The 68,498-nt window shown below is 52.3% G+C and overlaps 4 protein-coding genes across 8 annotated transcripts; 2 read left to right on the top strand and 2 right to left on the bottom strand.

Moving 5' to 3' along the window:
• The first annotated feature begins 13,491 nt into the window (after positions 1-13,491).
• Hid1 (HID1 domain containing) lies at positions 13,492-34,489 on the top strand. Of its 3 annotated transcripts, none has more exons than XM_006997743.4 (19): positions 13,492-13,705; positions 20,789-20,938; positions 22,103-22,273; positions 22,826-22,942; positions 23,520-23,626; positions 23,837-23,953; positions 25,553-25,775; positions 25,947-26,003; positions 27,172-27,312; positions 27,495-27,585; positions 27,800-27,951; positions 28,060-28,138; positions 30,017-30,181; positions 31,294-31,521; positions 31,828-31,934; positions 32,394-32,474; positions 33,031-33,122; positions 33,252-33,410; positions 33,664-34,489. In XM_006997743.4, the coding sequence occupies exons 1-19, from the start codon at positions 13,640-13,642 to the stop codon at positions 33,725-33,727; spliced, it is 2,367 nt and encodes a 788-aa protein (XP_006997805.1). In that variant the 5' UTR covers positions 13,492-13,639; the 3' UTR covers positions 33,728-34,489. The 3 variants fall into 3 exon arrangements, with proteins under 3 accessions (XP_006997805.1, XP_006997806.1, XP_076399823.1); XM_006997744.4 differs by having other exon boundaries at positions 13,493-13,705; positions 22,829-22,942; XM_076543708.1 differs by lacking the exons at positions 13,492-13,705; positions 20,789-20,938; positions 22,103-22,273 and adding an exon at positions 22,296-22,539 and having other exon boundaries at positions 22,829-22,942.
• A 751-nt stretch (positions 34,490-35,240) lies between these two features.
• On the bottom strand, positions 35,241-46,648 carry Otop3 (otopetrin 3). Its single transcript, XM_006997742.4, has 7 exons — positions 46,488-46,648; positions 41,721-42,134; positions 41,493-41,629; positions 40,694-40,752; positions 40,307-40,425; positions 37,077-37,891; positions 35,241-35,964 (listed from the first exon to the last, which is right to left on the bottom strand). Exons 1-7 carry the CDS (start codon positions 46,504-46,506, stop codon positions 35,794-35,796), a joined length of 1,734 nt encoding a protein of 577 aa, XP_006997804.1. The 5' UTR covers positions 46,507-46,648; the 3' UTR covers positions 35,241-35,793.
• Positions 46,649-49,850: 3,202 nt separating this feature from the next.
• On the bottom strand, positions 49,851-58,347 carry Otop2 (otopetrin 2). 2 transcript variants are annotated; one of them, XM_006997739.3, is made up of 6 exons: positions 58,035-58,347; positions 57,056-57,192; positions 55,487-55,545; positions 54,957-55,090; positions 51,956-52,830; positions 49,851-50,021 (listed from the first exon to the last, which is right to left on the bottom strand). In XM_006997739.3, exons 1-6 carry the CDS (start codon positions 58,345-58,347, stop codon positions 49,851-49,853), a joined length of 1,689 nt encoding a protein of 562 aa, XP_006997801.1. The 2 variants fall into 2 exon arrangements, with proteins under 2 accessions (XP_006997801.1, XP_006997802.1); XM_006997740.3 differs by having other exon boundaries at positions 51,956-52,827.
• Positions 58,348-59,671: 1,324 nt separating this feature from the next.
• On the top strand, positions 59,672-66,739 carry Ush1g (USH1 protein network component sans). 2 transcript variants are annotated; one of them, XM_015990729.3, is made up of 3 exons: positions 59,672-60,037; positions 62,551-63,768; positions 64,869-66,739. In XM_015990729.3, exons 1-3 carry the CDS (start codon positions 59,874-59,876, stop codon positions 64,870-64,872), a joined length of 1,386 nt encoding a protein of 461 aa, XP_015846215.1. In that variant the 5' UTR covers positions 59,672-59,873; the 3' UTR covers positions 64,873-66,739. The 2 variants fall into 2 exon arrangements, with proteins under 2 accessions (XP_015846215.1, XP_006997803.1); XM_006997741.4 differs by lacking the exon at positions 64,869-66,739 and having other exon boundaries at positions 59,758-60,037; positions 62,551-63,772.
• The last annotated feature ends 1,759 nt before the right edge of the window (positions 66,740-68,498 follow it).

Here is a 68,498-nt window from a genome sequence, read left to right as displayed (position 1 = left end):
GGGATTAAAGGCGTGTGCCACCATCGCCTGGCTCATATTTTTAGTCATCAGGGAATGCAAATTAAATCCACAATGAGGTATCACCTTACCATGTACATGGGACCTTAACTATTCCCCAAGGCCCATGTGTTAAAGGCTTGACTCCCAGAGTGGTGGTGTTGAGAGGTGTAAAAATGTTTGAGAGATGGAGCTACTGTGAATATGTGTTCGTGTATGTGCCTCTGTGAGTGTGTGTGTGTGTGTGTGTGTGTGTGTGTGTGTGTGTGTGTGTCTTCGAGCACCTACAGGGCAGATCACAACTGTAATTCCAGTCCTAGGGGATCAGATTCATCCTTCTAGCCTTCACGGATACCAGGCACACATATGGTGTGTAGGTATACACCTATATATGTAAAATTAAAATGGACAAAAATAACGTCCAAACATAGCAAAATCAACCAGAATAGTGTAGCTAGAGTTTTCCTGCCTTGCCCACAGTTAGGACAAATCTCTGTCAACCCGCCAGTCCCACAGCCACTCAGACCCAACCAAGTAAACACAGAGACTTTTATTGCTTACAAACTGTATGGCCGTGGCAGGCTTCTTGCTAACTGTTCTTATAGCTTAAATTAATCCATTTCTACAAATCTATACCCTGCCACGTGGCTTGTGGCTTACCGGTGTCTTCACATGTGGCTTATCATGGTGGCGGCTGTCAGTTTTTCTGACTCAGCCTTCCACTTCCCAGAATTCTTCTCCTCCTTGTCCCACCTATACTTCCTCCTGCCTGGCCACTGGCCAATCAGTGTTTTATTTATTGACCAATCAGAGCAACAGATTTGACATACAGACCATCCCACAGCAGAATAGTGTTTCGGTTTTTTTTGAGATAAGGTTTCTCTGTATAGCTCTGGATGTCCTAGAACTCAGAGATCTGCCTGCCTCAGCTTTCTAAGTGCTGGGATTATAGACATGTACCACTACCACATGCCTGTGCCCCTTTTTATTTCTTTTTAAATAGTCTCCCTATGTAGCCTTGGATGTCCTACAACTCACTAGGTAGACTAACTTGGCCTCAAACTCACAGGGATCTGCCTGCCTTTGCCTCCTGGATGCTAACATTAAATGCATGCACTACCATGTCTGACTAACTTAACCATTTTTTAAATTTAATTTTTATATTAGTGTGTGTGTGTGTGTGTGTGTGTGTGTGTGTGTGTGTGCATGTACGCATGTCATGTATGACTGTGGAGATCAGAGGACAACTTAGAGTAGCCTGCTCTCCCCTTCCACTGTGGGTTCCTGGGATCAGTCTCTGGCTGTCAGGCCTGTGCGCCTTTCCTGCTGAGCCATCTGGCTGGCCTGAGCTGAACTGATTTAAGCACAGAGCTCTGCAGTGTTAAACACACTCATGATGCTGTGCAGCATCACTACCATCTGCCTACTGAACACTGCCTACTGTAAAACAGAAGAAACTCTGTGTTGCTCACTCACTGTGCATTAGAGATGTTTGTTTCCATTCTGTGTGTTGGTTGCATGGGTCATTTTGTGAAAACAGAGGTCTACTTGTGAAGTATGAACCTAATTGGTCTTATCAATAAAAACCAGGAGTCAAATATTGGGGTAATAACCTGAAAGATCAGAGAATCAAAGGAGCCTCCACCAGTGACTTCTTACCTCTCCAGATCCTCTGACCAAAAGGGCTGTGATCCTGTCTCCACCTTGCCTTATCACTTCCTGTCTCTGCCTCCTGAGTGCTGGGATTAAAGGTGTGTGCCACCACTGCCCAGCTTCTATGGTTAACTAGTGTCTAGCTCCACCCTCTGATCTCCAGGCAAGCTTTATTTGTCAGAACACAAACAAAATGTCACACAACATAAATGAACACTTGAGATGTATGCATTTTTCTGAAGACATCTTATATGCACAAAGTAGCATACTTGAGAAAAAAAAAGTAGGGGCTGGAGAGGTGGCTCTGTGGCTAAGGACACTGGCTGCTTTTCCAGAAGATCCAGGTTTGATCCCTAGCAACAACATAATGACTCACAACTTTCTATATCAGCAGTTCCAGGGACTCGAACACATTCTTCTGGCCTCCTTGGGCACTACACATACATGGTGCACAGACATACGTGCAGGCAAAACACCCATACACATAAAATAAAAGTAAAGAATAGAAAAAGAATAGGGTATGGCGACCCATGTCTGAAATCTCCGTACTCACAAGGTCAAGGCAGGTGGATTGCTGGAAGTTAGAGGCCAGTGAGTTCAAGGCCAGCCAGGGTGACATGGCAAGGCCCTGGAAGCAAACTGCGAGGTTGTTCCCAGCCACAGAGGACAAAGAAGAGGAGGAAGAGGAGGAGGAGAAAGAAAGAAATACCATACTGAAAAGCCATATGCTTTTGTAGCTAAAAACTACAGTGTGAGCTGGGGAGGAGTTGGTGGGGTGGCAAGAGTCTGGGAAATACTTAGACCCAGCCTGCGGAGGTGCCACCCTCGGGATAAAGTGGCAGCCACGCTACACACCTCGGGAGAACGCTCCAGGTATAGGAGACAGCAAGATCAAAAGCTCCTGGGCACAGAAGGGCTTGACTTACAGCAGGATCCGTGGGAAACCCAGCACCGCTGGCGTGGAGTGCGTAGAGTAATGAGCCCAGAGTCAGAACTGTAGGACCCAGTCAGAATTTTATCCCTAAATGAACCAATGAAAAAATCCTTTATTTTCATTTATGAAATATCAGCCTGATAATTTAGGAGCACGGGATTGCAGAGAAGCAGGACAGACACAGGGACTTTTACAACAGCCTAGAATGGTGTGCACTGTGGGCTGGGCAAGACTGTGGGGGGGCAGGGAAATTGAGAGAGATGGTGGTGGTGGAGCTGGTGCATGATTGACAGGACAGGCACGTGAGTCAGCTGTGCATCAAGTGATGCTCACACAGACTCTGCCCTAGTAATTGGGCAGTGGTGACACCACCCAGAGCCGAGTGTGAGGGACGCCTGGGTTGAGAGATTGAGTTCTGAAGTTTCACTGAGGGTTTGTAATTCAATCTGCCCCCACCCATCATGTCTTCATCCTACAGCTCTGAGGCATGAGCCAGAGCTGCCGCAGGGAGCTCCAGAAGTCCCAGAGGCAAGCAAGGGCTAAGGACCAGGTCTGAGGATGGCCACCTCAGTTTCCCCAGCCTGTGCAGTAAGGATGCTAGAGGGTATCCTCTTTGTTAGAGAAAAGAAAAAAAAAGATTTGTTTTATTTTATTTAACTTATCTCCCCCTTCCCCCAGATTTATTTTATTTATGTATATTAGTGGGAGGTTATCCACAGAGGCCTGAAGGGGGTGCCAGATCCCCTGGAGCTGGAGTTACAGGCAGTTATGAGCTGCCTGACATTGGAGCTGGGAACCAAATCCCAGTCCTCTGGAAGAGTGGTAAACACTTCTTAGCCATTGAGTCATTTCTCCAGCCCCGTGCTTGGGCAATTAAAGGCGGATCCCAAACACAAGACTTATTCCATCCCTCGGAACTAACACTGCTTCCAGTGGTGACTTACATGCTCTCTGTGCTTGAGAGGCACCCGGTTCCTACTCATCCCGTAGTCTTTAGCCTTGCCCACATGGATCAAGCCCTCAGCACGGCTCACCCAGACCCTTTGCTTCCCAGAGGCAGGGATGGACATGTCATGTGTCAGTCTATGAAGATGGGGGGGGGGGGTTGGTGTCAACTGGCATCTGTTTTTTTTTTTTTTTCCCTTTCAAACACGCTGGTAGAAGAAAGTTGGACTCTCAATGCGTATCCCAGGTGACTGACTGACCTGAGGGTAAGGCTGAAGCAGGCCCCTGACCTGACCAGAGGGATGGAACCCCTTGGGCCCTTCTGCAGATCACAGGATACCAGTGTAGGACACTCTGGGAGATGTGAGTTGGCTGGGGTAATTGTTAATACAGGATGTGTGCCAAGCCTGTGATATGTCCGTTGTCTGCTCTGGCTCAGAGGCCTCGGGCTCCTGGCAGGGTAGGGGTGGTGCCACTTCCTGCTCTAAGCTAGTCCATGAGGAGATAGATCTGCCTCCCAGGAAGAAAGTTCCTGTATCTTCTTTAGCTACCAGTCATTAGGCTACGTGGATCAACTTCAGACATGCTCCTGTCATGTAGTCAAAACCAGGTGGATACCAGTGCCCAGGGTGGGACAAATCAATCTCCGACCCAGATAACCAACCGTTTGAACGGTGTATCTCACATTTGGGTCAGAAAACCCATGCCTGGGGGCATCCAAGTGCAGCACGGAAGGCTGGAGCCTTTGGTAGACTTCTTCCATTCGGTAGATGTCTTCCCGAATCTTGAGCAATAGAATTTCTTACAGGTCTGTGTTGACTCCTAATAGCAAGATGTACTTCTCTGGGCCCACCCTGGATGCCCAGAAAATCTGAGGGTGCAAATTCTGATCCTGAAGATGCGAGCCCAGGTTCTGGAGACGCGAGTCCAGAGTCTGACTGCGGAATGGGCCACCAATACCAACCCACGACTGATCTCGGAGCCCGCTGGAGTGGAACTCCCTAGCTGCCAGCTAAACTCCGACTGGGGTGGGGCTTTGGAAGCCTCTCTGACGGCTTGGAGTCGCCCAGTCGCCCAGCCCTTAGCCTCTGTCCGCTACCTCCGCATCCAGCCCAAACAGCTGGCCGGAAATGACGGCGCGCACTCTGGCAGCGCTGACGTTGGCGGTCCGGTGCTCGGAGTCACGCCAGCCTCTTCGGAAGAGGATAAAGGCGTCTCATCCGTGTCTCTGTTGCCCTCCTGTGCAGGCAGACGCGATGTATCTTGGACTAAAGTGAGAGAGGCGACACCAGGGATTTTTTTTTGGGGGGATTTTCATCTCTTCTGCGGCCGTGCTCCCTCCCTGTCTCCACTCCTGTCATTCTAAGGGACAAACGGCACCCAATGATCTCTCTCTATCTGCCCTTTCTACCAGCATGAGGTCAGCGCCTGGCAGAGTAAAGCCCTCGATACATCTGAATGGGTGAGGTCATCTGGTCCTCCCTCCCCCATACACCATCTGAATTTGTCCGAGACAACTGCTCTGAAAGAGGAATTTTAGATTCTCAGTCCTTCTGGAAGGGAATGCTTCCATGTGTGTGCCTCAGGTCCCTAAAACTCAAACCCTCCAGGCTTCTCATGAGTGACTTTTGGGGTGCTGATGCAGACAGCGTCCATCCTTACTCAAAGGTTAATGAGAGAATTCAGAGTTAGTATGAAGCCAAATGCTTAGAGTCAGGTCGGAGCCACAGGACAACCGGAAGTGTGTGTTTGGTATTAGCACCTTACAAATATGTAACACCTGCAGCTATTGTCCATCTATATTTTGTTTTGAGTCAGGGTCTCATATGTATCCCTGGCTGGCCTGACAATATGTAGACCAGCTTGGCATCAAATTCACAGAGATGCCTGCTTCTGCTTCCTGAGTGCTGGGAGTAAAGGTGTGGGACACCTTGCCTGGCTCTACTTACCTTTTTTGGAGACAGGTTCTTGTGTATCCCAGGGTAGCCTCAAACTGTAGACAAGGGTGACCTTGAATTTCTTCTTCTTCTTTTTTTTTAAATTTATTTTTATTTTATGTGAGTTGGCATTTTGCCTGCATGTACGTCTGTGTGAGGATGTCAGATTTTGGAATTATAGGCAGTTGTTAGCTGCCATGTGGGTGCTGGGAATTAAACCCGAGTCTCTGGAAGAGCAGTAGGTGCTCTTAACCACTGAGCCATCTCTCCAGCCCTTCTTCTTCTTCTTCTTCTTCTTCTTCTTCTTCTTCTTCTTCTTCTTCTTCTTCTTCTTCTTCTCCTCCTTCTTCAATAACTTATTTAACTTTATTTTATGTGCATTGGTGTAAAGGCGTCAGATCCCCTGGAACTGGAGTTACAGACAGTTGTGAGCTGCCATGTGGCTGCTGGGAACTGAACCAGGTCCTCTGGAAGAGCAGCCAGTGCTCCTAACCCTGAGCCATCTCTCCAGCCCCAACCCTGAACTTCTTGATCCATGAGTCTCTACTTTCCAAGTGCTGAGATGACAGGTACATGTCATCACTCTCGGTGTATGCAGTGCTGGGGACTGAAGCTGGGCCTTTGGGAATGCAACACTGTACCAACTGAGCTAACTCTCAGCCTTTTTTGTGTATGGTTTTGTTTTGTAGCCCAGGTTGTCTTCCAGTTCACTGTGTAGTCGAGGATGACCTTGAATTCCTAGTCCTCCTTCGTTCATTCACCTCCCAAGGGCTGGAATTACAGATATGAGCCACCATGCCCAGTTAATGAATACACATTTAAAGGGTTTCTTGTTCCCCCACTGGTAGGGCTCCTGAGGCAGCTGGCTGGGGAGGCCTGTCCAGGAACTTTGCCTCCTGGCTGGTGGCTTGGGGGTGTGTGGGGTAAAGAGTCAGACTTTGGGCTTCTGAAGGAGAGAACTGTGGAGAAGCCCCAGGGTACAGTGGGTCATTGACTGCTCCTGCTCAAACTATCGTATCCAGTCACATGACAGCATGCTGTACCACTGGCTGAGATGCTCGAGAACTCCTTGACGGAAGGGCCTTTGGTGACACGTGGCTGGTACCCAGTCAGAACAGGCATTCTGAAAACCGTGGCAGAACCAAATTCCTTGGCTTTCTCCACCGTTTTCCCGGTAACCCTCTACACATCACAGCTCTCCTTATTGCTTCACCCCAGGGCCCCTGAAAAACTCCGAAAAGAACAAAAGATGACTTTGAAAACAGTTGATCAAAATGCTTTATTCCCGTGGTCTCGAGTGGAATGCACATTACCAAGACTTGATAAAATCAGGCATAAAATCTCGGTAGTAAGTACTCTCTTTGTGCTGAGAGCAGAGGATGCAGGGAACAAGACAGGATGCAGGCCCTGCTCATGCAAAACTTAGATTAGAGGGGCTGGCGAGATGGCTCAGAGGTTAAGAGCACTGCCTGTTCTCCCAGAGGCCCCGAGTTCAATTCCTAGCACCATATGGTGGCTCTCAACCATCCATAGTGAGATCTGATGCTGTCTTCTGGCATGCAGGCATGCATGCAGATAGAGCACTGTATACATAACAAGTAAATAAATCTTAAAAAAAAAAAACCTTAAATTAGGGACAGAAGTAGAGAAGCAGAGACAGGGACAGGCATGAAACAAAAATGCAAATATATATATTATATATATGCAGTGTAAGCCTGTGTGGCTCAGAGTTAAGAATGCGTATTACTTTTGCAGAGGACCTGAGTTCACTCTCCAGGACTGAGTTCAGTTTCTTATTGGTCAGTTCACAACACTTTGTAACTCCAGCCCTTAGGAATCCCACACCCTTTTCTGTTCTCTGCAGGTATTGTACTCACACATGCATATACCATCACACAGGTACACACATACATACATAACTAAAAAGGAAATAAATCTTAGATAAAGCAAAACAGCCCCCAAGACATATGTTTCTAATGTATATCCAGGTGTCCTAGTGCATACCTCCACGTAACTGGAGAGCTGAGGCAGGAGAATCAGGAATTCAAGTCCAGCCTTGGTTATTTAGTGAGTTTGAGGCCAGTCTGGGCTACAGGAGACTCTGTTCCAAAAACAATAAACAAATAAAAACAGGAAACAGGGGCCGAGGGCTGGCTCAGTGGTTAAGAGCGTTGGCTACTCTTCCAGAGGACCCAGGTTTGATTCTCAGTGCCCGCATGGCTACGGTCTCTGACGTCCTCTCCCAGCCTCTGCAGGCACTGATGTGCAGACAGACACACAAGCAAAACACTCACGTGGACATTTCTTTAAGAGCAAAACAAAATAAAAATGGTGGCGAAAGTTTTAGGGAAAATACTAGGGGCTGAATGAAATACCACGTTGGGATGGGAATCTCTTGGGAAAAATGACTTTTAGGATGAGATGCCAAAGGATGAGCAAGGGCAGCCACAGGAACAGAGGGAGGAGGGAGGAGGAGGCTTTAGGAGTAACCTGCACTGAGGCCTGTGCAGGAAGAGGGTGTGGGGTTGGGGAACCAGTAGAAGGAGAAGGCCTCGGACTGTTTGCTTTTGTTTGTGGTGGGGCCCTGACAAGGCTGTTCCAAAGGAAGTGTTCAGTGTTCAGTGTGTGTGTGTGTGTGTGTGTGTGTGTGTGTGTGTGTGTGTGTGTGTGTCTGGGTCTGGGTCTGGGTCTGGGTCTTGGTGTTTTTAAAGACAGGGTCTCACTATGTAGCCCTGGAATTGGTTGGCCTGGAATTGCTATGTAGTCAGGTTGACCCTGAATTCACAGAGATCCACCTACCTCTGCCTCCTGAATGCTTGGATTAAAGGTGTGCATCACCAAAATGGCAACAATGTGGTAGTTTTAAATGTGATGCTAAGAGCTGGGGCATGGTGGCACATCCTGTAATCTAAGCACTTGGGAGATGGAGGCAGGATTAGGACCAAGGTCACCCGCAACTTGGCTACTTCCTTTTTCCCTGCTGGAGGATGGATGATTGGTCTGACTTCTGAGTACATGGTGTCCTACTCACCAGCCCCTCCAGCTCCCAGAGCTTACGCCTGGAAGAGGCCTGCCCTGGTGAACTTCGTGAATCTTTGACCTATTTAACTTTGACAAGAGGACCAGATTGGAGCAATTAGATGATTAATTCATTTGTATGGTGCTAAATTTGTTGCCCCTCCATAGAGAGGTAGGCTCCGGGTTCCCTTCCTTTGAATCCAGTGGGCTGTGACTATTGATCTATGCAGCGCAGCATGGCACAGTAATTTTGTGTATTATTTCCCAGGGTTGGTCCTAATGGGCCTTGTATCTTCCTCTGTTCTTTGGGAACACCCTCTTGTCATACACACCTTTGAGGTGTCTTTTTTCAGCTCAGTGTCCTTGCTGCAGGGGCCCAAGTCACAAGGCAAGGCCACATGTCAGTATATTTTAAAAATTATTTTATTTATGTGTGTCTCTGTGTGAGTGTATGCTGTGTATGTAGCCTGGAAGAGGGTGTTGGATCTCCTGGAGCTGGAACTACAGGCTGTGTGTGTGTGTGTGTGTGTGTGTGTGTGTGTGCGCTGCTGGACACGGGTGCACTCTTAACCACTAAGCCATCTCTTCAGCCCCACATGCCAGTGTTTTATCTTTAGACTCAGCTGAGCCCAGCCTTGGGCATTCTCCTAGCCCCAGCCTGGATGTGTGAATGTAGAAGTTCCCAGGTGGTTCCATCCCCCAGCTGTTCAGAGATAACCTGCTCCAGCATTCCAGTCGTCCCAGCTGGGACCCAGGCTGTGGAGTGGAGACCCTCCACATCCCAATTAAATCTCTAACCCAGGGAAATTTAGGAGACGGAAAAATGGGCATTGTTTTATGCCATTTGGTGGGGAAGTTGTTTTGTGGAAATGCTCCTTTAAAATGCCCATCACATTCCAAATGCACTCTTCACCTCCGTCCTTCCTGCCACTCTGGCTCAGCCCTATCAACTCCCCTCCCTACTTACTCTCAGCGTGCAGGTCACTTTATTCCTCCTGCCTCAGCCAGGACAATTCGCTAAGACCTAATGCCATCTGGTGACATCATTTCTCTACTTCAAAGGCTTTTTATTGGTTGTACAATAAAATTAAAGCTTATCAGGTTGTATGTAGCTCTCTATAGTCTGCTCCTGGGATATCTCAAATGTTATCTCTCATCACTCTCTCCCTTTCCCCGACAACCAGGTCTCTGGATGTGTATACCAGGCTCTCTGTGCTCCAGGCCTTCCTTTTGCTTGCTCTCCCTAACAGCTGGGTGCTGAAAATTTTCCACTTGCCTCTGTAGATTTCCTCCTGTCTCTTCCACTTTGTTCCATATCTGGATGGCTGAGCTTTCCTGGGCTCCATCAATGGTTCTCTTAGCCCTCTGCTTTCTGTGGGTTCACCTGATTGACAGGAAGTTGGGAGCAAAAGAGGAGTGAAGTGGGGTGTCCATTCGCTTCTCGTTCTCTTCTGGGAGACTACAGCTTCTGTTGGAATTTTCCTATGGTGGGCTCCCTTTCCTTGGGTGCTGGAAACTATTTCTTCCCCTGCCCCTTAGGGGTCTCAGTGACCCATTATGACCCCATAACGCGTCCCTGTGAACAGGCCCTTGAGCACCCTTTGAGTACCCTGCCTTCCATCTGTTTCCAGCGGGGCTCTTACTAACACACTCAATCATCCTCTCCTCCGTCCAGTTTTTCCTTACTTATTTCCACCAGGGCCTCTGGGCAGACATTTGCTTACCATGTCATAGCTCTCTGGCTCACATCATTGCGCTTTGTGTCTTGTTCCCTCAGCAGCAGAAACATGCATAGCTTGGGTCCTAGCCCCTTCAATGGCAGCTGGCACCTAGCATCTGGGGGATGGATGATGGTTGAACTTGGAGAAAGGACTCCAGAGAGGGCCACTGGAGCCATAGACAAACGAGTCTTTTATCCTGGGCAAAAAAACGTACATAACACACTTTCTCATAGCCAAGACCTTCTGGAAGATTGTCACATTAATAAGGAAAGAGTGATTTCTGTAAGTGTTCAAAAGTGCTATTTTATTTACTAATGGTATGTGTACACACACAGATTATTTTCTTAAAATGTTTACTGTAAAAACTTTACATGTAATCAATAGTAGAGAGACTAGTGTGTTGAGTTAATTTCTTTGCTGCAACAGCCTTTATTTTTCTTTAATTTTTGTAGGGCTGGGAATGGAACCCAGGATCTCCTGCATGCTAAGCAAGCAGTCTACCAACTAAGCTATATCCCATGTTCATTGCCCTTCCTTTTTAAAGTCAAGTTTATTGAGGTACAATTTACATACAGTAAAACTCACTCTCTTGAGGCATACGGTTATGAGAACAATCAAACCGAAGGTTTTCACTGCCCCACAAAGTTCCCTCATTACCTTTCTTAGTCCACTCATCCCACATCTAGCTCACAACAACTACTGGTTTGTTTTCTGCTCCCACGGCTCCACCGTTTCCAGAAAGTCTATAAATGGTAATGTAGTATATTTTAGTCAGGAAGGGCAGCACACATTGAATCCAACATGCAGGGGGTAGAATCAGGACGATCAGAAATTCAAGGCCAGTCTCAGGTACATAAGGAGTCCCAGGCCAGCCTGAGCTGAAACCCTGTCTCCAAATAAACACAAACAAAAAATAATCTTTCAGTTAATCAGTTAATAGCTGATCCCACTAACCAACTAAGCCACAGAGGCAGAGTACTTTCCTACTAGCTCAGGACAAGCTGGAAAATCAAAACTTGACAGTCCGATTGGGAGTCTCTGACAAGCCCACAGGGTGGTGGCATTGCTGCTGAGTGCTGTGGAATGTCCCCAGGTATTTTTTGTTTGTTTGTTTGTTTGAGACAGGGTCTCTTTATGTAGCGCTGGCTGGCCTGAAGCCAACTATGTTGAACAGGATAACTTTGAACTCAAGGAGATCCACCTGCCTCCACCTTTTGTGTGCTGGGAATAATGACCTTTGCTACCATACCTGGCTAGGTAATATGTTTGTTTTTTTTTTTCTAATAAATTATTTATTATTTTGAAGTGACAAAAAAAAAAAAAAGCACTAGGGCATGCCCAGGATTTTGTTCAGGGCAAGGATAACACACCCTTGAAGAAAAGCTAGAGCTACCCAGTGCTGTGGCCTGCTCTGTGAAGAGGTGACACTGTGCCCCCCTGTCCCTGCCTCCATACCTGCTCCAACTTCAGGATTCTTGTTTGCGATAAAGTTGCCTTGTTTTGAAGTATCCAGAATTCCAAGAAGCTCTGAGAAAGAAGATAAAGAAATAATAGGATAAATGGGTAGATCATTGAATCTACTCTAAAAAGAAAAAGGGAAAGATATAAAAATGACAAAAAGTACATTATTGAATCTATTATGAAAAAGAGAGAATATGAATATAAGATAAAATGTCAATTATTGAATCTACTTTAAAAAAGGAACCACTTGTTTTACATAGGATAAGTAATGAATTTTTTTGTCTGAGTTTATCAAATGTTACTGGACTGGACATTGTTAATATATATAATGAAGGTTTTTTTTTGTCTGAATCTGTCAAATGTTAATGGACTAGACATTCGTTAATGTAATTCTTGACTGCATATATTGTATATACTTATTGGATATAGTTTTTCTTATATTAGTTATAAGCTTTTTTAAATTTTAGACAAAAAAGGGGAAATGTGGTAATATTGTGTTCCCCACAATATTGTGCACCCTAATAAACTTATCTGGGGTCAGAGAACAGAACAGCCACTAGATATAGAGACCAGAAAATGTTGGCACACATGCCTTTAATCCTAGAATTCCAGAGGCAGAGATCTCTGTGAGTTCAAGGTCACACTGGAAACAGCCAGGCATGGTGACATATGCCTTTAATCCCAGGAAGTGATGGCAGGAAGCAGAAATGTATTTAAGGCACGAAGATGAGGAACTAGAAGCTGGTTAAGCTTTTAGGCTTTTAAGTAGCACAGTCCAGCTGAGAACTCATTCTGGATGAGGACTCAGAGGCTTCCAGTCTGAGGAAACAGGATCAGCTGAGGAATTGGCAAGGTGAGGTGGCTGTGGCTTGTTCTGCTTCTCTGATCTTTCAATATTTACCCCAATATGTTGCTCCAGGTTTATTTTCATTAATAAGACCTTTTAAGATTCATGCAACAATTATTATGTATCTAGCTGTTATTCTTAATTTAATAATTAGAGTGCTTGACAAAGCCCTGGGTTCAATCTACAGCACCTCATAAAACCAAGGATGGCCTGCTCGCCTGTGATCCTGGCACTTGGGAAATAAGATTAAAAGTTCATAATCAGGAACAGTGAGTTTGAGGCCAGCCTAAGATAAAACTCTCAAAACAAAGTGTACTGGGCTATACCATGGGTAACTCCTTTCTTCTCCTAAGAACAGGTTCTGTGCTGTGGTCTACAGGGACACGGTGTTGTATACCAACTCCTCTGCACGCCAAGGAGTTCCCAGGAAAGCCATCGGACTAGAGAGGGGTCAAGACCCGAGGGCTCTTTCACTGTCAGCTAGGTGCTGAGCTGCCTTCCTGGAGCAGAGACATTAAGTCAGCCTCTTCTTCCACACACGCAAGGGCTAAACCTGCAGCTGTGGTTAGAGTAACTGCAGGGCTGGGTCAAGGATGGACAGGTCAGAAAGAGAAACCACAACAACAATAACAACCAAAAAGAAAAAAGAAAAGAAAATCCAAAAAACAAATGCTCAAACACCAACAATAATAGTAGTAATATGGAAGCAGGAAAGTCAGAGTGGCTGGAGGAGAAACTGCAGGCCCCGGACAGAGTGAAAGTGGAGTCAGGGGATGAGATGCTAGGAGGATTTCGGTCTCGGGGACTGAAGGACAGAAGGGGGCGATGGAATAGGGACAGCACTCGGTTGTAGTACGAAGGGCCGAAGGAACCCGGGGGAGTTGGGTTCCACAGAGAACTCTGGACCTCATCTCCAGAGGCTTGAACGGCAGGTGCAGAGGCGGGGCCTCGTGGGGGCGGATCTAGGGGCGGGGCCACAAGGGGCGGGGCCGACGCCGGCGGCGGGCGGGGTTCGCAGCTCTGCTCCTCCGAGAGCAGCTGGGGCCGCGGTGCTGGAGCTGGAACCGGAGCCGGAGTCCGCGCCAGAGTCGGAACCCGGGGCTGGGCCGGAGCGGGCTCCATCGACATGGGGTCCGCAGACTCCAAGCTGAACTTCCGGAAGGCTGTGATCCAGCTGACCACCAAGACGCAGGTGCGCGCGGGGGCCCAGCCTCTTCATCCACCTGCCCGGCTTGGGGGCAGGGCAGTGACGGGGGCTGGGGTGAACTTGGCTCACTGGAGCGTAGGGTGACCGGCTTGTCCAGAGGGGGATGCTGAGACCAGCACCCGAACGCGATCTTCCCTCTGTACCTCAGGGCTCCATCTCTACCTCTGGGAGCCCACCCTAAGCCTCCTCTCCCCTGGGAACACTCTCCCGGGCACTGCTGCTGCCACCTTAGGCTGACGTGTGCCTACTCCTGAAGCCGGCGGCGACAACGCTATCCGCCCCCTGTCCCGCCCCCCAGTGCCGGCAACCTCACATAGGCAGCCTCTTCCCGCTCCCACCTACCCATCCATCGCTCTGCTCTCCTCCCTGCCCTCGGTGCCCACGGTCCCGGACGCACAACCCGGGCTGACTCAATGCAAACAAAGCCGGGCCGGCGCCTGCTAGGGTCGGGGAAAACAGCTGGTGTGCGGTGGCAGCGGCGGCCTCTCTGGGCCCTGGTAGATGCCTGCGGGCAGGGAAGGCCCAGGTCTTCCTGGGAGCTCCTAGAGTGGCAGGCAGCGGCAGCCGGGTAAGAGGAGCTGTCCTCAGGCCTAGGGAAACCAGCTTTCCAGCTAGGGATGCTCCAGGGGCTTCTCCAGGCCTGGTGGAGCTGATTGGCTGTGCTTTCTGGTACCCGAAATGGGGATTCCGGGTTCGGGCATGAGGAGGGACTCCCAAATTGTCTTTAGTCTGTTGGAGAGGGAGCCATAGGTACCTCCATCCCAGTCCATGCTTCCCACATTCCCCCCTGAGTCCACAAGTGTCACAGAAGCCTCCTCCTATCTCCAGCACACACCTCTTGACCCAGCAAGGCTCCTTCTTTGCCCTCCCCGGAACCAGGCTACTATAATCATAGAGATACCCAGCCATGCCTCTCGGGGCCCTGACTGTCAAAGGGCTCTGGACCACCTGCCATCTGGAGCCCTCCCCCCATCCTGCTGTTCTCAGAGCTCTATATTGTTCTTGGCCAGTTGGAGTGGGATCAGGAGAGCCGTCTTCCCACAGCCAGGCAGTCATAGCCTCAGAGGGCAGACCTCTACTCCCACACTCCGCTACTCACCATTGGAAAGGTCAGGGTCTGAAAAAAGAAATGCCAGCCTTCTATCTAGAGAGCCCATTTCCAGCTGAGAGGCACTTGATAAAAACCAGAACTTCTCTTTGCTCCCCACGACTTGTTCCAGAACCTCAGAGATGAGACTCTGGGTCTGTGGGCAGCAGAAAAGGATGGTGTGGGGCGACGGGGAGGGGGATGGTGTCTCCCGCGTTTAATGCCTGCTGGAAGGTGTGGTGGGCTCAGCAGGTCTTTTGGGAGCAGGGTGAACTGAGGTGAAGGAAGGTGGGCAGTGACCTGCTTTGGCACCCCCTGCCCCTGAGTACTACATCCATCTCTCTTTTCCTGGCTGAGATGGTCTGTCCTCCTTAGCTGAAGACAGTCACTTGCTGGGACCGGGGCCTAGAGTATGCTGGAGACCCAATCTGGGGTACTTCTCTCTTCCCCTCCCTCTCCCCCCTCCCTCTTCTTCCTCCCCCACCCCTCCCCCTCCCCCTTTTCAATTTATATTATTTATTTATTTTTGGTGTGTGTGTGTGTAGGTGTATATACATGTGCACCATGGTATATGTGTGGGGGTTAGAAGCCGACCTGTGGGAGTCAGCTCTCTTCTTCCCCCAGGTGGATCCTAAGGATTGAATTTAGGTTGTTAGCCTTGCATGCCAGCAAGCATAAAGTGCCTTTACCAAGAGCCTTCCCTGCTGAGCCATCTCACCAGCCCAGTGGGTCTTTTCATAAGCATGGGACTCTCACAGGTGGGAGGGGGCCAAAGCCTTGGACCCTGTAGTGATCAGCGGTGGGCAGCTGGGATTCAAGGATCTGAGATGGTCTTCCTGGACCTTCACTCAGTATTCCCAAGGTGCTTCAGGTGTGCTGATCACAGGACGCCCACACTTCCAGGCCCTCAGAGGCTGTGCTTTGGGCAGTAGACAGTGGACTCTCTCCTGTAGCTGGGCCTGAGCACTTGCAGGTCAGCCTTCCCTGCCTTCCTGCCTTGCATCCTGTTTTCTTCCTGCCCTGGTGGCCAGTCCTGGGCCGGGCTTGACCCTGACCCTGAGGCCGGCAACATTGGCTGTGTTTCCTGTCTCCTTATTTGGCTGGGGCCCCAGAGTGGGGCATTACAGGATCAGAGGTCCACTCCCCTTACCCCCCTACTCCCGCCACTGCTCCATCCTGCCTATTGGAGGATGCTCTGCTGCAGGCCAGGGTAAGAGCTGATAGGCGTGTGTTCACATGCAAGCAAGTGTGTGCTTAGAACACTTTGATCACCTGTCAGGACAGATCATCCTCCTCAGGCTAGATCACAGCTGGTTTTGCCCCCTTCCCACCCCACCCTAGAAGGAGACTGTTAAAGCCACAGCTTGGGGGCTGGGGAGATGGCTCAGTGGTTAAGAGAGCTTGATACCCTTTCACATGAAGAGTGGTTCCCAGCACCCACATCCGGTGGTTCACAACTGCCTATGACTCCAGCTCTGGGAGAGCCAACACCTTCTTCTGGCCTCTGTGAGCACCCTCATATGTGTGCATGCACACACACACACACACACACACACACACACACACACACACACACAGAGAGAGAGAGAGAGAGAGAGAGAGAGAGAGAGAGAGAGAGAGAGAGAGAGAGAGATACTCATAAATAAAAAATAAACTGATTTTTAAAAGCTACATCTGGTTCCCTCAGCCTATGCAAATGCCTAAGGCACAGTGGGATCAGGGGAGGAGGTTGCAAGCTGAGATGAAGAATCCTGAGATCCCGTGTTCAGTCTCCATTATGAGAGGGAGTGGGGGACGTGAAGGTGTGAAGGTTTGATTTCCAGACAGGTGTAGTGTAATCCCAGCACTTGGGAGGTTGAGGCTGGAGGGTTATGGTTGTAAGGCCAGCCTGGTCTACACAGAGAATTCCAGGCTAGCCCTGGCTACATGAAAAAGGTTGGGGTGGGCAGGAAGATAATAGCTTCTTTCTGAAGTGTTTCCCCTCTGCTTCTAGATTTGACCTCTAAGGCCCCTCTTAAGTCGAATTTGGATTTCAGTCCGTGATGCTTGCCTAATGAACTAGGTCAGAGATCAGGTCCATCTGTGCTCAGCTGGGCTTTTGCCCCTTTAAGGGTGGTGACTACCCGGGAGGTGGGCTGAGTATCAGAGGTGACAGATTTCCAGACATGCTCCCTGTGAGGGGAGCTCCACAGGCCTTTTGAGGATGACTTCCCACTCCACTCTGGCTCCAGGCCTCTAGGACTGGGGTCCCCAGCTCTGGCCCTCCCCACCCCCCATACATATCAGATGACTGTGGAGCTGAGGTCCAGCAAACCCGAGCTCCAGGGCCTCTCCCTTGGCCTTTGTTTACCTCCAGCTAACTTGTTCTACCAGTTCTGGGACTGAGGCTGCAGCCACAAGTTACCCTAGGACTCCCCAGAGTGGAGTGGGGGGATTTTTGTTCAGGGAGTGGGCACTTTGGTGAAGCGTGCAGTCCCAGCCTTGGGTTTGGGCAGCCCCCTGGCACTCAGCCTTGTCAGGATTCATGACAACTTCAGCACACCTGCCATCTGCCTCAACGGCAAGATCAGGGACAAAGGGCTGCCGGGCTGGGGCAAGCCCATCTAGACCCGAGTCAAGAATGGGATGATTTGGCCAGGTGGTGATGACACAGGCCTTGAATCCCAGCACTCGGGAGGCAGAGGCAGGTGGATCTCTGTAAGAGGGCAGCCTGGTTTACAGAGTGAGTCCCATGACAGCCAGGGCTACACAGAGAAACCATGTCTGGAAAAACAACAAAACAAAACAAAAAAGGTGATGAGTGGAGATTGGGGCTGGAGGTCCCCAGGTGGGAGCGGGCCTGTACCTAGGGATGAAACACCATGACCAAAGCAACCTGAGGAGGGAAGGGCTTGTGTGGCTGATGTTTCCACATCACAGTTCATTATCAAAGAAAGTCAGGACAGGAACTCAAACAGGGCACGAACATGGAGGCCGGAGCTGATGCGGAGGCCATGGAGGGGTGCTGCTTACTGGCTTGCTCCCCATGGCTTGCTCAGCCTGCTTTCTTATAGAACTAGGACCACCAGCCTAGTGATAGCTGGGCTAGACCCTCCCTCATCAGTCACTAATTAAGAAAATGTCCTCCAGGCCTGCCTACAACCTGATCTTATGGAGGAATTTTCTTTCTTTCTCTCTTTTTTTCTGTTTATTTATTTATTTAAGGTAAGGTTTCTCTGGCTGTCCTGGAAGTCACTATGTAGATCAGGCTGGTCTTGAACTCAGAGATCTGCCTGCCTCTGCCTGCCAAGTGCTGAAATTAAAGGTGTGCACCACTATGCCCAGCTGGAGGCATTTTCTTTCTTTCTTTTTTTTTGTTTTTGTTTTTGTTTTTTGTTTTTTGAGACAGGGTTTCTCTGTGTAGCTTTGCGCCTTTCCTGGGACTCATTTGGTAGCCCAGGCTGGCCTCGAACTCACAGAGATCCGCCTGCCTCTGCCTCCCGAGTGCTGGGATTAAAGGCATGCGCCACCAACGCCCGGCCGGCATTTTCTTAATTGGGATTCCCTCCTGTCAAATGATCCCAGTCTGCATCAAGCTGACATAAAACTATCCAGCATGGGGCGGAGGGCGGACGGCGGACGTTCTATAAATGAAATTTATCATCTAAACTGGTTGCCTTGGTCATTTACTTGTGGGACTGTCTATATGATTCAAAGACCACAAGTTTATATTTAAAATTTTTATTTTTAGTTATGTGTAGCATGAATCTTAAAGAGTCTTATTAATAAAATCAAACCTGAGGACAGGTATTGGGGTGAATGCTGGAAGATCAGAGAAGCAGAACAAACCACAGCTTCCTCACCTCGACAGTTCCTCAGCTGATCCTGTTTCCTCAGACTGGAAGCTTCTGTGTCCTCATCCCAATGGCTCTCAGCTGAACTGTGCTGCTCGAAAGCCTGAAAGCTTAACCAGCCAAATGCTTCTAGTTTCTGGTCTTCATGCTTTATATACCTTTCTGCTTTCTATCATCACTCCCTGGGATTAAAGGCTCACTTTCTGGCATTAAAGGCGTGTGTCAACCATGCCTGGCTGTTTCCAATATGGCCTTGAACTCACAGAGATCCAGAGGGATTTCTGCCTCTGAAATGCTAGGATTAAAGGTGTGAGTGCCACCATTTTCTGGCCTCTGTATCTATGGCTGTTCTGTTCTTTCACGCAGATAAGTTTATTAGCATGTACAATATTTCGGGGAATACAATACCACCACAGTTATGTGTATTTCTTTGTGTGTGTGTGCCACAAATGTGCATGTGCCTACAGAGGCCCGAAGAGGACATCAGATCCCCTGGAACTGGAGTTATAGGGAACAAAACCTGAATCCCATGGAAGAATAGCATGCACTCTTAACCTCTGAGCCCTCGTAATCTCTCCAGCTCCCATGAGCATATATATTTTTTAAGGCTTGTCTCAATAGGACCTTTGGGATTTTGTTTATTTGTTTGTTTTTGAGATAGGGTCTTACTATATAGCTCTGGCTATCCTGGAATCCTGGAACTCTATGTAGACCAGGCTGGCCTCAAACTCACAGAGATATGCCTGCCTCTGCCTCCCTCCTGCTGGAATTAAAGGTGTGTGGCCACTACACCCGGCCTGTTAAAACAAACAAACAAACAAACAAACAAACAAACAAACAAAAAACCTGTGTGTGTGTGTGTGTGTGTGTGTGTGTGTGTGTGTGTGTGTATGTGTATGTGTATGTGTGTATGAAGAAGGTTTACATTTGTGCAAAGTCACATGTGTGGCTGTCAGAGGACAATTTGTAGGAGTTGGTTTACTCCTTTTGATAAGTATTGATCCTGAGTTCAATACTCAGGTCATCAGGGTTGGTGGCAAACTCTATCAGCTGAGCTGTCTCTCAAGCCCCAAACTGGTAGGACTTTGTAATTACTGTTGAAATGAGAAGCTTATGCTGGGAAATGGGGACAGCCTGAGCAAAAGATTTGGTTTGGTTTCCTCTGGGTAGCTCTAGCTGGCCTTGAACTCAAAGAGATCTGCCTGCCTCTGCCTGTCCAGTGCACCACTGCCTGGCTTGTGTGTGTGTGTGTGTGTGTGTGTGTGTGTGTGTGTGTGTGTGTGTGTGTGTGTGTGTGTGTGCTGTTTTGAGACATGGTAATTGAATTTCAGACTGTCCTTGAACTCACTCACAATGTAGTTGAGGATGACTTTGAACTTCTAATCTTCCCAAGCTCTGGGATTACAGGCCCTCACCACCAGTTTTAATGTGCAGTGCTGGAAATCCATTCCAGGGCTTTGTGCACACTACACAAGCACTCTATCAACAGAGTTGAGCTGATGTATAGACTTGATTTGGCAGGCGGTGGGGACCCCAAAGGCCTGTATGTGACTTTGGCCATTTACTTTGGTGTGTGGCGTGGGGGACAGTGTACAAACAGCACCAAGAGAGGTAGCTTTGGAGGCTGGAGCTCCCAGAAAGTGACTGGACCCGCAGCGTGGGCCAGCAGTGGGTGCTGTGGGGAGGGGTCAGTGAGCTCACTGGGGTTGGTGCTTGGTGGATGTGCTGGGAAAGGTTGAGAGAGAGAAGACAGCGTTGGTGACGGTATACGGGTGCATAGACCCTTCGATATCTTCCGTTGGGGAAAGCCCTGGTCTAGACCCTAGACACTTGACCTCCTGCTGTGGCCTTGGGATATGGCCTGCCGAGGATGTCGGTTTCTCTTTCAGAGGAGCATGGGGACTTTGCTGGGGAGACACAGACCTTGGGGACTCAATTGGCTTTAGTGCCTAGCTGACCCCCTTGGCCATGCACATCTGTCTCACTTCTGACCCTGTCTTGTGGCATCTGAATAAGCCTTTCATCCAGATTGGGAGGCTCCTGGGTGCTGGCTGGGATGCAGGGTAGTGGCTATGGTCTCCCTGCCAGGGTTTGTGGGTGACCGTCGGGAAGGAGTTGTGTAACTCTGAACACTGGATTCCCCTGCAGCCCGTGGAAGCCACCGATGATGCTTTCTGGGACCAGTTCTGGGCAGACACGGCCACCTCGGTGCAAGATGTCTTTGCGCTGGTGCCAGCAGCAGAGATCCGGGCTGTGCGGGAGGAGTCACCCTCTAACCTGGCCACTTTGTGCTACAAGGTAAGGGCTGTCTGGCCCCTCACTGCTGCGTCCCCGCTCCCCAGCGTGGTGAGTGGCCCTGTCTGCAGCAGGGCAGGGCACACATTCGGAGCATCTCATCCCAGGTCCTGGAGGAACAGTCTCTTTGCATCAAGCTCTCCTCGGTAGGATTGAGGGGAAAGTAGCCATGGCCACTAGGAGCGTTTTTTTTTTTTTTTCTCGCCTTGGGTGGCTCTTTCCACACACTAGCTCACTTCGCTTTCCCCGTATGATGCTGTTGTTATTTTCTCTATTGCAAAATTTAAAAAAAATTTTAGATTTATTTATGTGTGTGAGTGTTTTGCCTGCATGTATGTATATGTTTTGTATGCATGCGTGATGCCTGTGAAGAGCAAAGGAAGGAATTGGATCCCCTGGAACTGGAGTAATGAATGGTTGTGAGCCACCATGGAGGTACTGGGAACTGAACTTGGGTCCTCTGCAAGGACAAGTGGGGTTTGTTTTGTTTTGTTGAGGCAGGGTTTCTCTGTGCAGCCCTGGCTGTTCTAGAACTCACTCTGTAGACCAGGCTGGCCTTGAACTCAGAGAGAGCCACCTGCCTCTGCCTCTGCCTCCTGGGCCCCGTGCTTAGAGGTTTGTGCCACTGTATCTGGTTAAACAACACACATTCTTAACTTCAGAGCCATCTCTCCAGCCCCTGTCTTTTTTTTTTTAATTTTTAAAAAAGTTATTTATTTATTTATTTATTTATTTATTTATTTATTTATTTATTTATTTATTTTAAAAATAGGGTTAAACAAAAGGATTAGGAGAAAAAGAGGCCCTCAGAAGAAAATAAGATGTACCTAAGTGTGGGTACACACTCTTCAAGGAAGGGATGCCACAGATGATGTCATGGTCATCCAGGGAACTGGACTTTACTATTCTGATGCTCTGGGTTGGTTTTTTGTTTGTTTTTTGAGACAGGGTTTCTTGTGTTACAGCTCTGGCTGTCCTGGAACTCGCTCTGTAGACCAGGCTGGCCTTGAACTCACAGAGATCCACCTGCCTCTGCCTCCTGAGTGCTGGGATTAAAGGCTTGAGTTTTAACCACGTCTCACCACCCATGAACTAGCTCTACAGCCTGGGTGGCCTGAACCCAAAGGGCCACGTCACATGTTCCTTCCTTGCTGTCCGTCCCCGCAGGCTGTGGAGAAACTGGTCCAAGGAGCAGAGAGTGGCTGCCACTCGGAGAAGGAGAAGCAGGTCGTCCTGAACTGCAGCCGGCTGCTCACCCGAGTGCTGCCTTACATCTTCGAGGACCCCGACTGGAGGGGCTTCTTCTGGTCCACAGTGCCCGGGGCAGGGCGTGGAGGGGTCTGTGGGCCTGGCCAGGGGGTGGGAGGACCCTGGCAGAGCCCTTGCTCTTTAGGAAGTGTGGGATGGGGATTAGGGGTAGGGTGCCACGGAGGGGGGAGGAGCCAGTACCAACTTTTCCGGCCCTCAGTTTTCCTCCCAAGGGGCCTTTGCCCCCTATATCCTGGAGCAGGAGTACAGGGATAAGGCCCAGTGACGTCTTTAGAAGGTCCAGAGGGACCATATTGCCGTTTCCCAGACTCCATCTGCTCTGGGCTTATCTCCAGGCAAGTGCCAAGGCTTGAGACCCCATGATTCCCAAGAGGGCTGAGACACTTGAGCTTGGTGCCCGGCACCCCTGGTGAGGGGGGCATTTCCTCACTGTTCCCTAATTCCTGTGTCTGTCTGCTCTCTTCTGGTTAAGGGAGATTTGGGGTAAGCAGGAATCCATTTCCTCTTCCTCCCTCTGTCCACGCCTGCCTGCTGGGACCCGGTCCCCGTCCCCTGCACCCCCACGCCCCGGGGCCACCTCTCCCTGGCCAGCCTCCACTGAGCAGCCTGTGTCTCTCCTAGCAGGGTGAAGAGGAAGATGAGAACGCTCGACCCTTGGCCGAGTCCTTGCTCCTGGCCATCGCCGACTTGCTCTTCTGCCCAGACTTCACCGTGCAGAGCCACCGGAGGAACAACGTGGTGAGACACCCCCCCCCCCCGGGGTGCTGGGCTCTTGGGGCCAGGAGAGACAGGGTGCAGAAGCAGGGCAGGTTCAGGGAGCATGGCTCTTAGGTGTGCACATCCTGGGTGGGGTGGGGGTGGCACAGCTGGAGAGGAGCCAGCTGGTGTCCGGCCTGACCCTGCCTCCCAGGCAGCCTGCACAAGCACCCATTGTCCTCTCTGCCTGAGGTGGGAGCGTGCAGGGCTGCAACCAGGAAGCCCGACTTTTTACTCAGGGACTCCACCAGGAATGCTTTCTCCCCTCAACTTGCCGCACCCTATTCCCCCCCACCTTCTCCTTCCTCCTTTCCCTGCCTCAGACTGGACTCAGAAAGTAAAATGATCAACAAAAGACGGTACAAAAGTGAGCTCCCAGAGAAATCCGTCTCTCCTCGGACATGAGGACCTAGGGCATGGTGGGGGCTGTCTTTAGGAGAATACTGGGGTATGTTGCTGCAACTAGAGACAGTGGGAAGCTTGGGTAGTCTGGGCCTGCCTCACGTGGCTATTTATTTTGTGGTTACCCCCCCCCCCCGCAATCACTCCCTCTTCCCAGGACTCAGCAGAAGATGTCCATTCCCTGGACAGCTGTGAATACATCTGGGAGGCTGGTGTGGGCTTCGCTCACTCCCCACAGCCCAACTACATCCACGACATGAACCGGTGAGCTGGACCCTGGCTGGGCTTTGCATAGCTCAGAGGCCCACAGGGTCTTCCCGAAAGACCCAGCCCATTTATCATCCAGCCTCGGCTTTACAGGGAGGAACAGGGGTCATTTTCCCCATGGACCTTGGTCAGGGTGGTGGGTAATGTTGGCAGCTTCCTCCTAGAGGGAGGCAGGTCCTAATGTACCCTTCCTGGTCCTTCCTGCAGGATGGAGCTGCTGAAGCTGCTGTTGACATGCTTCTCAGAGGCCATGTACCTGCCCCCATCTCCAGAGAGTGGCAGCACCAACCCCTGGGTTCAGTTCTTTTGTTCCACAGAAAACAGGTGAGAGGCTGCGCTAGTCACTTATGAGTAAGAGGAGTGCCAGCCCGGTTGGCTTCATTTGAGGAGAGGTGCTGCCCCCTGGTGGCACAAAACCATAACTTAGCTACACCTTTGAACCATCACGGCCTTCAAACCTGGGGACCCCTGGGTGGCCCAGGTCCAGGTCATCCATCTGGAATCCCATTGTTCATTAGAAATATAATGTGAGGAATTTGATGGATTTGTGTGAAGAGTACTTGCCTAGTATGCATGGAGCCCTGGGTGTGACCACCAGCACCACATGGCCTGGGTGTGATGGTGCACACCTACAATCCCAGCACTCTAGAGGTGGAAGCAGAAGAAACAAGAAGTTTAGGGTCATCCTTGGCTACTAGTGAGTTTTAGGCTAGCCTGGGGTACATAAGACCCTGAATCGAAAGCAAAAAGAAAGAAAACTAATTTATATATTTTATTTAACTCAGTATATTTTAAAAAGTGAGCATTAAGTTTGTAATGAGTTTATGGATCTATCTTTTTTTTTTTTTTTTTTTTGATTTTTCGAGACAAGATTTCTCTGTGTAGCTTTGCGCCTTTCCTGGGACTCACTTGGTAGCCCAGGCTGGCCTCGAACTCACAGAGATCCTCCTGCCTCTGCCTCCCTCTATCAAGATCGCTTGCATTTCCTTCTCTCATTCTCTGTCCCCAAATCTGGTGTGTAGTTTGTACTTCCAGCATGCTTCATCTGGACCAACCACTCAATAGTACTCAGTGCCAGCCACATGTGGCCTGTGGTCGTCCTTTGGGTCAGGGGTGGAGAGGAGGGTCTGAGGACCACCCTGATGGATGGAGAGGTCTGGACCATGGTGGGCACTCAGGGGATGTAGGGACACTTAGGAGCACATGTGGGTGTCACACAGTCATCACCGCGACACAGTGTTTGAAGCGTACACTCCAGCTGTGGCCACAATGCTGGCACAGGCGTGGGCATTCTAAAACCTGTAGCTTTCCTGCTTCTGGACTCCGATCTCTGAATAGCGTGGCTCCCCTCCTCTGTGTTTTGCTGGCTTCCTGCTGGATTTCTCCCAGAAAGTGAAGGGCTCCCAAGTGACCCCTCAACACCAGTCACAATCAGAGGCTGGCCAGTTTCTTCTCATAGCTGCATCAGGCAAGCTGCCACCCTTTGTTGTCCACTTAACTGCTGGATCTCAGTCTCCTCACCTGTAAGATGAGGATCTTGAACCCTAACACCTTCTGATTCAAGTCATCCTGTGGCTTGGGAGCCGGGGATGGAACTGGGTTCTGCTCCCTAAGGGGAGGCTGCGTTCCCCTGCACTTCTAACCCCTTGTCTAAAGCCCCTGAGAACTGAAAAGGGTGTGAGCATGTTCTCCACAAGGAGCCCCTCACCCTGATCGATTCCTCTGCTCTTGGCGCAGCCTGGCCCTGGTCAGGGCCAGTCACACGCATGGATAGGGAGGGCCGTATCTACTCAGGAAAGGACAAGCTCGAACTTCTGCCTCCCAGGTTCCAGTCTGGAGCCCAGTAGCTCAGCAGCTCCTTCTGTGGCCGGAGATGTGTGCGCAGGGGCGCATCCCTGAGCCCTGCTCTGCTCTCCCCTGCAGACACGCACTGCCTCTCTTCACCTCGCTCCTCAACACCGTGTGTGCCTATGACCCTGTGGGCTACGGGATCCCCTACAACCACCTGCTCTTCTCCGACTACCGCGAGCCCCTGGTGGAGGAGGCTGCTCAGGTGCTTATCGTCACCTTGGACCATGACAGTGCCACCAGCACCACCCCCACTGTGGATGGCACCACCACGGGCACTGCCATGGATGATGCTGATGTAAGGACCGGGTGGAGGGAGGGCTGGGGGCAGATGGTATCTCCTTAAGCAGAGGCCCTGGGCAAGAGGCACACCACGGGCGGGACCCCATGGTGTGCCTGGGGGTTCAGCTGCCACCACCCAGGCAGACCAGAGTGGAGGGTCTGCTCACCACGGTCCTCCCTTTGGCAGCCTCCAGGGCCTGAGAACCTGTTTGTGAACTACCTGTCCCGCATTCATCGTGAGGAGGTGAGTCAGGCACAGCTGGAGGAGGTCTATCTGCCCACCTTCTCCAGTGGCTGTGGCTTTGAGGGCATGGAGGAGTCCTGTCCCCCTGCATGAAAGAACGTGCTCACCTAAGTAAAGCGGTGATGGCAATACTTGGGAGATTTCGAGGCACAGAAAGGGTTGATGGGAGTTGGGGGTGTGTGGCTCAGTTGGTAGAGCACTTGCCTACAGCACAAAGCCCTGACTTCAATCTCCAGCATTACACACTCAGGCCGTCGTGGTACGTGACTGTAAAGCCAGCATCTGGGAAGTGGAGGCAGGAGGTTTAAAAGTTCAGAGTCATTTTTGGCTAGCCTGGACTACAGGAGACCCTGTCTTTAAAAGTAAATAAGTAAGCCAGGAGTAGTGGCACACATCTTTAATCCTAGCACTCAGGAGGCAGAGGTAGGCAGATCTCTGTGAGTTCAAGGCCAGCCTGGTCTACAAAGTGAGTTCCAGGACAGCCAGAGCTGTTACACAGAGAAGCCCTGTCTCAAAAAACCAAAACAAAAACAAGTAAATAAATAAAAGAAAGAAGGGAAAAAAACCAACAACAAAGGACTCATAGCCCCATCTGGGCCAGGTAACCAAGAAGGCTTCTCAAAGGAGGGGTATTGCTGTGATGTTGGGGTTCAGAGGTGGCCTTAATGTCCAGGCAGACTCAAGCAGAGGGGAGGTGCTACAGTTCCTGGGACTCTGACTTCTGCAGATACACAGTGAGGGACTGTAGCTGAGCCAGCCTCCCCCCACCCCAGATCAAAGTAGAGCATAGCCCAGCTGGTGGTGGGTGCCCGGTAAAGGACAGATCTGTGAGAGCTGGGGAGTACTTCTCGTGTGCGATGGGGGGAAGGATGGGGGTGCTGGGGGCAGGGCAAAGGACAGTCCCTGTCAACAAGGAATCCAGGGAGCCCGGTTCATGGGTCCATCTGGGGGTTACCGGGAGCTGCAGCCTTGCAGAGGGGATCCTCAGACTTGCTGGTGGGAAGGCAGAGGCTCGGCTTTCCAGTGTGCTAGCAGTAATGTCCAAACCCGGCCCCTCGATTGGAGATTGATAAAGGTTATGGGAGATTGGGGAGAGTGAGGAGACATTTGCAGGGGTATCCAGGCTGTAGGCAGCCGGGCTGGAAGGAACCCTGCTCTGCTCTCCCAGGACTTCCAGTTCATCCTCAAGGGGATAGCCCGGCTGCTGTCTAACCCCCTGCTCCAGACCTACCTTCCCAACTCCACAAAGAAAATCCAGTTCCACCAGGAACTGCTCGTTCTCTTCTGGAAACTCTGTGACTTCAACAAGGTTAGTGGACTCCAGGCCCACCCCAAGGGCAACAGACATGGAGGGGCATAGCTGGACACTTAGCGGGGTTCACGGAGTCCAAGACTAGCATAGCGTCTGGGTCTCCCCAGCCTCGGTGGGAGAGAGCGGCTAGAGCTAGTCTTCTCACTGTCCAGCTCACTCGTCCCCTCTCTCGTTCCCAGAAATTCCTCTTCTTTGTACTGAAGAGCAGCGACGTGCTGGATATCCTGGTCCCTATCCTCTATTTTCTCAACGACGCCCGGGCAGATCAATGTATGACCGGGTGGGCCTGTGATCCTGGGGGGTAGATACGGGGTCTTGGTTCGGGGGGGGGGTGGTTCCAGCCAGTCTGTCCTGCCTCCCAGAAACTTCAGTCTGGTGTGCTAACCTTCCATAGGGGCTCCTTTGAGCCCCTGGAGATGAGTCTTTGCTGAGTTGTCCACCTCCCCTCCCTGCTCACATGACACCGTCTGTGTGTGTACCTCAGCTCGGGTGGGCCTGATGCACATCGGGGTCTTCATCCTGCTGCTTCTGAGTGGGGAGAGGAACTTTGGGGTACGACTGAACAAGCCCTACTCAGTGCGAGTGCCCATGGACATCCCTGTCTTCACCGGCACACATGCAGATTTGCTCATCGTGGTAAGGGGGTGTGCGTGGTCAGCCTTGGGGGCGTGGGGTGACATCCTCTTATCGGCCGAGTCTGGAGATGGTGGGTAATTCACACGGTCCCTCTCCCTCCCTGCATAGGTATTCCACAAAATCATCACCAGTGGTCACCAGCGGCTGCAGCCCCTCTTCGACTGCCTGCTCACCATTGTGGTCAACGGTAGGGGCCTGGAGCCTAACTTCCCCATGCTCACCAGCAGGTGGCACCAAGGCCACAGGCCAACCAGCAAGCGGGCCCCTGGCTTTATCGCCTGGAATAGCCGGCCGCATGTTACCGCTAATTTTTCTAGTACAATAAAAGGGGCAACAAGACAGGTGATAAAAGCTTTAGAGTCTATGAAATGGTTCGGCAGGTAAAAGCTCTTGCCACGCAAGTCGGCGTAAAAGTGGAAGAAGAGAACTGACACCATGAAGTTGTCCTATGACCTTCACGCATGCACGCGCGTGCGCGCGCACACACACACACACACGCACACACAAATACAATTTCTAAAAAGCTATAGTATGCACTCTATCTGATCTCCTAAATTCAAAATACCACCTCTTAGATATGAAGAAACTATAAAAATTACTGAGACAGTTTATGTTCTGTTTCATATCCATTCTTCCAAGTCTTGTGTGTGTTCTGTTCACGCAGGAAATCTCAGTGGAGACTGGCTGTATTGCAGACATTTAATGGTGGCATGTGACTGCTGCCTATTTATTGGGTAGTAAAGGTTTGGGCTGGTGGAGTTACAGTGTGGGAATTTCAACAGCATCTTCAAGGGCTGCGGGCTGCTCCCTGGGATTGGCGGCAGGAGGGCTCAGGCTAGTTGGGGGTCCAGCAAGGTGAGTAGCAGTCGGCTGGGCAGAATGGCTTTGGTGGATGTCTTTTGGCCAGTGTGGTTCATCGATAGGTCTAGTTTATATTCCTGTTGCTTTAGCAAAGACCCTTAAGTTTATGTGGCTTATAATTCCAGGTTACAGCCCATCATTGAGGGAGAGCCAAGGCAGGACCTGAAGCAGCTGGTCACATGACACCCACAGCCAGGAGCAGAGAAACTAGCAGATGGGTTGCTTGCTGCCTGGCTGCATCGGTGCAGCTGGCTTCCATTACTCTTAACTGGTCAGGGCCCAGCTTAGGGAATGGCACCACCCACATGCGTAGTGGTTCTTCCCACCTTAATTAACAACTAAGACCCCCCCCCCCAAGACGTGCCCACACGTGAACGTGATCTAGACAATTCCACGTTGAGTCTCTTCCCGGGTGACTAAGTGGTGTCAGGGTGGCAGTAGAAACTAGCTAACGTGCTGACCATGCTGTGCTTTGTGCTTCGAGTGTCTGGGATGGCACAGTGCCTCCCAAGGCCTCCAGTGGGGTTGGGAGCCCTGCACCTTCTCTTCGTCGATCCGCTGATTCTATTTTACACGTCCTAACTGAGTGTCCAATGAGCATGGGCAGCTCTGAGAATGGCTGTGTGACCAGGACGGTCTCTGTTCCCACCCTCTGGGGCCTTCGGGGGAGCCAGGGGAAAGGCAGGCGACAAGGACACACTGTGACCAGGACGGTCTCTGTTCCCACCCTCTGGGGGGGGCCTTCGGGGGAGCCAGGGGAAAGGCAGGCGACAAGGACACACACAGGTCAAGCTGTGCGGTTTCCTCTCTGACTCCTCCTCACAAAGCTGTCCATGAGGGATACCTATCTAATGACAGCAGCTTGTCACTCCCGAAAGACATCCTGACCCATCCCATGTTAGCACTCTTGCCCTGCCATTTTATTGCTGGGGAACTTGGGCTCAGTTTATAGCCCTCTCTAAACCCTAGTTCCTTTATCTACATCCTTGTCCATGTCCCTCGCCTCTCTGTGTTGGGGAGATGCCTGGGAGAAATGAGCTGAGTGTGCCTCTGAGGGTGCGGGGTGGTGGGGGCACTGGAGCCTCGTCATCTTTGGGGGCTCTGCAGGGAGCTGGGGACAGGGGGGAATCCGCTGAGGTGAGCGGTTCTGCCCCGGCCTGGAATTTTTAGGGCTGGCCCAGCACAAGCTGACTCCCCCTTACAGTGTCGCCCTACCTCAAGAGCCTGTCCATGGTGACTGCCAACAAGCTGCTACACCTGCTGGAGGCCTTCTCCACCACCTGGTTCCTCTTCTCCGCGTCCCAGAACCACCATTTGGTCTTCTTCCTCCTGGAGGTCTTCAACAACATTATCCAGTACCAGTTTGATGGTGAGGCCTGACCTGAGCCCCTGGCTTAGCTTAGGGGAAGCCCTAGCACCTTGCCTGTTAGCTTGGTCCTTCAGTGTGCACTTATTAAGCACCTGCAGTGTACCTGGGTATAGGGAGATGCAGCGGGGAATCAAAGATAATGTTCTTCATCCCTCCTGGAGCTCACAGATGGAGCATAGAGTCACAGAGGGAGGCTTTAGGATGACAACCTGACCCTAAAGAGTTCATTTAGAGTTGGGTAGCTGGAAAACTCAAAGTGACAAGAGCCTGCTGGCTGTCACAACAGGTGCCTGACCAGTACCACAGGTGCCGATCCAGACCTTGCTGCCCATGTGCTCTGTGGCCATGAGTATGTCAGGCTCTGAGCCTGGTCCCCTCATCTGTAAGATTCTCATGATGATACTGCTGTAAGCCCCTCTTGCAGAGTGCACACCTTTAGTCCCAGCACTCGGGGGACAGAGACAGGTGGATCTCTGTGAGTTCGAGGCCAGCCTGGTCTACAGAGTGAGATCCAGGACAGCCAGGGCTACATAGAGAAACCCTGTCTCAAAAAACAAAACAAAACAAAAAACAAACCACAAAAAAGGCCCTCTCTTAGAGATTTTGGGGGGTTAGTAATTCACAGAAAAAGCACTCGGCACAGCCTCTAGCAACCCAAATACGAGCAATTATTACTATTTCCAAAATAAGTAAAATTTAGAGGTCTGTAAGAGTGATGAATGAGAGTAAGGCCGGCAGAGAAACATTGCATGGGAAGGGAAATGTGAGAAGGGCCCTGGGGTGGAGGTTAAGCTAAAAGCAGCATGGTGCACCCCAGGACTAGAGAGGTAGATGGGGGCACTGAGGGCTCTGGGAAGCCTTTGCATCTTCTCGATAGCTGTGGGAACTCGCAGGTGGACGATGGTACCTCCCATATCTACTGTGGCCACTGACACCCATATAGCTGGGCCTGTCCTGCTCTGTACACCCTGTACCAGTGGGGTTATCCCTTATCCCTTATCCTTATCCCTGGGGAAGAGCTCTTCCTGTCTCACAAACCGCCCTCTAGTCCTGGAAGCCATCCCAGATGCAGGGTGCGAAGCAAAGTGAGGATGGACTTGTTCCTCCCACAGGCAATTCCAACCTGGTCTACGCCATCATCCGAAAGCGTGGAGTCTTCCACCAGCTGGCCAACCTGCCCACTGACCCACCCTCCATCCACAAGGCCCTTCAGCGGCGGCGGAGGACACCGGAGCCCCTGTCCCGCACTGGCTCCCAGGAGGGTGCTTCCATGGAGGGGTCCCGCCCCGCCGCCCCTGCAGAACCAGGCACTCTTAAGACCAGCCTGGTGGCCACCCCAGGTCTGGATGCTTTCAGGCTAGGAGAGTGTGGGTCTTGGTTGGAGATGGCACTGTTGGGGAGTGGGTGTGATCTCAGGGGGAAACTGAGGAAAAGGAATCCCACAGCATGTGGAGGTGGAAGTATTGTGTGGGCCTAGGAAGGTAGCTTGATGGGGGTCAGGGAAGGGACATAGACAGGGATCACAGCGGAAAGCTCTAGGAGGGAAGGGCAGACACAGCACCTCTGCGTGAATGGGTAGCACATAACCTCTGCGGCCAGAAGGGGGCACTGTGGCATGTCCCCTCTCCCCGCTGTGTCCCACCCAGGCATTGACAAGCTGACAGAGAAATCCCAGGTTTCAGAGGATGGAACCTTGAGATCCCTAGAGCCTGAATCCCAGCCAAGCTCTGCAGAAGGCAGCCCGTCTGAGGGGGTAGGTACTGGGGACCCTGGAGGATGGTGTTGAGCATCACTTTGTTGCCTTTCTTCTTGAACCCCGAAGTGCAGGAGCGGGCAAGGCCAGGACACTCTGCGGATGCAGTATTAGAACAAGGGAATCAGGGCTGTCCTGGGGGAGGAGGCCGTCTCTAGACCTCTCTCTTGTTTACTGATCACAGCAAAGCCCTTTGACCTTCGGGCTCCTCATCCATCAGCCTTATCTGGGGCCAGCCTTTCCCTGCCTTCTCTGTCAGCCCCTGGTCCTAAACCTGTCACTGAGCTGGGTTGGGCTGGGCTGGGCCCTGGGTCCAGGGCAAAGGGTACAGGACTGGACCCACCTCTCTGGTGCGGCCAGTCTCCCTGGAGTGGGGTCAGAGGAGACATGTAGTTGCTCTGTGACTGCACCCTGTCCTCATCCCTCCCCTGGTCACTTCCATTCCTTTCTGGGAACCAGGAGCCCAGCCAAACATGGAGAGATCAGCGGCGATTGTCCAGCACATCGGCCAGTGGCCAGTGGAGCCCAACATCAGATTGGGTGAGGGATACCGCTGGAGGATCTGGAAACTGGGGTTTGGGTGGGTGGCATGGAACAGGGTCTGCCTGTCAGAGTTCCAGCCCAGGACTAGGGTAAGAAGACCAAAGGCCTTTGGCCTAGGAGCCAGGCTGAGAGACAGTCCTTCCAGTTGCGTGACCTCGTCTCCTGCCTGACCTTTCAGCAGTTGCCCAGGACTGATTCCTTTGTCAATCACCCTTGCTTATTCCTCCCCAAATCACGTCCACTCCCTGTGTGTTTCCTGTGAGCCCCACTGATTGCTCTGGATGGGGATAATAAACATCCTTATGATCGTGCCATCCAGCCATTGTGAGGATTAAAGGGGACGGTCTTCCGGAAGGCACGAGGCACAGCAGCTGGCCTGTGGCACTGCTCAGCATGGCCTGGGCTCTTCCCATTAGCGACAGTTCCCCTTCACAGGCCCTGCTTGATGCAGGCCATGCATGCTGTTGGAAGTGTCACACTTCCCGTCCTGGGGAGCCTGTGGCTCTGGGGCAAGGTCAAGCTTGTCCCTTAGCTCTGGGTGTGGCTCTCGCAGATCTTGTCCTGGAAGTCCAAGCTGCCTCTGCAGACCATCATGCGCCTGCTGCAGGTGTTGGTCCCCCAGGTGGAGAAGATCTGTATTGACAAGTGAGTCCGGAAGCTGGGTGGGGTGGTGGTCCTGGAGAGGGGCCGGCCCAGGCTTGGGGTGGATGTGATGGGGAGCACACGCCTCAGGGTCCTCCACAAACACGCTGGAGGCCCCACCTTTTTCTCCAGGGGCCTGACGGACGAATCTGAGATTCTGAGGTTCCTGCAGCATGGTACCCTAGTGGGACTTCTGCCTGTACCCCACCCCATCCTTATCCGGAAGTACCAGGCGAACTCAGGCACTGCCATGTGGTTCCGAACCTACATGTGGGGTGTCATCTATTTGAGGTGGGCCCTGTGAGGGGTAGGGAAGTTACATCCTGGGGTGGATATGGATGTCTACCTGAGGAATGCCCACCAGGGATTTAGCTCTGGGTTTTCTCCCACCCATAGTGGGACTAATGTCCAACCAATCTGGTTGAAGGTGGGCACTCTTCACCCAGAGTGGGGGCATCGGGATGGGCAGGGAGTCTTGTAGCTACTTAACTCTTTTGCTCTGAGGTACCCCCTTCTAGAAGGTGACAGCCCACTCCCTCTATAGGAATGTGGACCCACCCGTCTGGTATGACACAGATGTGAAGCTGTTCGAGATCCAGCGGGTGTGAGGATGGAGACCCGAGGGAATAGGGCCAGGAGGGCTGGTCCTAGACCCCAGGCTTCCCAACCCATTGTTCCGAGCTTTAAAGGACCATTATCAGGGCAAGTACAGTGGTTGGTCCTGGATGGCAGGTCTCAGGAGCCCATTGTGGCTGGAGATGACAGGGAGAAAGAAAAAAAAAGTGCCCCTCTGCCCTCTAGACTGTTCTCCTAGGAGCCTTTTGTCTCCAGAGATGCAAGCCCCACCAGAGCCCTTGCCCACGCCAGCTCCTCCTTCAAGACCTGCCCTTGTGCCAGCGGCTGCTCCTGGAGGCTGCCAGGTCACAGTGCCCTAATTAGGTTTTCCCAAAAAGGAGCCATGTGCTGTCCCTTGGGGCACCTGGTCATGATGAAGGAAGTCCTGGCTACCTAGCCTGAGACTACTGTTCTAGGCCCTTTCCCTGCCGGGGCCCTTGGGGAAAGAATGGCTGAGCTGCTGGCCAAGGAGGCTGGGGGCTGGCAGCTTATGAAGCAGGACTGGCGAGTGGGCTTTAGGGACCTGGAGTGGGGTATGGAGGGTCCACTGTTACCGTCTTCGGGCCGGTGGGTATTGCCTGACTGCTGGGGCCCGAAGGATGTCAGTGCCCCTGCCCTATCCACTGCCCGGGCGGTGGGGTACCACATTCTACCATCCCCAGCTCTGGCCTCTAGGTCTCCCCTGCCCCCACCTGTCAGTACAATCTTTGCTCTGTACAATCGGCCACTTTACACAATAAAATGTCTCTCTCTGTGCTCTGCCTCTGTGCCTGGAGTTGGGGTGGGGGGTGCCTGGCTGGGGCTCTTATCTTCAGGGCAGTTGGGGACTCTACACCCCAGCGTTCACTCCCTGAGGGCTCTCGCCCTATGACTGATGGAGGGGGTGTGGGACTGCAGGATTGGGCTCTGTCACCCAGTGTTTGGCCATGGCTACTCAGAGTAAAAGCCCACACAGGAGAGGCCAAGGCCTGGCTAAGTTCTTTGCATGGGCTCAGGTAGCCAGGACCAGTGTTGAGGGGGCCTGGTTTGACAGTGTGTGGCTTCCTGGGAGCAGGGGGATTCCGGGAAGGGCAGAGCCTTGGTTGCAGGGCCAGGGCCACACTCTTTGGGCCTCGCCCTGCACATATTTGTTCTGGGCTCAGAGAGATGGATGGAGCGCTGGTGTTACCTGCTTGCTCACCTTCCTGCCCCACCCAGGGGCTCCGAGGACCAGGCAGGCCTGGGCACTGGGCAGGCAGAGGCCGCAGTGACCACCCATAGTGAGCCAGTTGCAATAATGTCCCTGAGGCTCTGTTCCAAGAGACGGTGCTGGCAAAGGGCGGAGGTCAGGGCAGTACAAGCCTAGACTCATCTCTTCCTGCTTCTGTCCATGGATCAGACAGAGAGTATCTGGTGTAGACCACTCCTGGCTGAGGAACAGGACTGTCTTGCTTGAGAGGACCATTCTTCTCACCACACCTGGAGTGGCAGTTCTGTCCCCAGGAACAAATGCCACAGAGACGGAATGGAATCGATCGAACAAACAGGGTTTATGGAAGCAGGAGAGAGCTGTTGAGCCCTGCCTGGCAGCTAATTAATGAGCTCATTAGGAGCCGGGGTGTTTGGGGAGAGGGGCAGGGCTGCCTGCCAAGCTTTGAGTGCTGGGTTCTGAGCTCCCAGCAGGAGTCCTGAGCCTCCAGGATGTCCAGCAGCCACGTCCACAGGATGAATCAGCCCCCCGCCCCAGCCCCCAGACTCCATGATTTCACACTGACCCTCACAGATAGTAGCCTTTGCCAGTCACCTGGGTACATCCTTAATTACACGGACTGTTTCGAAGAGGCTCTGCGAAGGCTTGTGCTCAGGCTCGTGCTCAGGCTCCACTTCCAAGCCCTGACCTTGGTTTTGAGCTCCAGGCAGTACCCTCCCTCTCAGTCAGGTTGAAGAAAGGTCACTTTGGGAACCTCAAGCAGGTTTCTGCACCTCTGTGATGTGATGATGTGTCTGCCCAGGTAGGCCACGCCTCCTTTTACTGTCTTGGCACTTTGGGGGTTCTGCTGTGGTTGATTTCATTGGGCCCTCAGGCCCCTAGGTAGACTTCCACCAGTCCCCCAACAGAGTGCATTCGGTAGAAGACCCCCAGAGGCAGGCCAAAGTTGACAATGGTGAACCAGGTCCTGTAGCCGTAAAAATCCTTTTCCAGCCCGTTCTCAAACTCAGGGTGTATGCCAAACGCAGGCATCATCCACAGCTGGGGAGAGAGAGGAGGCTGCTGGGTGAGGAAGGGGGCTCTCCCAAATCTTAAGATGCTTGGCTCATGGGAGGCTGACCTAGAACCAGCCTGCTCACATTCCACCATCCTGGGGCTTTCAGAGCAAGGTCCCCAGCCCTGGTGTCCTTCTCACTCCGACACAGAAAGTCTGGGCCACCTTGGGCTTGCCTGAGGCCAGGCTGAACCCCAAAGGGCTGCCTTATACATGACATTTGGCAGGACCTCCTAGCCAGCTATCTATGCTGCCAAGTTGGACGGTTTGTGCCCTAAGCCCCGAGCTGAGGCTTTACTATTTCTGATAGTTGCAGCCACCTGCATGCCCCTTGCCCCCTACTCTCCTGTGAGAATTCTACACATTTGCCAAAGCCCAGATCAACCTTATCCACCTTCCAGAAACAAGCCTTGGCTCTTGGGACACAGGCTTCCGACTCTGAATTCCTGATGCAGTTCAAAGCCAATTTATCACTTCTTCTCTGCATAGACCAGCTGTTTCACATCTGGGTTGTGTTTTCAGTGCTTTTAGAGGTTTGGAGCTAAACAACCCTGAGTTGTCCCATATCTGCCACTTACAGGCTGTGAGAGCTGGGTCTGAGCAGACAACATATGCTTCAATTTGTCTAAGGGGTGGTGGTGGTGGACAGTAACATTGCCTGTCATTTGGAGGTACTGTGATGATTCAGGAGATGTAGAGATAGTGCATGGACCTTTGGGCCTGCGACTTAGCAGCCACCAGAAGCTAAGAGATCAATGCCGACCTCCAATTCCTCTAGGGATTAATAGAAAATAAATAGTTCTGGGCTGTTCTTTTGGCCAAATTCAATGGATGATAAGTTCAGTGGTCATTTTCTAACAGGCTCCTTCTCCATCAAGACTGAAAGCTTCTGGGGTTCAGAATCACACACATTTGTATAGAGGGCTTTGCTACATGCTGAGCACATTAACTCATGCCAGGCAGCTTGCAGGGAGCTGCTGGAGATATTCCTGGCTCTCAAGCAGCATCAAGATCGCTGGAGATGAGTGACTCCCTAAGTAAGGGACTCTGGGTCCATCCACCACCCCCGTGCCCCACGAGTTTCCGCTCAGATACTCACCGTGATATTGCAGAGGATGAGGAAGAGCGAAATCTCCTTGAGCATCCTTCGTTTCCAGTTGAGGTGGCTGTAAGAGTGGATGTAAGCCCTCGAGGCTCTCCGTAGGTCTTGGCCCAGGTCCCGCAGGGAACCTCTGCGGGGCAGCTCAGCATCCTGCTTCCCCATCACATCGGGGAGCACAGGCTCCCAGAGGGGGCGGCGGTGCAGGCCCTCGATGATGAAGAGGTTCTGGGTGATATGCTGCAGGATAAGCAGCAATGAGTAGGCCAGGATGAGCTGGTTGAGCAGTTCGTGTGGCTGGGTGGCCACAATAGCCACGATGGAGAAGTAAGCGATGCCCATCTGGCCCAGGGCAGCGCCCATCAACAGCACCACATCCAGGCTGCGGGTGGGGTTCTTGAGTGTGTCCAGTTCTCGCTCCTCCAGCCGGTGCATGATTGTGCCTGCCAGGCACGCCAGGCTCATGGTGGGCAGCACAACCACATAGAATGCATAGTAGAGGGTAAAGTACTGGCGGGCGATGTCAGGGCCGCTCGCCTCGATCTGGAAGAGCACAAAGACGCACACACCAGCCACAAGTGCCAACAGGCCCAGCAGTGGACCAAAGATGGCCCCGTGCAGGCGGAAGGGTGGTCTGTTGGGATGGGCACCCGAGTGGGCTGCCAGGCGGCGGCCCACGTTCTTCCACATGACGAAGAGCACCGCGCAGCAGATGAGGCAGTACTCGGTGCTGAAGGGGTAGAGCATCAGGTAGCCCTTCTGGAAGACCTCGCACACCGTGGCATTGAGGCACATACAAGTGTTGGTCTCGTTACCTGAGAGGAGGCAGGGCAGGAAGATACAGCTTCTCAGGCAGGCCCTGCACTGAGAAACCTAAGTGGCACGATCACTCTCTCCCACTTTCTGGAGCATACTGGATCTGGACAGGACCCAGCCAGATGTTTGTTTTACAGATGTGGAAACATTCGAGATTGGAAATGATGAAATGATTACTCTTTTACAAAGGGATTCAAGACTCTAAGTGCCAAACTTTTATAAAACATTTCAGTCAGACCTGCCCAAGCATCACCTCCACATATTGCTTGGTTAGCAGAGCAAACCCATCATTAGGAATAAGAAATTGGGCTGCCACACCTGAATGCAGTGACCAGCCTCAGCAGGACATACTGGGGTAATTAGAAGTCAGCGCTTCTGGATGAGTGCATGGTGTCATTCACTGGGTGCCAGAATGCTTGAGCTGAATCCAAGTCAGACTTTGGGCTGTATGTACATCCACTTCTAGGAATAGCAGGGGAGTGGGAAGCAGCTAAATGCTACCACTGGGAAGTAACTGAAAAACCTCAAGGTCATTTTAAAAAAGAATCTTTACCAGAGGCTGGAGAGATGACTCAGTGGACTGTTTCTGCAGAGGACCCAGGTTCGGTTCTCAGCACCCACATCAGATGCTCACAGCCACCTGTAACTCCAGTTTCTAGGAATCTGATGCCCCCCTGCCTCTGCAGACGCCCACACTTATGTGCACAGTCTCCCTCTCTCTTTCATACACACACACACACACACACACACACACACACACAGAGCCACACACAAAAATATGTAATTAAGAATAAAATAAATTATTAGAAAAAATAGAATCTTAGCTGAGCAGTGGTGGTGCACTTGGGAGGCAGAGGCAGGTGGATCTTTGTGAGTTTGAGGCCAGCCTGGTCTATAGAGTGAGTTCCAGGACAGGCAGGACTGTTTCACAGAAAAACCCTGTCTTGAAAACCCAAACCCAAACCAAACCAAAACAAAAAGAATCCTAACCAAAATGCCAGGTGTAGTGACACACACCTGTAATCCCAGAGCTTGGGAGACCAAGGCAGAAGGATCTCAAGTAGGCCTGGTGTGATTTGTCTTCCTTAATTGCTTCTCCACCTAATGTTATGAGACAGGGTCTCTCATTGAACCTGGAGCTCAGTGTTTTGGCTAAACTGACTGACCATTGAGCCCCTGGAATTGTCCAATAATAATAAACTGGAGCGGTGGGTGTGGCTCAGCGGTAGAGTGCTTTCCCAGCATGAACGAGGCTCTGTTCCAACCCCTAGCCGCAGACATACAAACACACATCCATGACGTCACTTGACCAGAGCTCCCTCTTTGCACTTTTTGTGCAAAGTGCAAACAGAATATAAGGACGGCCACACATACAGACGTGCCATGATTCATGCGCTGGGTGTGTGAATGCATGAGAGCTGGTACACACAGGTCATGATGCCACCCGTGGGTGGGGCAGACACATAGGTGTGGCTGAATCCCACAGACTGCAAGCTCCCCTGTGGATTTATGGAATGTTGCTTCAAAGGGCGTACTATACAGGCTCAGGATTGGCCAGATGGATGATCTAGGGAGAGCTGTCTACCCACAAGTCTCCTCTCCCTCCTGGTATGTTTAGATATTAAGATTATATTAGGACAGCGTTCCTTTCAGCCCCAAAGGCTTTTTAGTCTCTTACAAGTAAAATACAAATATCATGGGTGGGTGCATGCCTGAAAGACTTCTCAGTGACCAACTCAGCCAGGATTAGTGGCTGGCTTGCTGATGGCCACATGGCTACAGGGAGTAGGTGCAGGTACCAGTCCCTGATGGAGCTCGAAGGGGACCATTGACACAGTAAACTGTGTGTGTGTGTGTGTGTGTGTGTGTGTGTGTGTGTGTGTGTATGTGCACATAGAGACCAGAATCTGCTTTGTTTTTTTTTGAGACAGTCTCATTAACCAACAGTTCATCAATTAGTCTGGCTGGCCAGTGATTGATATGTCAAACCATGCATGGCCTCTTTTTTTTTTTTTTTTTTAAGATAGGATCTCACTGTGTAGCCCTAGCTGGCTTGGAACTCACTATGTAGACCAGGCTGTCCTTGAACTCACAGAACTGCCTGCCTCTGCTTCCCAAGCACTGTGGGGATTAAAGGGGTGTGCCATCATGCCTGGCTCTGCCTAGCTTTTTAAATATGAGCTCCTAGGACCAAACTCAGGTCTCTGTGCTTCTGTGACAAGCACTTTTAGATTGAGCCATCTCTACGGCCCACACTTTTTAGTTTAACAGTGACCTGCCCTTGAGTGTGCTCCCAACTTCAAACTGTGTGTACCTCCCCAGTGTGTGTGTGTGTGTGTGTGTGTGTGCGCGCGCGCGCGCGCGCGCACATGTAAATGTGATGGGGGAGTGGGAGGTTCTGGTCCCCTCTGTACCTGAGAACTTTTCCATGAGGGCGTCGAGCTCAGCCTCAATCTCTTGGTGCATGGAGTCATTGGTCACAGCCAAAATCCACAGCAGCAGGTTTGTGGCCAGGGTCAGCATGAGGCCGCACCTGCAGGGAGGACCACACTCTGCTCACACACACAGTTTACACAGCCTGAATAGCTCCCAGGGCCCCAACCTCACCATTCACTGCTGTTGGGGTGAACACACAGACTCAGAAGCAGATCTCAAGTGGTGGTAGGATTTTAGGAACCCTTAGGGGTCACTTGGGATGTATACCATGCTAACCCACAACTTCAGGCTCCTTCTGTCTGGGGAAACTGGAGAGTGGTGGAAACAGAGAGCCCCAGGAGACTCCAGCTGGGGGGACATCTTACCTGGTGAAGTTGGTCTGCACCTGAACACAATCTTTGCAGTGTCTCCAGAGCACCCATGTCTGAAAGAGAGGGGGTCTTGAGCCCAGGTGCTAGTGGTGTGGTGGTGTATAGTGTGAGCACCTCAGTTTTGTGTGTGTGTGTGTGTGTGTGTGTGTGTGCAGTGGAGGACCCCATGGGAAGCCTGTTGGAATCCTGGCTCTGCAGTGTTTTTTTTCTGTGTGGTGATGGGCCAGGGGTGAACACCCCTGTACTGCAGCTTGCTCAGCTGTGAAAAGGGGCTCAGTGGCCACTGCTTGGGGAGGGGGAGAAACCTACTTGGTGAGGGAAGGAAGGGAGGTGTAAATATAGCACAGCAGAGGCTCCACAAGACGGAGAGGTGGGGAGGGCTGTCTGGGAGCTGGGTTTAAGAATATGCAGGCACTTGGGCGGTGGTGATGCACGCCTTTAATCCCAGCACTCAGGAGGCACAGCCAGGAGCATCTCAGTGAGTTCGAGGCCAGCCTGGTCTACAGAGTGAGTTCCAAGAAAGGCTCAAAGCTACACAGAGAAACCCTGTCTCAAAAAAAAAAAAAAAAAAAGAAAGAAAAAAGAAAAAAGAAACCCTGTCTTGGGGGACAGGTATGTGTGGAGGCACACATGTGTAGAAGAGCTTTGTGTGGGTGTAGATACATGGAGTTGGGCTATGATTGGTGTGTGTCTACACTGTGGGGCATGGACACATTAGCTATGTGGCTGGTTTTAGTATAGGTTGGGTGGTATGTGTTTCCCCAGAGGTATGGGGGTGCGAGAGACCCATCACCTGGACACTCATGAAGATGATCTCAATGACTGGAAAGATGAGTTCCACTTCTGACTTGCAGTGAATGTGGCTCACATCATAGCCCATGCGAAATACATTCAGGCAGATGGTACAGCTACCGAAGAGCACCAGGGAGCCTGGCCAGGAGAGGATGGGCAGGTGGGCACTGGCTCCCGGACAGGTTCTCCCTCCCTGGCCCTCTCCATCCTCCTAGCCCCGAGCACTCACCCCTCACCCAGATGGGTCCTGCGTGAGGGTCACGGTACAGCACCGCGTGGGGCTTCCGGGTGGTGCCCACCATGTAGTAGAGGAGCCAAAACAGAGAGAGGACCTTCAGTGCGGCCAGCAGGATCCACACATCACCCAGCGTGACAGCCACACTGTTGAAGATCATGCTACAGATGAATGCCCCACCCAGAAATACCACATTGAGGGCCAGGAGCCCGGAGAAAAGCTGCCCAGCCTTCTGGGCCTGTCGGTCTCTCCTCAGCAGCAGGGAGAAATGCCGTGCTAGCCAGGACTTCTGCTTTGGAGAGCATGGGGGCCCTGTGTGCGTGGTGGCCATGTCTGCTTGGTCACAGGTAGACGCTACCTCAGTGGTCGCTGCTTCTGAAGACGACAAGGGGGCAACCTGAGCAGGGGCTGGAGAGGAAGACAGAGCAAATAGGTCAGCTGACAAGGAGACCCGGGTTGGAGCCCACCGCAGTTCCTAAGGTCTGTGCGATGAGAGCATGCTCTGGAGCCCTTCTAGTCGGGACGCTGGAGCCGCCCCATATCCCTTATGGGACCCAAGGTCGAGACAGACCAAGATAGACACAGAAGTCCTTCAGGCTGCACATGAGCATAAAGGTTTGTTTTGAACACACTGAGAACCATCTTTCCCTCCCCACCCATGACTAGGTCTCCTCACTTCGCAACTCAACGCCTCCTCCTGATCTGGGATAATGGTTTTGTCCAGGCAGCAAGGGTCCCTTGAGTACTGCCCTGTCACTGGGCACGTTTTCAGAGCCGGAACTTTTTACCAGCAAAAGTCAGTGTGAACCTGCTAGTTTACAGAGAAATTCCACTCACGAACATCAGGAGAGCAGGGACCTGTCTCCCTGACCGTAGGGTGTGAGTGCGTCCAGTGTTGTGTTGAGAAGGGTCCTGAGGTTGAGTCTGGGCTTGGTGGAAAAGAATGCTGTGGTCTGAATTAATGCTCTATTAGGGGTGCACTGGAGTATTTGTAGGTACAGGCAAGGTCTAGACGGCACCTATTGGGTTCACAGTAGAGTTTCTTCTGGGGGAGGAATGAAGGGAGTCGAAGAGAGAGAGAGAGAGAGTTCCCTCTAGCTTCAGTGTTCTTAAATAAATTAAAAAAAAAAGTGATCAGGCAGTGGTGGCCCATGCCTTTAATCCCAGCACTTGGGAGGCAGAGGCAGGTGGGTCTCTGTGAGTTCAAGGCCAGCCTGGTCTACAGAGTGAGTTCCAGGACATCCAGGGCTACACAAAGAAACCCTGTCTCAAAAAAAAAAATTACCAATATAACTAAAATGTATCTTTTTTTTTTTTTAAAAATAGACTTATTTATAATGTATATGAGTGCTCTATCGGCATGATGCCCTCCTATGCCAGAAGATGGTTGTGAGCCACCATGTGGTTACTGGGAATTGAACTCAGGACCTCTGGAAGAGCAGCCAGTGCTCCTAAACCAGTGAGTCATCTCTCCAGCCCCACTAAAATGTATCTTAAAACTCATGAAAGGTTTGGAGGAAAAGCTCTGTGATTGACTTGCCATGTCTGCCTTGTGGATGGGATGGGAAGGATCAGTTTGAATGCCATGCACTTGACTTTAACTGCCCCAACTTCTATCTATCCTACTCTACTCCCAGCTGTCCTATGAGTGCACAGGAGGACACTGTCTCCAGCCTGCTCTTTCCCTGAATGTCTCTTGCCATTTCCTTGCTCATCTGAAGCTTTCTCTCGGGTCACTCACTGCCACCACTTGCTTGGTCCACCCCATAGTTGTAGTGCTGTCCCTTCGGGCCGCTTTGGGCACTGCTGCTCCACAGTGTCCTCCCTACTCCACTGCCCCAAAGGCCCTCCTAGAGCCCCTGCCTCCAGGCATTCTGGCCTCAGCGCTCTGAGTTCCTACTGACCCATCTCCTGATCCCAGAGGGGTTCTGTACGCACATCTCTTAGCAGAGAGCTGGACTTCATCTTTGCTTTTGTCCAGACTATGCAGTCCATCAGCCCCCAAGCCTGTCCATTCCAGCTCCCACACTGCCTGCCTTTGGCCTTCCTCCTTTCCTTCATCTTCTCTCCCTCTTGGTTTCTCTCTTGTTAGCTTGCTTCCTTTATAGTCTGGCTCTGTAGCTCAAGCTGGCCTCGAACTCTCAATGTTCCTGCCTCTGCCTGCCACGTGCTGGGATTCCATACACCTGTACCTCTGTGCCTGCCTGGCTACTTAGATGAACCACTCCTTTAGTCTGGAGCCCATCTAGTCTCTCGTGGACTGGCCTTCCTGCTCATGGTGCCTGTCTTCTACAGAGAGTCCCGCAAATACAGCCAGTTGCCCTCAGTTAAAGTCCAAGGCTAGGGGGCCTTACTGAGTGGAACGAGACAGTGTGCACTAACGAGGGCCTGGGGCACACAGTGCTCTAGGAAGAGTGGAGGCTGCTGCTGCCGCTTCCTGCTCCCGCCTTCACCTCCCCAGCCCCCACTGCTCTCCTATGGGCTGCAGCATCCTGTTAGAGTTCCAGAGTGGGGGCTGCTGCTGCCGCTTCCTGTTCCTGCCTCTACCTCCCCAGCCCCCACTGCTCTCCCATGGGCTGCAGCATCCTGCTAGAGTTCCCAGAATGCTCTTGCTTACCTTCCTATCTTTGCCCATGCCCCCATCCTTTGTCTATGTTTCTCTCCCTCTTGCTCTTTGGTGACTCCAGCTGGTCCTTTAGGACTCACCTTTAGGACCCTTGGTGAGGGTCCCTTCTGGCCACTCACCAGCATCCCTTGCTCAATGCATTGCCTAGCATGCTCTGTCTTCATGAAGGAACTTTGCTCTGTCTGTCCCTCAAGACCCTACTAGAAAACCCTCACCACACTGGCTCTAACCACAGCCTCTCTGAGGCCCTATTTCCCCACATGCACCCTGAGCAATACTGGAACTGAGAACGTCTGATGTTCTCTATTGGACGGTGAAGTACTAAACTTTGAACCCCTTTCAGGAATTTATAAACAAGTTTCTCTCCTTTGACGGTCCATCCTTGGGAACGATTCTACCTCCTCCCTGCCCAGCCCCTGGCCACACCCTGAGCTCCTCATATCCACTCGAACCTAAATAGAGGACTCCATGTTCTCTGTGTGGTCTCTTGACTCCCTCTTCTGTACGTACTTTCTCTCTTCCTGCCGGCTCCCACCAGTGACCCTCACCCAGCCTCTGCACCGGGAAGCCTTCCCTCTGCCCAAGCAGACACGTGGTTACTGTGTTGGGCCACTCCTCCGCTGAGCATGAGTGTGCACCATCCAGGGAGGTTCCCTCAAGATCTGGGACTCCTCCAGGGCAGAGACGGGGTCCTGCCCCACTCACCTCTCTAAATCTAGCACAGTCCTAAAACCCAGCCCTGGACCCTGGCTTTTTCTTGAGGGGGATTTCAGCACTAGAGCTGTGAACAGAGACCCTGCCCCTTAACCCTTTCCATCCTGGTGCAGGTGAGGAGGCGGCCCAGATGTTTATCTTTTTACCTCTCTCACCCAGGTTGAGCAAGGTAAGGCTCCCAGGACACCTCCCTGCTCCCTTTCTGCCAGCTCTGGTGGCTCCACCTCGTCTTCTCCACAGTCTGCCTCCCTTCCCCACTCCCTACTGATCAATAGCCCAGATGGCATTCAGCATCTCTGTGATCTTGGCCAAGCTACTTAGTTTCTCTGGTCAGCGTCCTTGTCCATCCGTGACATGAGGGAGCAGCGATGGAATGGTAATTCCTGGTGCTCATCGCTGGCTTGCACTCGGTCTAGCAGTCGTTCCCCCTCTCCAAGAGCCTTGTGCATGCTAGGCTGGCACAGTACCACTGAGCTACATGCCCAACGCAACAACTTCTGGAATGAATAAATGAAGGAATGAATACATGATACCTACCTCAGGAGTTTTGTCAGAATTTAATCATCTGATATGTGAAAATACACTTAGAGCCATGCCGGGTTGATTTTTGTGAACTTCTCTACAGATCAAGATCCTAGAGGGACTGAGAGGTTGGAGTTTTCGCTCAAACTACAAGCTTTGGGAGTCGGGGTGTGTGGAGATCCTGGAGAACAAAGTTCCAGGTCCTCTCCCTTCAAAGGGCTTGCACTCTGAAGGTATCCCCTGCTCCCACGCCTGTGGTTCAGTCCTCCACCAGAGGTTATCAAAGGGGCAAGTATGGTTCACTGCCAGACGAGGTATTAGGGTGGACATCAAGGGGTCCAGGAAAAGAGCTAGAGCTAATGAGCTTGGAACCAACTAGAACTCCGCCACCCTTGGCACGCCTCTCAGCACGACACCATTCCAAGGGAGGTCCCAGACACCAAACTGGTTTATGGGTCGCGTTTCAGAGGCGGGCAGTGAAAGAAGATGAACCGTCGGGGACACAGGGCCAATAGCGCAGGGCCAGTTCCCTGGGAGGTTGAGGAGCGCAGGCCCGGAAGCTTCGGGGATTTCGTTCCGAGACCGGGAAGAGAGGTCGAGGCAGCCTCTTTTTTTTAACCGATCATCCATTCAGGTTTCTGGATTCTATTCGGTCTAGGCACCCTCTTTGGACTGTGAAGACGGACCCTTGAACCGGTATGCGCAGAGCCAGAGTTGGGGTGCTCCGTACAGAGGAGACAGCCTCGGCTGCCCAACTCACTCTACCCTCTCTTCCCAGTCCTTGTAGCCCCCGGCTCATGAACCCCACTTTGGAACGGTGAGTGTGAGGATGGGCTTCCGGGGAAGGTTCAGTCAGCTGTCCCCGGGTCCTCAGGGGTCCCAGCTCGAGCTAGTCCTACCTGAGGTCTGCGAAGCCATCGTCGCGAGCTCCCCAACACCTGAATTGCGGCGTATCTTTCGTCCAGGTGAGGCCCCGGGAGTCCTGGGACAGAGCCTCGACGCCCTTTCCTCCCCCCGACCCCCCTGCGAGACTGCGCAGCCGCCGCTCGGGCTCCAAGGCCCATCGATTTTTCTGTTGACTTTGGGAATCTCATTAATCCCTCGTTAATTACTCCGCCAGGAGCTCGGGCACAGGACCGGCAGCCAATGGCGAGGCGGCTGGGCGGGAGGGCGTGGCAGGAGGCGGGGCGGACGCCGGCTGCAGGGTCTGAGTAGGGGCAGCCCCCAAGGTGTATTGGGGTGCATTGTCCTCAGCCTTGCACAGAGAGCTTGCTGGCTTCAGGCTACACTTGCCTGTGGCGTCTGAGCTACGAATGGGACCCTCTTTTCTCCAGGTCCAGGTCGCCTCTTTTCCACACCCTTCCTAGCTGACCTAGCTCCAAAGCCGCCTCTCTCGGGACCTCTCTGCCTTACATCAAACCTGAAGTCGGGTGGAAGAGACCTAAAGTGGGAGACTGGATTAGAAGGCAGGAGGCGAGGCAGTCTTTAGGGCCTTCTCTGGTCCTCCCCTTCTCCTCCCCCTCCCCTCTCCGCCTCACATCCCCACCACCCCCAGCCTCAGCCTCAAAGACCTGTGGACGCCATGCTGATGACAGAAGCCTCTCTCTTTCCTCTGATGTCTCCGTGCTCTACATGTCACTGTTCTCACACTCTTCTCCCAAATGCCACCGCTCCCAGCACGGTCCTCAGCCTAATCCAGGTCTGGCTCTCCCTCCTTCCTGGCTGTGAGGTCTCCCTTCCAATCTCTAAATCTCACACCCAACTAACTAACTAACTAACTAAACTAAACTAACTAAACTAACTAAACTAACTAACTAGCTAACTAACTAACTAACTAACTAACTAAACGGGCTGGTGCTGGTGAGATGAGTCAGTGGGACCCGGGTTCCATCTCTGGGACCTATAAGGTGGGTGGAGAGAATTGATTCTGCACATTGTCCTCTGACCTCCACTGGTACACACGCCACAGCAGGTGAACACACACACACACTCACACACAGAAATTAAAATGTAATGAAAAATTAAAAATAAACAAGCTGAGTGATGACACTTGTAATCACAGTACTTGGGTGGGGAGGTACATCCATCTGGAGTTAAAGATCATCCTTGGCTACATAGGGAGTTAGAGGCCAGCTGGACTCCATGAGACTCGGTCTCAAAAAAACCAACGCAATAACCAGACACCAGCTCTGACCCTTCCTCCCTCCTCCATCTCTGTACACAGCTGTAGCAGAGCAGCCTTGTGGCTTTGGAGGGGTTCCTAAAGGACCCCAAGCAGAGTAAGTAATGGGTGGCCCCTGGGGGTGAGGACTCCCCCAGCCTTTCTTAAATTGGAACCACCTTTTCTATCTAGAACTCAAGCTCCTGGTGTTCCTGCCGTGTCTGAAGGAAAATGCCTGCTGCTTAGGGTTAATGGGTTTAGGTTCAGATGGACAGGAAGATTAGCTTCTGTGGTTCTGAAGCACAGGAGGGTGACAATGGCTGGCAACAATCCATTGCATATTTCACAACAGCAAACAGAGGGACTTTGAATGCTCCCAACACACATACACGATGTTCTCGGTCCGTCTGAGGCAACCAATATGCCAGTCCTCGGATCCGATCCTGACACATTGTACTCTGAAATGGCGCACTTTACAATTACTATGTATCAGTTAAAAACATGTTAGCAACAACAACAAAAACCTCTACTGCTCATAAAAAGGAGGAAGTCTGAAGGCTGGGGAGACAGACAGCTCAGTCAGCAGTGTTTGCCACACAAGTGTGAAGACCTGAGCTGGCTCTCCAACACCAGGTAGTCCCACGCTTACAATAGAAGGGTTGTGAGGAGGGGCAGGAAGATCTCTAGAGCTCAGGACTAGGGAGCTGTGGTGATTTGGTGAACCCTGAGAAACCCTGACTTACACGATAGGGCTGGAGAGACTGTCAGTCAGCGGTTAAGAGCACTGGCTGCTCTTCCAGCGCTCCAGCCCCACAGGATCTGATAGCATTCCGGGAGGCGAACCCAGTGCTGGCTCGGCAGTTAAAGCACTTGTGCAGATCCCCAGAATTCACGTACATGGCAAACGCCCTGTGGCTGTGGTGGCTTCTTTTTCCTCCCAGCCTTGGGAAGCAGAGACGGAATCCCTAGGTTAGTGCACTACCAAGATGAGCCAGACGAAGTGGGCTCCGAATCTGATTGAGGGGCCCTTCCTCAAAGAGTAAGATGGAAGTGGAAGAGTGGGTGGTTCCTGTCACCAACCTCAGGCCTCCATATGTCCTCACACACGTGTATACACACACACACACCCTCACTCACAAGTACACACTCATCCTCACACACACACTCACACACCTGTACACACACCCTCACACATACACACCCTCACTCACAAGTACACACTCATCCTCTTACACACACTCACACACCTGTACACACACCCTCTCAAACACACACACACACCACACACACACACCCTCACACATCTGTACACACACGTCCTCACACACATGGGAATGGGAAGAGGGAAATGTGGAGAGCTCCCTGAGGTTGACCTCTGGCCTCTACACCCACCTGTACATATGTGCAAGTACACACACACACACACACACATACACACACACACACACACAATTGACAAATTATTGTTGATATAAAGGCTCTGTCTTTTTATATCCATGAGCCTTGGTTTCCTTCTTTGTAAACATTAGATTGAATCAGTCTTCCCTAACTTCCCCCGGATCATAAGAAAGACAGTCACATTCATGGGCACTTCATTGGTCCCTCCCAGTCACCCTGTCATCCACAGTTGAGAAAGCCTGAAGCTTGGACTCAGCTCAGCTCACCCACTGAAAAGGTGGATGTCTGAAAACCTTGAGCCTTTCCAGCTCAGACCCCCAGGTTCCTCTCCTGTGATCATCACGGGCGGGCAAGGCACTGAGACAAGAATTGGGGACAAAGTGCAGTTGCAGGTTTATTGGTTCCTAGCTCCAGACAGTGCACAGGCCACACGGCTGGAATTAGAGATAGAGCCAGAGACCGTATTTCCAGATCCTGCTTGGTCCTAGGGAATGCTTGCAGGGACTCATTTCCCTGCCTGGGTCTCTCCAGGCTCCAAGGTCATGCAGGAGTAGATGGGCACGTCTCAATTTTGATTTAAAAATTCATCCTGGAAAAATAAACTTCGATGAAAAGTCTAGTTTCAGGCAGGCAGGGAGTGAGTGCCAGCCCAGTTCACTCCCAGAGGAGTTGGGGTTCCTCTGTCCTGTTCCTGTGTGGCGCTTCAGGACAGCACATAGACCTCCAGCAGACTGGAGACAGCATGCATTCTGTAGAAGATGCCGAATGGCAGGCAGATGTTGACGATGGCCGCCCAGAGGGAGTAACCGTAAAAGTCTACCTCCACGGTATTGCTGAAGTGCGGGCGGGCGCCGAAGGCAGGCATGATCCATAGCTGTGGGGGGAGAGGGGTGCATCAGGAGCCTGCTTGTGACTTCTGTGGGCTTTGTTGGGCATGAAAGAATGGGATCCTAGCCTTCTAGTTTGGTGGCCATCAGAGACTGTCACCCACCTCTAGCATAGAGGACAGGGCCTGGGTGAGGAGTGGAGGAAGTGTGTCTAATCAAACTGGCCCACTCCTAGGCTGGGGACCCATCTGAAGTCGCCCCTCCCACCCTTGGCCTCCCTATCAGGTGGAAGTTTCAGAAGGTGATGTGAGGAATTGATACAAGCAGCTGAAGGGGCCTCTGGGGAGAAGTGTGTTTGAGTACTGACAGTAGACTCAATCAAGCTGAGGGAAGAGTTGGGGAGGGGTGGGAGGGTGCGGGGGTGGTGAGGGTCAAAGCGTAGCCAGAAGGCCGCCCCACTCCAGCCCTCCAGGAGCTCTACTCCTGTTTCACGTCTCCTCCTTGTCCCTTCCATGTGTGGGAGAAGTCAATGGCTAGACTCCTGCTTCACCTCCAGATAGGAACTCAGACCTTCCTTATGGGTGTGGGAGATGGGGACAGAAAGTCCTCAAGGCTAGCCTAACCCCTATGCCAATTAACTCCATTCTCGGGGGACATCACAGCCTCTCCTGAGTCTGTTTCTCTTCTAGAAAATGAGCAGTAGGAGGATGCTGCCAAGACTGGTTTCGACTCAGATACGTGGAGCAAGAATGGCTGGAAGGTAGCTCTCAACCTCAAGGCCAGGCTGGAGGTGGGGGAGGGGCAGAGGCAGAGAGGCCATATTACCAAAGCGGGCCCTAGATACAATGAGGCTTTGAGCATTATTGCTTCTCCTGGTAAGGCCAGAGCTTGAAGACTGAAATGCTTTTTTCTTTAAAGCAAAATTGACTGTTGGAAGTCTGCATAGAGGTTCATATTCCCAGCCTCAGGATATGCCTGAGATACACAGTTATCATTTGGTGTAGATTGGTTAAAGAACTGGTCTTGGAAGCAGTATTTTGGGAACCAGCACACAAGGATGTTCAATTCCCTTACATAAAAAGATACAGAAAATGACTTACATACGTCTTCTTGTATACTTCAAATTAGTGTCCACAATATATATAAATGTTATAGAAATAGTTTGTACTTTGTTTTGTTTAGGGCATAATGCCAAGGGAAAAATATGTTCAATATGATGGGAATTTTCCCCTAGTATTCTCCATCTGAGGGTTGGGCAAATCCTGGGGCCTGCAGATCCCGAGGCCGACTGTCTTCATAGGTGCATGCTTCTGTATCAGATATTTCTGTGGTGGGGATCGTGTCTACACTGGAGCACAGCTATGCTGGGTGTAGGTAAACTAGGAATGTTCCTCTGTGGGGGTACCGTCTTACTACGAGGGTTTCTGCTTTGGGGTATTTCTTTCCAGAGAACATGCTTGTACTGGATGAAGCCTCTCACTCTTTGCCAAGTCATCTGAGAGGGGGCAGCTGCTGTACACACCGCTCTTCCCAGCAGGCTCTCTGCTGCAGCCTGCCAACAGACTGCTCACACTTACGCTGATCTTTGCGACTTCCTGAGGCTGCTCCAATTATTCTGAGAAGCCAGCAGGTCACAAGATCCTGGGAGCAGTCACACCTCCCACCTGGGGGTGAGGGCCTCCACCCCTCCACATCAGCTCTCAGCTCCCTCTCACTTCCACCCAGCCCCCATGTCAGCCTTCCCCGGGACCCCTCATCAGCTGCCTACACGCCAGAGGGCTGGGATTGCATGCTCCCTGCGCCCTGAAAGGCTGTTTGCCTAAAGGCTGCAGCTTTCTCTCTCCGAATCTGTGCCTATATAAAATTCTAGAATGAGTCTTCTCTGTCTTTGGCAAGACAGAGAAGGTTGAGCGGTCAGCAATCTTCCCCCAATCTAGGAGCATTCCCACCCCACTCACCCTCACATCCCTCAACTACTCACAATGACATTGCAGAGTAGAAGAAACAGAGAGATGTCTTTTAGGCACCGACGTCGCCAGTGGCACCTGGGGGCTGAGATGATGGCCACTGCTTCCTGGGGACTTTCTGGGTTGGGGCTGACCAGCCTGGGGGTGGGTGGGCAGGAGGGCAAGGTATGAATGGCATCCAGGTTGGCAAAGGTGATGCCTTGGCAGGGCTCCTTGGGGGGCGTTTCACAAGGCTCAGCCCCAGGCGGTCCTCGGTGGAGGCTTTCAATGATGAACACATTCTGGAAGGTGTGCTGGGCAATCATGAGCAGAGCATGTGACAGATTGAGTGCCCCCAGCAGGTCCCTGGGTGAGCCCACCACCACGGCCACAATGGAGTAGTAGGAGATGGCATACTGGCCCAGGGCAGCGCCCATTAGCAGGGCTACATCCAGGGTACGTGTTGGGTTTTTATGGTGGTCCATGGCCCGACGATCAAAACGATAGATGACTGAGCCACTCAGGCTGACCAAAGTCATGAGCCCCAAGCAGACGATGTTGAAGCTGTAGTAGGTGACCAGGCCCTGCTGGGTATGGCCTCTCTCTCCACTTACCTGGACCTCATAGAGGATGAAGACAGCCAGGCCCACAACAAAGAGAAGCAGGCCCAAGACTGGACCAGCGAAAAAGGTCTCCCGGAAGAGGCTGACCCTGGACGGTGTGTGGCCGTGGCCATGGGTGGACACAAGCAGTCTGCCCACGTTCTTCCACATGACGTACAGCATGGTAGAAGCAAAGAGGCTGTACTCGATGTTGAAGGGATACAGGTAGAAGTAGCCCTGCTGGAAGATCTGGCAGATGGCTGTGCTGCAGGGGCACGGGTCCCCTCCGGCGGTGCCTGCACGCTCTGCTGTGGGGAGAAGGACACAGGCTGGGCTCTACCCTCCTCTTCTAGTTTGTGACAAGTGAGAGCCGTGGTTCCCTCTGCCAGTTACCACCGCAGCCCAAAGGACCTCACAGGGTCTGGAGTCTTCACTCATTCCACAATTATTTGTTGTGCCAGACACTACAAGACAAATCAGTGCTAAAAATAAAAAAGTAAAACAATAAAAATCTGGGGCTTGGAGAAGCCTCAGTTTATAAAGCACTTGGCATGCAGGCATAAGAACCAGAGTTGGGAGTCGGGCGGTGGTGGTACAAGCCTTTAATCCCAGCACTTGAGAGGTAGAGCCAGGCGGATCTCTGTGAGTTTGGGGCCAGCCTGGTCTACAGAGGGAGATCCAGGACAGGCACCAAAACTACACAGAGAAACCCCGTCTTGAAAAACAAAAACGAAAGAAAGAAAGAAAGAAAGAAGGAAAGAAAGAAAGGAAGGAAGGAAGGAAGAAAAAGAAAGAAAGAAAGAAAGAAAGAAAGAAAGAAAGAAAGAAAGAAAGAAAGAAAGAAAGAAAGAAAGAAAGAAAGCAAGCTTGGCATGGTGGAGGCAGGGGATTCCTGAGGCTTTCTGGCCAGCCAGTTTAGCTGAGGCTGTGAGGTCCAGGTTGAGTGAGATAACTTGTCTCAGAAAGTAATGAGGTGGAGGGCCAGTGTGATGGCTCAGCAGATAAAAAGGTGCTTGCCACCAATTACCACCAACCCTATGACCTAAGTGTAATTCCTGGGTGGAATGAGAGAGCCGACTCCTGAAAGTTGTTTTATGACCTCTGTATACACACACACACACACACACACACACACACACACACACACACACACACACACACACTCAAACAGAAATTAAAAAGAAAATGAGAACTACAAATCTGAGCACCTCCATTTCTCCAGTCCCTCCTGATCCATGAGGACACTTAGCTCCCTGAGTTAAGCACGCTCTGGTCCTCATAAAAGGAGGCACTCTCCCCCAGATCAGCTCCCTACAGCTCTCTCCACATTTGACAGCTCAGAGCTCCAGCTGCTGTGTCCAGACCCCCACCACGATTCCCATCATTGGTGCCACAATGAGGGGGGGTTCAGAATGTGATGCCTAGGGTGCCTGGGGCCTCCGTAAATGGCTCTTTTGCCTCCAGAGCTACCTCAGTGGGATCTGTAGATGAAGAATCTGAGGGCCAGTGAGGTGTGAGAACTAATGGGTGAGCCAAGGAAAAACGGATAACTCCTAATACTGTAGCCTCTCCTGCTCTGGAGTTTCACCTGTTAAGGTGACCACCTGTCTGGGGCTGTCTTCTCCATCATCAAGAGTCCCTGTACACACCGGGTGGCTCTTATCAGTCCTTCTACACTGGGGTCTCTTTGCAGGCCAGGGTCATGCTTCCAATTTCTGAAGCCTCCCCTGTGATAATAGGGGTTGTTGGTATATGTGGGAGTCTTAGTTATCTAGTTCGGCCCTGCATAGAGGAGAAGTCCAGAGATCTAGAACCAGTGAATGGACTGTGAAGGATGTTCTTTCTCAGGGTAACTCACTGGCTAAAAGCAAAGGTGCATTTGAACACTTCCATTTTAGGCTGTGTGACCTTGGGCTACTATTTAGCCTCTCTGTGCCTAGTGTCTGCTTCTATAAAATAGGAACATTAGTAACAGGAGTGATAGGTATCTCCAAAGGGAAGTTGTTAAGTAGAACATTTGAGGCAGTCATATGTCCAAGTGATGATGTCACCATGACGTCATAACACTGGGGTTGGATTTCTTGCCTTTCCTTCCTCCCCTGGCTGGAAAGGCTGAACCACTTTGTCTCACTTCCCTTCCTCGATGCCGTCACTCTCGTCCTTCCTTCTGGAAGCTTGGGCTCCTTCTTGGTGGGATGGAGATTTGGACAGCGTGGCTAAGACTGTACCCTCGAGGGTGAGGAAATACACCATAGTCTCGGGTTCCTAGTTGCCTCTACTCACAACTCCGAGGGAGCGCCTGGAGTGGGAGGAGGCCCACGGCTTCTCCCTTTACCACCGTGCCCTGGCAAAGGCATGGTTGACTGACTGTGAACACTCCAAGCACCCATCCAGTGCCTGGCAGCCGCAGGACCAGTGCTAACAGGGAACTTACGGTCAGGGGCGAGGCGGGTGTGGCTGGTGTTGCCGAGAGAGCTGCTGTAGGAGTGGGCCTGGTGCACGGACTCATCCACGACGGCTGCCATCCAGATGGCCAGGTTGGTGGTGAGGGTGAACATGAGCCCACACCTGTTTCAGAACGATGGGCCAGGAGAATGAAAGGCCCGTGAGCCTTGGACTCACTATGGGTCCCCGGCAAAGCAAGGCAGGGTCGGGAGCCCTCCTGAGAAACGGGGTTATAAAATGAGAAGGCGGATGGGCCCCGATCAACAGGGGGATTGAACTTGGAAGCAAGACTCAGGCTGGTGGGATGCCAGATAAGAGAGGGCCAGCGGGTGTCCTCAGGCTCAGGCCCCACTAGGGGAAAGGGCATGGTCCAGGCAGTGGAAAGTAAGACTACAAAGAGGAAGGGGTGGCTGAAACCCCACCCAGGACTTAGGGGGAAGGGCCACACCCAGGATGACAAGTCTCCTCTCTCATGCCAGGTGAGCCCTTGGCCCACAGACACCGAACCGTGGTTCTTACCGGGTCAGGTCCAGGTGGGTGTGGATACAGTCTTTAGCAGAGACCCAGAGAAAGTAAGTCTACACACAGAGAGAGGGACAGGTTCAATACTGTGTACATGGGCTAGTCTCAGAACGCAGTGCCCACCCATGCCCAGTATGACACTTTCTCTACTCCAATAACCCTTAGACTAATCAAGTTTATTTTAGCGTTACAAAGGAAAAGGAATAATTTTTCTTTCTACTCTATACTTCAGCTTGCTTTTTAAAAAGGTGGCTCTTTGTTCCTTAAAGATTAGCTCAAACTTTGCCTGTATGACATTTTCATCTTGGTGAGATTTGGAGGGCCTGGAGTGATAGAGGGGCAAGTGGGGTCTTGGCTACCAAGTGACAGATTTCTGGGAGCAAGGCCAGGCTCAGACTAGATCTTGCTCAAGGTAAAAAGGGTCTTTGGGTTTTATTGTTGCTGAACAGGGTCTCTCTATGCAGCTCTGGTTGACCTGGAACTCCATATGTAGTCTAGGCTGTCCTCAAATTCACAGATGTCTGTCTGCCTCTGCTTCCCAAGGGCTAGCCTTGAACTCATTATGTAGCAGAGAGTTGCCTTGAACTCCTTACTGTCCTATCAACACCTCTGGCCTCTCTGTCCACATCCCCTGCTGTCTTCTTCCTTCTGAAGAAGGAAGGAGATTTTGTGGATCTGAAAGACGTTGCCCTCATCTGACTGTCGCTGAGTCCCTGCCGTGGGACTTCCTGATGTGGGGGTATTTGTGTTTCCATTTTTCCTGACCATTCTTCAAACTTATAAAATGTAAAAGACTAAAGCTACATTAAGTGCCACAGCCACATGTGTGTGGCACTGTGGGATCTGGGTGCCAGGGAGATGCTTCAAGGCATGGCACCATCCCTGGTCAGCTTCCTTGTACTACAAGGTGAACTTCTCTTCTGGTCCCATGCAAGAGCAGTCCTGCCGCAGCTGAGTCAGTGCTTTCAAAATGGTCTTTATGCAACACATTAAACAAAAAAAACTAGAGAGCCAAGTGTGACACGCCAGGTGTGACACACTCCCAAAATCCCCGCACTTGGGAGTTCAAGGCCAGTCTGGGCTGCGTGAAGTGAGTCACAAGAGGAAAAAGAAAAGAAATTGATTTGAACTTGTCTGAAAAATTATGGTTACGGGATGCCCTGCCTCCTAAACAAATATCAGATATAGAGCTATCGCTGAGATCAAACGAGCCGTAGCCATGGTCATGGCCATAGCACAACCCTAGTCAGAGACTGATGCCCTCCATGGACACCCGAGGTTCTATCAGACAGGGCCAGCTGTCACAACTTGCACCTCCTAGGTGTTAATTACTGGCACCACTTAGGTTGAAATCAAACTGCAGCACCCCTAAGTAGGAACTCACATTTAGACACCACTTCATGAGTCAGCGTGTCCCCGTTTATGGGCTCATATGATCCCTACCACAGTCTGATTCCAGTTACTGGATTGCTCAGGGGTGGGGGGTGGGTACGTGTGGAGCTCAGATCTCCTGAGCTCTTGCCAAGCATCAGGCTCTTCCCCATAGGGGACGTCCCTTCTACCCACCTGGACAATGACAAACACAGCTTGGATGATGGGGTGCAGGATCTTGATGGCCGACTGGCACTCAAAGAAGCTGGAGTAGTAGCCAGTCTTGAAGACATCCATAACAAGGGTACAAATCCCAAACAGCACAAGCCCACCTGAGAATCAGGGCCAGGAGGAGAGCAGTGTATCAGAGAGGCAGGAGAGAGGGCTTGTAGGGTGGAGGATAGGTTCTGAGGGGGAGTGGCTAGTTGGGAGGGGGTGGAGAGAATGGGTGGACAATTGGATGGAAGAATGGGCCAGTGGAGAGGGTGGGAGGATGAGTGAATGGATGGATGAATACATGAATGGTCAAATGTGTGACTGAAAGATGAATGAATGGGTGGATTGAAGGTTGAGTGTGTAAATGAACAGGTGGATGGGTGGATGAGTGGAGAGGTTGGGAGCATGAATGGATGGAAGCATGAATAGATGAGTGGACTAATGGATGGACTGAGAGATGACTGGGTGGATGGATGAGGGCATTAACAGGTGGATGGGTGGAGGAATGCGTGGAGAGGGTGAGGGACAGATAAATGGATGATGAACAGGTGCATGGGCAAACTGAAGGGCTGGGAGATGAATAGGTGGTTGGAAGATGAGCGTGTGAGTGAGTGGGAAGAGGGTGGACAATCTGGGTCCCCTCCACTGCACAGACAAGGGGAAAGCCTCAAGACAGAACTTGTGAGCTTTTTTGCTCACAGTCAAAGGCTGTGCATGACCTGCTCTGTCCAGTCTTTAGACAAGGCAAAGAAGCTTCCACCTCTCTTTACCCTCTAGGACCGTTTCCCTCCCTCCACCCTACATCTCCATCCCACCCCAATGAGCTCTGGTCACATCACTCTTCCCAGGGAACTTTACCTCTATCTACCCAAACTCACACCCTGCAGATCCTCCATGAGCCCCAGACTGCAGCTCCCCACCGCGCCCACCCTACTCTTGTCCGGATCTCCCAGGGCACCTCGGAGCCAGATGGGGCCGGCATGCGCATCCCGGTAGGGCACGGCATCCGGACAGCGCGCAGTGCGGAGGAGGTAGAAGACTATCCACAGCGCGGCCAGGAGCATCATGGCGGTGAGCAGCGCGAACACGTCGGTGTCATACACGGCCACCTTGTTGAAGGCACCGCCGCTGATGAGCGTGCAGGCCAGCAGCAGCACGTTGACAGCCAACAGCACCGACAGCAGGCGGCCGCCCTTTTTCCACACCTCGCGGGGGCTTGCCCGAGGTCCCGGCAGGCTCTCCTTGGGATGCGGGACCAGCTCCTCCGACATGGTGGGGGCGACTGGAGGAGGTTGAAGGGATCACTGTGGGGGGAGGGTGAAGGAGGACAGGATTCCAGGTCAACCCGGGGAGCTCTTCTTTCCTCCTACATGATCCCTGGATTTGGGGACCCCGGAATGTGGGAACTAAGGGTGCTAGACCAAGCACCGGGGAAGAAGAAGAGAAAAACTGAAGACTGAACCTTTCCCACCTGGACCAGAAATATTGCACAGAAAGAAGTAGTGGCACTAGGCGGGATCCCGCACAAGGTCCCACTCCCCAAATATGACAGGGCCACGCACCTGGCTGCACCGGGAGCCAACACCAAGTTGGGGGTCAAGGGGCAGCGAGCGTCTCCTCTCTCCCACGCCGGGCTGGACCAGTGCTTTATACCGGAGAGGGCAGAGTGATTTACAGCCACAAGAGCTCGGCTCCATAAACCTCTCAGTCCCACTCACATGATCCATCTTTTCTCCGAGCTGAATTTAGGGAAGCCAGATAAGGTGAGATTTATATTTACCTGTTAAGATTCCCTCACCTTGTTGCGCTGGCGTGGCCAGAGTCCAGGTGCGGCCCCATACTGCGGTACCTAGCGAGTCCTCCGTCCCCAATACCCACCTCAACCTGGTACTAAGAGACAGCACCCACCCAAAGCCTGTAGAGCTGACCCCCACCCCCAGTGCCAGCCTGCACCTAGATGCCGTTGCAGCTCAGGAGCCAACTATATCTTGGATCTTGCTTGCTGCCCCGAGATCGGGACAATAGTTCAACCTTTCCCCACCTGCCCTCAGAATGATCCAAGTTCGGTCTTCCTGTATCCCTTACTACTGCTTCCCGGAGATGCTTGTTGGATGCTGCAAAGTCTGGTTCCCATGCGGTGCCCGAAGCCGGCTTGCAGTAGGTTAGCACCCCCTGCTGGAGAGCTGCTGTCCGACCCCACGCGATTAGGCTAGCTCTGCAGGGATTGCGGTGCCCGGCTCGCGGATTGTCTTGCAGTGAGTGGGTCTTCCCGACCCTCTAGGCCACTGTCCTCCGGATCAGAACTGCCTTTCCATCCCACCCTCAGACGCCACTCTCCAACCCTTGGCCCGTTCCTTTTGACGAGTGAAGAAATCAGGGAGTCCAGCACCCGGAGCTCTGTCGAGGACGTACTAAATGTCCCTGTACTGAACCTCAAGGGGCGCAACGCCAGAGTAGACGCTTTTGGCGCGAGAGAGCTGGACTTCACTTGAGTCACCCGTGTGCTGAAAAGCAGGGCGTTTAGGACCCAGGGGAAGCTCCTGGGCGGCTCCTGGGCAGTGAGAGATTTCCCCCCTCCCTCCCCTGGTGCGCGGCTCAGATGTCCTGTGTAGTCTGTAGTCCTCTGTAGTCGTGGCTCTGGCGCTCTGCATCCTCCATCTGCAGCAGCAGGGGCTGGTGGCACAGGCCCCTGCCCAGACCCTTCCCTCAAACCCATGTTTCAGTACTAATCCGGCTGCCCTCCCCGTCGGGGGCCATTTCTCGGTGCCCTTTGCCCGACCCTTCCAACTCGGGCGCCATGAATGACCAGTATCACCGGGCCGCCAGGGATGGCTACCTGGAACTCCTCAAGGAGGCCACCCGGAAGGAGCTGAATGCCCCCGACGAAGATGGCATGACCCCCACCCTCTGGGCTGCCTACCATGGCAACCTGGAGTCGCTGCGTCTCATTGTGAGCCGAGGGTGAGTATACCCTCTGCCCAGCCAGCAGGCAACCGTAAGAACCCTGTGTCCCGAACCTCATGGCATCGCTTACCCTTCCTTCCCCCTGAGGTGCCCTCTTCCGTATGGATAGCCTCTAAGGTGGTGCAGCCTGCCACACTTTGAGAGACACACGTGGAGGAGAGATCAGCTGAGGCTTGTGACACTTGGGAACTGTATGTAGGGCTTAGAGGAGAGGAACTAAAATGAGGGGGTGTCTATGATTATGGGATGGGGGCTGCAGAGTAAGTCAAAGGTCAAAAACATTGCTGGGTTGGGGGTACCTGGAGGCAAGAATGAGGGGAAGGTGGGAACCAGAGAGAAGGCTGAGAAGTCTCCAAGGGCCTACAAGTGGGGGCCAGAAAGGAGAGACCTTCACTGCCTGCTCCCCAAACTGGGAGTCAAAAGGCTGCCCCACAGCACCAATGGCTCCCACAGGACGAGTCTCCCACTGACCTGCATCTTCTCACCACTCCACTCCTGAGATTTATGGGCACTGTCCACACTACCAAATGTCACTGGTTCAGCCCGTGATGAGCTCTCTGTACCCCTCCCCCATGGCAGGAAGAGTGGGAAGCCATGGTGTGTGGAGGGAGCGTCTGCCCCGACCCTCCCTCTGGAGTTGTCACGGGAGGGAGGGTGGGCACTGAATCCACCTGGAGGGGTCAAGCAATGAAGGAACCAGGGTCACTGAAGTGAGTTGGGGGGAGGGAACTAAATCACATTACTTGAAATATCCTAAAGGAAAAGGACGCCTGCCCCAAGAGGGCTCATGTGAATGACTCAGGCTCTAGGGGTCAAGGGGGGGGGGATTGTACTGGCCCTGGTATTTGGAGGGCCTGAGTGCATGGGTGAAGGGCTTCTTTCTCCCTCTGACAGCGCCCTGGGTCTAACAGCAGGTGGGAACAGTCGGGATTAGACTGTTAGGCATTTGAGGCCGAGACTCCAGCAGGGCACACAGTATGTCATTCCCCCTGTGCATCCGTCAGAGAGACTCATGGGAGTCTCATGCAGGGGTGTAAAGGAAACAGGGCTTGTCCTTGGCTCTCCAAAGCCCTGCAGGGTCAAGGATTTGTACTTGATGAGGGAGGGTCTGTGGACTTGGCAGTCAGAGGGGCAAGCTGAAGTGGGGGTGGGGTGGGAGGTGTGCTGCGAGGTGTTGAGACAAGGGAGTGATTCTTTCCCCGGCTCTGGGAGGCCTTGCGGCTTCATTAGTGTGGAGCAGGGCCTCGTGCTAGGACCAGAGAGAAAGAGAGAGGCAAGATTCCCAGAGAAGGCAGCAGGAGCTGGGCTATGGGCCGGGAGTCAGACCCGGAGGACATGACAGAGGGTTGCTGGAGGGCGCCAGGCCAGCGGCTTCAAAGGGCAACCTGAACAAGGGAGAGCAGTACAGTCAGGTCTCAGGCCCTCTTCCTTTCCAGTTCTGGCTGTCCCCACAGTCCCCTTCTGGCCCAGGCCAAGACCCGACACCTGCTCTAACACTGGCGTTGCCAGGCCTGGCCCTGCTCCCTGCAGACATGGCGGTGCCCACTGCATGCCAGCAAGCACCCTCTCACGCTCTTCCAAACTTAAGCCCGGCACGCACCACCCTCTAGTCCTCTCACACAATCACCCTGTAACATGTGGCTTCACAAACCACCTCACCCGCCTAGAGACCCAGACTCAGCCCTGGCCCACCACCTCTCTGGGCCAGCTCCCCGAAGGGTCCATGAATAATTCACTCTTTTCTTTCAGCGCATCAAATATTTATCCCCTGAGATTCCCAGCCCTCCCTTCTGTAGAGGAAGGCCCGCCCCACCCCGCCTCCTAGGTAGCCCCGCCCCTTTGTAGGTTGGACCATCCCCCACATTCCCACACCACCACACTCCCACACCCCGGTGCTGTGCTCAGTCCTGATACATCTGTTGGCTCATCTCTTCGGAGTCTAGGGCTCAGCCCCATAGATTTCTTTCTTTCTTTTTTTCTTTTTTTTCTTTTTGGTTTTTCGAGACAGGGTTTCTCTGTGTAGCTTTGCGCCTTTCCTGGAACTCACTTGTTAGCCCAGGCTGGCCTCGAACTAACAGAGATCCACCTGGCACCTGCCTCTGCCTCCCAAGTGCTGGGATTAAAGGCGTGCACCACCACCGCCCAGCCCCATAGATTTCTTTAGGGCAATGCTTCTCAACCTTCCAAATGCTGCGACCCTTAATATAGTGTTGTGGTGATTCCTGAGCCATAAAATTACTTCCTTGCTACTTCATAACTATAATTCTGCTACTGTTATGAATCGTAATGTAAATATCTGATACACAGGATATCTGATATGTGACCCTATTGGGTTTGCGACCCATAGTTTGAGAACCTCTGCTTTAGGGGATGCTGTGCTGCAGGCCCAGGATGCTTTCAATGTCTTTGGGTTTTCCTTTCTTTTTCTGGTTCCCCCCAACCCAGATTTCTTATACCTCCAACCTGAGCCCACGGTCTGGCTTGCTAAAAGGACTCATCCTTCCTCTCAGGGGTGATCCGGATAAGTGTGACATCTGGGGAAACACACCCTTGCATCTGGCAGCTTCCAATGGCCACCTGCACTGCCTGTCCTTCCTCGTGTCCTTCGGGGCCAACATCTGGTGCCTGGACAATGACTACCACACGCCACTGGACATGGCCGCTATGAAGGGCCACATGGAGTGCGTGCGCTATTTGGACTCCATCGCAGCCAAGCAGAGCAGCCTCAACCCCAAGCTGGTGGGCAAGCTGAAGGACAAGGCCTTCCGCGAGGCAGAGCGGCGCATCCGCGAGTGCGCGAAGATGCAGCGCAAGCACCACGAGAGGATGGAGCGGCGCTACCGGCGAGAGCTGGCGGAGCGCTCCGACACGCTCAGCTTCTCCAGTCTCACGTCCAGTACCCTGAGCCGCCGGCTGCAACACCTGACGCTGGGCAGCCAGCTGCCCTACTCGCAGGCCACACTGCACGGCACGGCCAAGGGCAAGGCCAAGATCCAGAAGAAGCTGGAGAGGCGCAAGCAAGGGGGCGAGGGCACCTTCAAGGTCTCCGAGGACGGGCGCAAAAGCGTCCGGTCGCTCTCGGGCCTGCAGCTAGGCAGCGATGTGATGTTTGTGCGCCAGGGCACCTACGCCAACCCCAAAGAGTGGGGCCGTGCCCCACTCAGGGACATGTTCCTCTCGGATGAGGACAGCGTCTCTCGTGCCACACTGGCTGCCGAGCCTGCCCACTCGGAGGTCAGCACCGACTCAGGCCACGACTCCTTGTTTACTCGCCCCGGTCTGGGGACCATGGTGTTTCGAAGGAACTATCTGAGCAGCGGGCTGCACGGGCTGGGCCGCGAGGACGGGGGCTTGGACGGGGCAGGGACACCGCGGGGTCGGCTGCAGAGTTCCCCCAGCCTGGACGACGACAGCCTGGGCAGTGCCAACAGCTTGCAGGACCGCAGTTGCGGGGAGGAGTTACCCTGGGATGAGCTAGACTTGGGCTTGGATGAGGACTTGGAGCCCGAGACCAGCCCCTTGGAGACCTTCCTGGCTTCCTTGTATTTGGAGGACTTTGCCTCCCTCCTGCGGCAGGAGAAGATTGACCTGGAGGCCCTGATGCTGTGCTCAGACCTCGACCTCCGCAGCATCAGCGTGCCCCTGGGGCCTCGGAAGAAGATTCTAGGGGCTGTGAGGAGGCGCAGGCAGGCGCTGGAGCGCCCACCGGCCCTGGAGGACACAGAGCTGTGAGTGCAGTATGGGAGAGGGGAGCTACCTTTTCAGTTATGGGAGGGGGCTTAACACCTTATTCCACAAAAATCAAAGCTGTCATCAACTACAAGAGGTCCATTATCACCAGCTCAGAAACAAACAAACAAAACAACTAGCCAGTTTACTAATTGGAGGCTTTCTTATCATAGCTGATATAGTTTTGGGGTAATCCAATGTGGGGGGTGGGGGGTGGGGGGGGGAAATGAGCATTTTAGTACAGGTGGGATACATTCAGAGTAATCATGGCTAGGATTTTAAAAGCCTTTCAGACAGGGTCTCCTGGAGCCCAAGCTGGTTTTAAACTTGTTGTGTAGCTGAGAATGACCTTGAATTTCTGATCCACCTTCCAAGTGCTGGGGTCTGAACCCAGGCTTTGTGCATGCTAGGCAAGAACTCTCTACCGACGGAGCTACATTCCCAGCCCCCAAACTGGGATGTTTTTGAGCCCTGCCACCTTCCAGGTCCTTGAGCAAATGTTTTTGTTGAATCCTGAGCTCCATTCCCAGTGTGCCACAGGTGAGGCAGTGGAAGATCAAGGATTAGCCTACAGTTCACGCCATGCCTCATCATGGTTCCCTGTGGAGATGACCTGATCTTGGCTTGGGTTTGGCTCTAGAGCCTGGGGAGCAGCCAGCTGCTCTGGGATGGAGGTGTGTCACCAACACCTCATCTCGACTGCCCACACCCTCAAGGCAGAGGGTTTTATCTACTGTCCCCAAGCCCTGCTCCCAACAGGTCCAACCGCAGCCTTGGAGGCACAACTGTGTTTTTAGAAAAGCGATCATAGCAGCTCAAAGCCTCCCCGTCCCTCCTGTCCACTGGAGCACCCCACAAGCTCACTGCCCTTCCGTTTGGCATCTGAGGCCTTTTACCCCAAGTGCCTGGGGCAGGGCTGGCTGTGAGAAGGCAGTCTGGCTCACAATTCAGGGAATGGGGGAGTCAGTGTCCCCTTTCCTGACCACCAGCCTGAGGAGAGAGGTGGTAGCTAAGTCACTGGAGTGGCTGGTCTTGGAGGGAAATGATATCTCAAGGGCTATCTTCTAAACCCGGGTTCTGTCTGTCTCTCTCTCCACAGATGAAAGATTCTCCTCTCCTCAGACCAAAGTGAATTAATTGCAAGTTGCCACAACCCGTGGTGGGGACCGGAGGTCCTCACAATTGCCATCCCTGCAGCCTCTTCTCCAAGAGCAAAGGTCACATGGATCATCTCCCTCAAAACCCTGTCCACACTCTGAAGGAGAGGTGTATCCTCTCCAGGCTACATTCCAGAGCACCACTTCTGAGCAGTGTTGGAACCCCTGAGCCCACCTCATTGAGAAGCCCTCAACTAGGAGAGGATTGGTGCTTAGGGACTGATTGGTCCTGGGGGCTAGATGACATCAGACCCGGATTAGAAATAGAATGTGAAGGGGGCGCAGCTTGACCTGTTGCAGGCACATTACCTCCCCACCCACCCATCCTCTCCAGCCCTTCTTGGGGGTGGGGGTGGGGCCTGTTCTTTTTCAGGCTGGAAACTTACTGCTTCCTACTTAGTGTAACGGAAGAGTTTGGGTACCCCCTCCTCATACACCCAAGGAGGGAGGTTTCTCAGCCAGACTCTTCAGCCAAATGCCTGGTCTTTCACTCCCTAGCACATCCCCTCTCACAAAAGGCCAGTTCCTTCTCTTTCACCCACTGGTCATGGCCACCGCTGGAGAGCCAGGCTGGGTAGACTGGTGTAACTGGTACTTTCCTAGCTCATTCTGGGAGCCCAAATGGTCTCCTTTAGCTTCACCCCACTCCACTGTGCAGCCTGGTTTCCCCGGGCCTCCCGAAGACCAGGGGGCCTAGAAGCAAGGTGCGTCAGTATTGTGGCCCTCAGGCCTGGAAGTCGAGTGTGCCTGACTGTAGAATCACTTCTGCTAACTGCCTCAGAGTCTCCCAGGCCTAGACAGGCAGGGGCTGGACACAGTCTGTGTCAGGCCCAATGTGGGAAAGCTCTGCGAGGAAGATTCTGGAAGATGTGGAGAACCTGAGGTCCTGATCATGCCCCGGCTCCCAAGGCACTCTCTCTCTCTGTATGGTGTGTGCACATAGGGTGTGTGCATTTTGTGTGAATTTATATATTAATGTGCATATAGGTGTGTGGTGTGTGTGTGTGTGTGTGTAGTGTGCATATAAGGTGTATGCATTGTGTGTGTGTAGTGTATATGTGTAGTGTGCATATAGGGTGTGTGTAGTGTGTGTATGTGTGTGTTGGGGTTGGTCAGAGGATTTCCCTCAGGGTCTGGAGAGGCCTGGGCTACCTTTGACTTGGCATGGATCATGGAGAAGTGGGAACTCACTGTGTGTCCAGCCCTGTGATGGTATGGAGATGAAAACCAGAGCAAAGGCTAGTCCAGAGGGAGGTCCTAAAAGTGTGTCCTCATGGCTCTCCCACCACACCAAGGTTAGAGATGTGGTTAAGTCCCTCAGGAGCCACATGCATGCAGGGTCACATCCAACCCCCCTCCTCGCCCCCCACATGCCCTTCCTCCTTCTCAGCAGTGAACTCGCATCCCATGCTGGACCTGAGCTCAGAGAACAGGGAGTGTGCACAGCCTCTAGCTCCTCCTTGAGCTCCCTGGGGCAGAGGAAAGAACCCGAAGACCTCTGTGTTCTGTCTGGAGGTGCATACCCATGCACATGCAGTCCTGAGTGTGGAGGAGCCGGCTTCTTTCCCACCACCACCCCGAGTCACCCCCACCTCGCCTTCTTGTTTTCTGGGCCCAAGCCTGGGGCCACCTCCAAGTGCCGACTCTTCTTTCTCAGAGTCCCCAGGGACTGCTGTTTCTCACCTCTTCTGACTGTTTACTGCCTCGGCCCCTCCTGGTTCCTCCGTGCGCTGGGGTGGCCAGATGCTGTGATCCCCACAGTTGTACCCTAAACCCTTCCTCAGGCTCATTATATTTTTTTACAGCATGTTCTACATTGTTGTTGTGTTTGTGTTCTGTTCAGTAGGCACTGGGAAGTGGGTGGGAGAGAAATGGGGTGAAGAGAAATTGAGGGTTGGAGGGTGGGCAAATGTGGGGTCTGTTTGTTGGAGGGGTCCTTGAGCCCTCCACCTCTGTACATGTCTGCAGGGATCATTCCCAGCATCCCTGGGCATTGCCCTCCTATGCTCTGACCCCTAACTCTGCAGCCGCTGAGGGCAGGATAGCACTGTCCCTTCCCACCAGGCCCACCAGGGCTCTCAGCAGTCAGCAAGAAGCCGTTCTCCTGAGGATGCTGCCTGTCACCCAGGAGCTGAGCTTTCTCATCCTTGCAGACTCCAATGGGGGGGGGTCCTCAATTCCCTCACCTAGCTCTGCTAAGTCTTTTGGGGTTCCAGATCAATACTCTCTTCTCTCAAGGATGTTTTCCCAAGTGGGTGGGCAGTAGGCTATGATTTCTTAGCCAAGTCTGGGGTCACCTTGTCCCATCCCTAATGATGTGCCTGACCCTGTACCAATTAGAAAGGTACATAGGATAGAGAAGCTGGTGGGTTACCTAGCAACCGTCCAGAGGTTCTAGGCTACTTATCTCCACTTTACAGATGAGAAAACTGAGGCCCTCAGAGGTTAAAGGTCAGAGGTGAAGAACACAGGTCTTCTTGGGGACACAGTCCTACACCCAAGTCACCAAGAGGACCAAGACACCATCCTGCCAGCCAGGCTTACACAGCATGTGCAGTTGTGACCACAGCTGGGCATCTTAATTATTGCACCTCCCTCTGGGAAGGCACATTGGTCCTTGCCAAGACTGTGCAGGCGAGGACGTAGGGGTGAGAAAGACTCTGAAAGACAAGACAGAGTGGGCTGGAGTGTCAGTGTCCAGGCAGAGTGGACACAATGGGAGCGTGGGTCTCCAGGGGCCAGTGCGGCTCAAGGATGCGATTCTGGGGCGGCAGTAGCTGGTCAAGATTCAAGTACAATAAAGGGAAGAATTTTACAGCTGTTTTGGTTTTTTTCTCATCCCCCAAAGAGTAAATTGATCCTTGCCCCATGGAGAGTATGCGCTTATAATATGGAGGCCAGCGAGATGGCTTAGAGTGCAAAGGTTCTTGCTGCCAAGTCTGGTGGCCTGAGTTTTGTCCCCAGGACCCATGTGGTGGAAGGAGAGAACTCCCATAAGTTGCCCTCTGACCTGCTACACACACACACACACACACACACACACACACACACACACACACACACACACTAACTAACTAACTAAATGTAATCCAAACAGATAAAAGTTGCATAATACAACATTGTCTCTCTTGAACTGGAGAAGCGTACCACATTTTTATGCTTCTCTGTGTTTTACAAATGGCCTGGAAAACTCCTTGATCCTTTGTGCATACACAAAGGAAAACAGGACTTTCTACAAATTTAGAAAAACTAATGATTCTTAGTTCTGGGATTGAAATCTGGTGATGTTTCCTGGAAAGCTTACACAAAGCACATGTACACACATTCATGTACACGTGCTCACACTCACTCATATGCAAATTTGCTCTTAATTCCAGACAGTTTATGGCCAGAATCTGAAGAGACCCAGGGGCCCTGGATTGGAAAGCCTTGGGCTGGGGCTGGAGGGACGGCTCAGCGGTTAAGAGCACATACTGCTCTGGCAGAGGACCTGGGTTTGGTTCTCAGCACCCACATGGCGGCTCACAACCATCTGTAACTCTAGTTCCAGGGGATGCAACGCCCTCTTCTGG

This window comes from Peromyscus maniculatus, chromosome 8 (genome assembly GCF_049852395.1).
Source record: "Peromyscus maniculatus bairdii isolate BWxNUB_F1_BW_parent chromosome 8, HU_Pman_BW_mat_3.1, whole genome shotgun sequence".
Lineage (NCBI taxonomy): Eukaryota > Metazoa > Chordata > Mammalia > Rodentia > Cricetidae > Peromyscus > Peromyscus maniculatus.
This window is presented reverse-complemented; position numbering and strand designations above follow the sequence as displayed.

Excerpts from the sequence above, each read along its gene's own strand:
- Otop3 (XM_006997742.4), bottom strand. Across the intron at positions 37,892-40,306 it reads CCTCATGGAAAAGTTCTCAG|GTAACGAGACCAACACTTGT; the intron begins GTACAGAGGGGA and ends GCCTCCTCTCAG. Across the intron at positions 35,965-37,076 it reads TCATCCTCTGCAATATCACG|CTGTGGATGATGCCTGCGTT; the intron begins GTGAGTATCTGA and ends CTCTCTCCCCAG.
- Otop2 (XM_006997739.3), bottom strand. The coding sequence starts at position 58,347 with ATGTCGGAGGAGCTGGTCCCGCATCCCAAGGAGAGCCTGCCGGGACCT. Across the intron at positions 55,546-57,055 it reads CTGTGTTTGTCATTGTCCAG|ACTTACTTTCTCTGGGTCTC; the intron begins GTGGGTAGAAGG and ends CTCTGTGTGTAG. Across the intron at positions 52,831-54,956 it reads CACCCGCCTCGCCCCTGACC|CAGAGCGTGCAGGCACCGCC; the intron begins GTAAGTTCCCTG and ends TTCTCCCCACAG.
- Ush1g (XM_015990729.3), top strand. The coding sequence starts at position 59,874 with ATGAATGACCAGTATCACCGGGCCGCCAGGGATGGCTACCTGGAACTC. Across the intron at positions 60,038-62,550 it reads CGTCTCATTGTGAGCCGAGG|GGGTGATCCGGATAAGTGTG; the intron begins GTGAGTATACCC and ends CCTTCCTCTCAG.
- Hid1 (XM_006997743.4), top strand. The coding sequence starts at position 13,640 with ATGGGGTCCGCAGACTCCAAGCTGAACTTCCGGAAGGCTGTGATCCAG. Across the intron at positions 23,954-25,552 it reads TTTTGTTCCACAGAAAACAG|ACACGCACTGCCTCTCTTCA; the intron begins GTGAGAGGCTGC and ends TCTCCCCTGCAG. Across the intron at positions 31,522-31,827 it reads CAGCCTGGTGGCCACCCCAG|GCATTGACAAGCTGACAGAG; the intron begins GTCTGGATGCTT and ends TGTCCCACCCAG.